Consider the following 72,089-nt stretch of genomic DNA (forward strand, 5'->3'; position numbering starts at 1 on the left):
CGACTTCCCTATGAGGAAAGACTAAAGCGGCTAGGGCTCTTCAGCTTGGAGAAAAGATGGCTGAGGAGAGATATGACAGAGGTCTATAATATGAGTGGAGTTGAACGGGTAGATGTGAATCGCTTGTTTACTCTTTTCAAAAATACTAGGACTAGGGGGCACATGATGAAGCTACAAAGTAGAAAGTCTAAAATGAATCAGAGAAAATATTTCTTCACTCAACATGTGATTCGTTGCCAGAGAATGTAGTAAAAGCAGTTAGCTTAGCAGGGTTTAAAAAGGTTTGGGTGGGTTCCTAAAGGAAAAGTCCATAGACCACTATTAAAGTGGACTTGGGGAAAATCCACTGCTTATTTCTAGGATAAGCAGCCTGAAATGTACTGTTTTGGGATCTTGCCAGGTACTTGTGACCAGGATTGGCCACTGTTGGAAACAGGATACTGAGCTTGATGGACCTTTTGTCTGTCCCAGTATGGCAATACCTATGTACAGCGACTGATAAATAAAGTGAGTGCCCTCGGTATGGGACCTAAAGTGACTGACTGGATTAAAAACTAGTTAAGTTGGAGAAGACAGAGGGTAGTGGTAAATGGAGCTTGCTCAGAGGAAAGGGATGTTATCAGCGGTGTACCGCAGGGATCGGTCCTTCGGCTGGTCCTTTTTAACATCTTTGTGAGTGATATTCCAAAAAGGCTGTCTGGTAAGGTTTGTCTCTTTGCGGATGATACCAAACTCTGTAATTAGGGTGGACACTGGAGGGTGTGGATGGCGTGAGGAAGCATGTTATACTGAATAGATAGAAAGCTCTGTATTTTCACCTACTTTAATATAAACATGTGCTCTGGCCAAATAAATCAAAGATCTTCATACACCCTAGTAATCTGGGGAAGAAGATACAACAGCCTCAAGAAAAAAAAAAAAAACGATGTTTCTGACTTAAATAAAAGAGATTTAAAACAAGGGTTGTGGAAGCTTTTCTCATAGCCGCATTCCAAGAAGTGGATAAGGTCAATTACCCTTCTGTCGGAAAATACTACTACTACTACTACTTGACATTTCTAGAGCGCTACTAGGGTTACGCAGCGCTGTACAAATTAACAAAGAAGGACGGTCCCTGCTCAGAAGAGCTTACAATCTAAAGAACGAAATGTCAAGTTGGGGCAGTCTAGATTTACTGAATAGAGGTATAGTGGTTAGGTGCTGAAGGCGACATTGAAGAGGTGGGCTTTAAGCAGAGATTTGAAGATGGGCAGGGAAGGGGCTTGGCGTATGTGCACGGGGAGTTTGTTCCACGCGTGGGGTGAGGCGAGGCAGAAAGGGCGGAGCCTGGAGTTAGCGGTGGTGGAGAAGGGTACTGAAAGGAGGGATTTGTCTTGAGAGCGGAGGTTACGGGTAGGAATGTAAGGGGAGATGAGGGTTGAGAGGTAAGGAGGGGCTGCAGATCGAGTACATTTGTAGGTTAGTAGGAGAAGCTTGAATTGAATGCGGTACCTGATCGGAAGCCAGTGAAGTGACTTGAGGAGAGGGGTGATATGAGTGTATCGGTTCAGGCGGAAGATAAGACGTGCAGCAGAGTTCTGAACGGACTGAAGGGGGGATAGATGGCTAAGTGGGAGACCAGTGAGGAATAGGTTGCAGTAGTCAAGGCGAGAGGTAATGAGAGAGTGGATGAGAGTTCGGGTGGTGTGCTCAGAGAGGAAAGGGCGAATTTTGCTAATGTTTTAGAGGAAGAAGCGACAGGTCTTGGCTATCTGCTGGATATGCGCAGAGAAGGAGAGGGAGGAGTCGAAGATGACACCGAGGTTGCGGGCAGATACCTGTCCTACTCAGCTCATCTCCCCCCCCCCTCCCCTCGCCACTGCCTGCAGTAATTCCAAAATGGCAACTTGAAGAAGAGAGCAGAGCGTTTGTAACCTTCTTTCAAACAGCAAACAAAGGAAATTGTCAAACCAGACAGACAGCGACGCTACAACCTGTCCGGAGGAACCTAGGAGCAAAAGTAGCAGGAGAGCCGTCCTAATCCCGCCAACCAACTAGACCACACGGACAAGATGCGGACGAACCATGGAGCGATACAGAGGCATGATAGTATTATTGGTCTTATTCACCATCCCTTTCTTAATAATTCCTAGCATCCTGTTTGATGCGAAATTGGCTTGTAACTTTGTTTGGAGGACATTTTCACACACATATGTCAACCCAACTTCAGCTTTCAAATGGATCACACCCGGTATTGCATATGATATCTCGCGTTGTGCCTGGAGGAGCTCACCCTTCACACTGCCATCCGCTACGTGCGCTCGATCGCCCCTTCTTTTACATAGAGGGGCATAATCGAACAGGGCGCCCAAGTTGTCATGAGGGCATCCTCGCAGGACGGCCCAAAAAAGGGGTGGGGCAACCCGTATTAATCGAACAAGATGGGCGTCCATCTTTCATTTCAATAATGCAGTCGGGGATGCCAAAATCATGAAAGTTAGGTCGACCTTAGAGATGGCCGTCCCCGGTTTTTGGCGATAATGAAAACTGAAGACGCCCATCTGAAAAACGACCAAATCCAAGGCATTTGGTCGTGGGAGGAGCCAGCATTTGTAGTGCACTGGTCCCTCTCACATGCCAGGACACCAACCTGACACCCTAGGGGGTACTGAAGTGGACTTCACAAATTGCTCCCAGGTGCCTAGCTCCCTTATCTTGTGTGCTGAGCCCCCCAAAACCCACTCCCCACAACTGTACACCACTACCATAGCCCTTATGGGTGAAGGGGGGCACATACATGTGGGTACAGTAGGTTTCGGGTGGGATTTGGGCTCACATTTACCACTACAAGTGTAATAGGTAGGCGGGGGGATGGGCCTGGGTCCACCTGCCTGAAGTCCACTGCACCCACTAAAACTGCTCCAGGGACCTGCATACTGCTGTCATGGAGCTGGGTATGACATTTGAGGCTGACATAGAGGCTGCAAAAAATATTTTTTAATTTTTTTTTTTGGTGGGAGGGGGTTGGTGACCACTGGGGAAGTAAGGGGAGGTCATCCCCAATTCCCTCTGGTGGTCACCTGGTCAGTTTGGACACCTTTTCGAGACTTGGTCGTGAAACAAATTGGTCCAAGTAAAGTCGGCCAAATGCTCATCAGGGACGCCCTTCTTTTTTCCATTATCGGACGAGGACGCCCATCTCTTAAGCACGCCCCGTCCCGCTTTCAGTACACTGCCGACACGCCCCCTCGAACTTTGGTCGTCCCCATGACAGAAAGCAGTTGAGGACACCCAAAATCAGCTTTCAATTATGCCGATTTGGGCGACCCTGAGAGAAGGACGCCCATCTCCCGATTTTTTTTTGTTTTTTGTTACATTTGTGCTCCGCGCTTTCCCACTCGTGGCAGGCTTGATGCGGCTTACATTTGTGTCAGAAGATGGGCATCCTTCTCTTTCGATTATTCCCCTGATAGTATCATAGTAGATGACGGCAGAGAAAGACCTGTATGGTCCAGCCAGTCTGCCCAACAAGATAAATTCATATGTGCTACTTTATATGTATCCTGACCTTGATTTATCCTTGCCATTTTCGGGGCATAGACCATAGAAGTGTGACCCAGGGGCGTAGCCAGACACCCAATTTTGGGTGTGCCTGGGCCCAAGATGGGTGGGCAGAAGAACCCCACCCCATTCCATCCCATAGGTGATTTGGTCTCTCCTCTTGCCTGTATGCCATATGCAGGCTCATTTTCAAAGCACTTAGCCTCCCAAAGTTCCATAGAAACCTATGGAACTTAGCCTCCCAAAGTGCTTTGAAAATATGCCTCATGGTCTCTCAAATATCCCCCCTCTCCTGCACACCTTTTAAATTTCAGGTTTTCACCGGCAGTGAGGAGCAATTAATACACACTATTCATGTAGGCCCCACATGCTTCCCACTGATGCAGCTTCCTGTTTCCGCATAGGCAGGAATACGTCAGAGGGAAGGCTGTGGGGCCGGTGTAAGCAGTATGTATCAGTCACTGCTTCCTGCAGGCAAAGATCTGCTATTTATAAGGTATGCAGGAGGGACAGTTGTTGGGAGTTTTCAGCTTGGGAATCTCTGCCGGCCACATCATAGGTGTGCTGCTACTGGTGGGCCTGAGCTCAAAGTGGGTGGGCCTGGGCCCACCCAAGCCCACCCTTGGCTACGCCACTGTGACCAGTACTTGCCCCGCCTCCCAACCACCGGCGCTGCCACCCAATCTTGGCTAAGCTCCTGAGGATCCATTCCTTCTGAACAGGATTCCTTTATGTTTATCCCACGCATGTTTGAATTCCGTTACCCTTTTCATCTCCACCACCTCCCTTGGGAGGGCATTCCAAGCATCCACCACTCTCTCCGCGAAGAAATACTTCCTGACAGACTTGGAAGTTTTAATTTCTGAGAGGAAATTCTTCTAGCGTTTCCCATTATATCTGTGAACCGTGCACACTGATTCATAATGTACAATCTAGATAATGTTGCCTTTTTTCTATTCGTGGCCCTTTACCCAAACGGTGGTGGATGGTGGTGGATGGGGAACTGAGGAACTGAGTTGGATTCCCACTTCAGGCACAGGCAGCTCCTTGTGACTCTGGGCAAGTCACTTAACCCTCCATTGCCCCATGTAAGCTGCATTGAGCCTGCCATGAGTGGGAAAGCGCAGGGTACAAATGTAACAAAAAAACAAAACGTTTTGGACAAGTCAGCTGTCATGCAAAAACTGTTGCACTGAATCTGCACAAAAGTAACATTTGCAGTAAATAATGATTTTAACAGAGAAATAAGTACATTGTACATTTATTTATTGCCTTTGTATCCCACATTTTCCCACCTCTTTGCGGGCTCAGTGTGGCTTACAATAAGATATGAATAATGGAAATACATTTGTTACAGCTTAGTTATGGGTTACATTGTACAAGTTATGCGAGACCATCGAAGTATCGTTAGGAATATAACAATGGGACATCAACATTGAGACATTGGGAGGAGACAATGGGAAGCTTAAAGGGCAGAATTAAGACACAAAGACATATGGAGGGGCATAATTGAACTAAAACGTCTATCTCCATGGGCGTTTATCTCCAAGAACGGGTCCGTGAAGGGGCGGACCGAACCGTATTTTGGGAAAAAATAGACGCCCATGTTTTATTCAACAATGTGTGAGCTGGGCGTTTTTGTTTTTCAGCGATAACGGAAAATGAAAGCGCCCAGCTCAAAAACGAATAAATCCAAGACATTTGTTCGTGGGAGGGGCCAGGATTCGTAGTGCACTGGTCCCCCTCACATGCCAGGACACCAACCGGGCACCCTAGGGGGCACTTTTACAAAAACAAAAAAAAAAGGAAAAGAGTTCCCAGGTGCATAGCACCCTTCCCTTGTGTGTTGAGCCCCCCAAATCCCCCTCAAAACCCACTGCCCACAAGTCTACACCATTACTATAGCCCTAAGGGGTGAAGGGGGGCACCTACATGTGGGTACAGTGGGTTTGGGGGGGTTGGACGACTAAGCATTAAGCAGCACAATTGTAACAGGTGGGGGGGGGGGATGGGCCTGGGTCCACCTGCCTGAAGTCCACTGCACCCCCTAACAACTCCTCCAGTGACCTGCATACTGCTGCCAGGGAGGTGGGTATGACATTTGAGGGTGAAAATAAAAAGTTGTGAAACATCATTTTTTTGTGGTGGGAGGGGGTTAGTGACCACTGGGGGAGTCAGGGGAGGTCATCCCCGATTCCCTCTGGGGGTAATCTGGTCATTTAGGGCACTTTTTGGGGCCTTATTCGTGAAAAAACAGGGTCCATGAAAAGTGCCCTAAATTCTAGCTACAAACGCATACTTTTTTTCCATTATCGGCGAAAGGCGCCCATCTTTGTTCGGCAGATAACCACGCCCCAGTTCCGCCTTCGCCACACCTCTGACACGCCCCCATCAACTTTGTCCGCATCCACGACGGAGTGCAGTTGAAAACGTCCAAAAATCGGCTTTCGATTATACCGCTTTATTCGTTTTTGTGAGATAAACGTCCATCTCCCGATTTAGGTCGGAACTTGGGCGTTTTTCTCATTCGATTATAAGCAGGATGGTGTACATATTTCTGTGAGTAAATGTATGAGTGATGTGGAATTACGGGGGATGAGGGTGAGAAGTGGATGTCTGATGCATTGATGTTCAGTGAGTGTAGACTCTATGTGCTTTGGCTCTTTCCATAAATTGTTTCAAACAGGTGGGTCTTCAATAATTTGCGGAAGGAAGCTTGTTCATAAATCGTTCTTAAGTTGCGCGGCAGTGTATTCCAAAGCTGCGTGCTCATGTGAGAGAAGGTTTTTTTTTTTTTTTATTTAATTTATTTATTGCCTTTGTATCCCACATTGTCCCACCTATTTGCAGGCTCAATGTGGCTTACAGAGTTTTGTTATGATGACATAGTCATTACATGATATGTTCAAATCATTTTCGTTGGAAAGGTTTTTAAATATAAAGAGGAGTTAACCTCAAAACATAACAAAACCAAAAGATTGTATGATATTTTCATTAAAATCTTACATTGAATCTTTTATTTATAATTTTTTTTTTGTTTTTTTCAGTGTGTTTCTTCTAGCAAAAAAGGTGTCGGTACTCAAATGTCAGGCCACCCTTCAGGGATGAGGTGATCACTGAGGGACCCACCCCATAATATCCAGGCCCCCTGCAACCAGCCACAGAATCTATGACAATGCAGAATTGGTGTGTAGAGCCTGAGCTCTTTCATTAAAACTTGGGGACCAGGGGGCAATTTCAGCACATGATGGAAAAGGTGCCGGTACTCAGTACCCCCAAGTACCCCCTCAAAAAAAGCCCTGGTTTTTTTGCACTGACATCAGCAAGTTGTGCGTGTGCTGTTTTTGTTTTTTTGTAGCTGGGAGCCTGGGTTAAGGTCACTCTGCAGAGGGCGGAGAGGGGCTGATTTCTGGGGGTCACCTCAGCTCCCACTACATCCCACTACAGTCCTTCGAATCCTGGTTTTTCTTTGTTTTCTGCTCTAGTGGCCAGAATCCTTAAAACAAAACCTCCAAGCCAAGAGAGCCATTGATGCCCCATCCTGGTTTTACCCCTATACAATGAATCCCGGGTTTCTTTGTGCAGTTGCAGCTTCAGAAAGGGAGCGTAGAAAACCAGGACAGGATCGACGTCTCTCCTGGCTGGGAGTTAACCGGCAGCTCTCAGGAAACGTTCGAAAATAAGAACCGGATGACAAGAGTCTCACGACCTGGCGCCGGCCAGTCTCTGGCCTCTGCGTCTGACCGTACTCTGCTTGAACTCCAGCTCCGCAGTTTGCATCCTCCCAGCACACAGACTCCTCCCAGGCCTACAGGATCTTTGCAGGCAGCAGCAGCCATTGTGCAGCAGAGCTGGCATAGGAAGGTAGATGCACCGGACAGAGCTGAGCCTTGCACCCTGGACCCAGGACATGGCTGGAGGGGACTGTTTGCAGGTAGGAGCCTCTCATGCATGATTTACTGCTGTGGTGGAGCTTGATGCCTGGTTTTGCTTGTGTAATTGTTGTTCAGTGCCACACTTAAGAGGGTACTTCTCCTGCTAAACTAGTTGTGTATTGGGCTATTGGAGATTTATAGGGTTAAAAAGGCGAGTCATCAAACGGGAATACACATAAACATAGAGAGGGCATCCTTTCTCCGGGAACCGGGATCCCCAGAGACCGGGGTGGGGGCTGAGTGCAAGAGACATCTCAGCACAGATTGAGCCTAGTCCCAGAGACAGAGAGTGAGAGACATGGTCACAGGTGTAAGAGTCTCATGCATCTTATTCTGAGAGTGCAAGAGACATCCCAGCACAGAATCATCCTAGTCTCCCACCCCAGAGAGTGAGAGACATGGTCACAGGTGTAAGAGTCTCATGCATCTTATTCTGAGAGTGCAAGAGTCATCCCAGCACAGAATCATCCTAGTCTCCCACCCCAGAGACAGAGAGTGAGAGACATGGTCACAGGTGTAAGAGTCTCATGCATCTTATTCAGAGAGTGCAAGAGACATCCCAGCTCAGAATCATCCTAGTCTCCCACCCCAGAGACAGAGAGTGAGAGACATGGTCACAGGTGTAAGAGTCTCATGCATCTTATTCTGAGAGTGCAAGAGACATCTCAGCACAGATTGAGCCTAGTGTAGACACTGACTCTCCTACCCCAGAGACAGAGTGAGAGACATGGTCACAGGTGTAAGAGTCTCATGCATCTTATTCTGAGAGTGCAAGAGACATCCCAGCACAGAGTGATCCTAGTCTCGACGCTGACTTCCACCCCAGAGACAGAGAGTGAGAGACATCATCGCAGGGGTAAGACAGTCTTGCACACCTTATCCTGAGAGTGCAAGAAACATCCCAGCACAGAGTGTTCCTAGTCTAGACACTCTGTCTTTGGTGAGGTTGAAACAGAGTGAGAGACATGGTGAGAGGTGTAGTCTCACCCATCTTATTCTGAGAGTGCAAGAGACAGCTCAGCACAGAGTCATCCTAGTCTCGACACTGACTCCCACCCCAGAGACAGAGAGTGAGAGACATGGTCACAGGTGTAAGAGTCTCATACATCTTATTTTGAGAGTGCAAGAGACATCCCAGCACAGAGTGATCCTAGTTTAAACACTCTGTCTTTGGGGAGGTTGAGACAGAGTGAGAGACATGGTGAGAGGTGTAAAGCAGTCTCACACAACTTATTCTGAGAGTGCAAGAGACATCCCAGCACAGAGTGATCCTAGTTTAGACACTCTGTCTTTGGGGAGGTTGAGACAAAGTGAGAGACATGGTGAGAGGTGTAAAGCAGTCTCACACAACTTATTCTGAGAGTGCAAGAGACATCCCAGCACAGAGTGATCCTAGTTTAGACACTCTGTCTTTGGGGAGGTTGAGACAAAGTGAGAGACATGGTGAGAGGTGTAAAGCAGTCTCACACAACTTATTCTGAGAGTGCAAGAGACATCCCAGCACAGAGTGATCCTAGTTTAGACACTCTGTCTTTGGGGAGGTTGAGACAAAGTGAGAGACATGGTGAGAGGTGTAAAGCAGTCTCTTACATCTTATCCTGAGAGTGCAGGAGACATCCCAGCACAGATTGATCTTAGTGTAGACACTGACTCCCACCCCAAAGATAGGGAGTGAGAGACATGGTTACAGGTGTAAGACAGTCTCATACATCTTATTCTGAGAGTGCAAGAGACATCCCAGCACAGAGTGATCCTAATCTCGACGCTGACTTCCACCCCAGAGACAGAGAGTGAGAGACATCATCGCAGGAGTAAGACAGTCTCGCACACCTTGTTCGCAGAATGAAAGAGACATCCTAGCACAGATTGATCCTGGTCTAGACAGTGACTCTCCCCCCCCCCCCCCCCCCCACAGAGAGAGACACACACATGGCCACAGGGGGCTGTTTTCAGGTAGGAAAGTCTTACAGGTTACACTGGGAGCAGAGCCAGTTGAAGGTATAGTGCTGCCCTGAGTCAACTTTTGCATTTTTGCTCTCATCCTGGGGCCAGTCTTGTAGAAACATCAAGCAATGAAGACAGGGAAAGACCATATGGCTTATCTTGTCTGTCCATCCATATCATCTACTCTCCCTATCACTCCCTTCGAGATCCTGTGAACTTGTCCCAAGCTCTCTTGAATTCAGATACCGTTTTCATCTCCACCACTTCCACCAGGAGGCCGTTTCATGAGTTCACTACCCTTTCCGTGACGGTTACTTCTGAGTCTATCCCCTTTCACCTTCATCCTCTGCCTCCTAATTCCAGAGCTTCCTTTCAATTGAAAGAGACCCACCTCCGCATTTATTCCATATAGATATTTAAATGGTCTCTATCAGAGCTGGTGGTGGGAGGTGGGGCTGGTGGTTGGGAGGCGGGGATAGTGCTGGGCAGACTTATACGGTCTGTGCCAGAGCCGGTGGTGGGAGGTGGGGCTGGTGGTTGGGAGGCGGGGATAGTGCTGGGCAGACTTGTACGGTCTGTGCCAGAGCCGGTGGTGGGAGGCGGGGCTGGTGGTTTGGAGGCGGGGATAGTGCTGGGCAGACTTATACGGTCTGTGCCAGAGCCGGTGGTGGGAGGCAGGGATAGTGCTGGGCAGACTTATACGGTCTGTGCTAGAGCTGGTGGTTGGGAGGCGGGGATAGTGCTGGGCAGACTTATACGGTCTGTGCCAGAGCCGGTGGTGGGAGGCGGGGATAGTGCTGGGCAGACTTATACGGTCTGTGCTAGAGCTGGTGGTGGGAGGCGGGACTGGTGGTTGGGAGGCGGAGATAGTGCTGGGCAGACTTATACGGTCTGTGCCAGAGCCGGTGGTGGGAGGCAGGGATAGTGCTGGGCAGACTTATACGGTCTGTGCTAGAGCTGGTGGTTGGGAGGCGGGGATAGTGCTGGGCAGACTTATACGGTCTGTGCCAGAGCCGGTGGTGGGAGGCGGGGATAGTGCTGGGCAGACTTATACGGTCTGTGCTAGAGCTGGTGGTGGGAGGCGGGACTGGTGGTTGGGAGGCGGAGATAGTGCTGGGCAGACTTATACGGTCTGTGCTAGAGCTGGTGGTGGGAGGCGGGACTGGTGGTTGGGAGGCGGGGATAGTGCTGGGCAGACTTATACGGTCTGTGCCAGAGCCGGTGGTGGGAGGCGGGGATAGTGCTGGGCAGACTTATACGGTCTGTGCTAGAGCTGGTGGTGGGAGGCGGGACTGGTGGTTGGGAGGCGGAGATAGTGCTGGGCAGACTTATACGGTCTGTGCCAGAACCGGTGGTGGGAGGCAGGGATAGTGCTGGGCAGACTTATACGGTCTGTGCTAGAGCTGGTGGTGGGAGGCGGGACTGGTGGTTGGGAGGCGGGGATGGTGCTGGGCAGACTTATACGGTCTGTGCCAGAACCGGTGGTGGGAGGTGGGGATAGTGCTGGGCAGACTTATACGGTCTGTGCCCTGAAAAGAACAGGTACAAATCAAGGTAAGGTATACGCAAAAAGTAGCACATGTGAGTTTGTCTTGTTGGGCAGACTGGGTGGACCGTGCAGGTCTTTTTCTGCTATCATCTACTAGGTTACTATGTTACCCGTGGCGTAGCCACGGGTGGGCCAAGGCGGGCCAAGGCACACCCATTTTGGGCTGGCGGATATCCCCAAGCCCTGTCAGGCAAAGAAACCTAAATAGTGGGCGGCCAGTGGCAGTGTTTCTGAGCTGTTGCTGCCAGCCACCAGCACCTCCCTGCACGTGCATGAAACTGAGCATACATGCAAGCTAGTGGCTGGCAGAGGTGGCCTAAGAGGAGGTCTTCAGCTGGTGGGGCTTTGGGGATCCCCGCTAGCAAAGGTATTTTGTTTACCTTGGAAGGGGCATCAAGAGGGGGAGGGTCAGAAACAAAATTTTTGGCCCACCCACTTTGGTCTCGGGCCCACCCCTAAATTAGCTGGCTGGCTACGTCACTGGTCTCTACCCTATCACCCCCCTCCTAACTTTTCTCCAAAGTAGACATATTGAGATCTTTGAACATATTTATCAATTTGACAAATAGCGTTCCCCCAAAATTGAGTGATTTAATAGGGGCGGACAATTAATGCGTTAATAACGCTATTAAAACATTAATATTTTAACGCGTTAATAGCTTTTTAACGCAGACTGATTTTTTTTTTTTTAACGCAGAGCTGCTTCTTTCCCTCCACGTTTACCTTAACAGCAGGCCTCGGGTCCAAATTTTCTCCTCTTCTCAACACGGCCTTGAAGTCCTTTTCCATCCCCTGCACGGCCAGGATCTGCCGATACTTGAGCCATGCAGGAAGTTGGGGAAGTTTTGCAGTTTCAACCAGGGGCGTAGCCAGACTGAGGGGGGTCCAGAGCCTGAGGTGAGGGGGCACATTTTAGCCCTCCCTCTGGCGCCGCTGACCCCCCCCCCCCCACCACTACCGACCACCCCCCGCCATTGCCCACCCCCCCGCACTGCCACCAACTTTGACGACCCCTGCTGACGACCCTCTCGACCCTCCCCCGCCCTCGCCGTGGGCTACCTTTGCTGGCGGGGGAACCCCAATCCCCGCCAGCCGAGATCCTCTTCTTCCCGCGAAGGCTTTGTTCTGTTTCTGACATCCTGCACGTTGTGCGTGCAAGACGTCAAACTCACAGAAACAGAACGAAGCCTTCGCGGGAAGAAGAGGACCTCGGCTGGCGGGGATTGGGGTTCCCTCGCCAGCAAAGGTAGCCCACGGCGGGGGAGGGTTGGCGGTGGGAGGGAGGTCGAGGGGTCGTCGGCAGGGGGGTCCAGGGCCAAATCTACGGGGGCCCAGGCCCCACGTAGCTACACCACTGGTTTCAACTCCATTTCCACCTTCTGTACTCATCCCCTTCCCATCCTCATGCTCCTTCCCCCGACCCAGCTCTTTCTTCATCATCTCTCCATATCCTGGCCTTTTCTTTTGTCTTTACCCCCTATCCTGGCTGCCAGTTCCTCTTTTTTCTATTTCCACCCTCTCACCTCCTTAAAAGACCTGACCCTTTGTCTCACACCCTCTTCATAGCTTTATGTCCCTTTCAGCTGCCTCCCAACCTATCTAGGTCCTTCAAATTGTCCCTCACCCACTGTTCCCGCTAAGCTGAGCGGGTGCCCTCCAACTGCATTGCTACCAGTAGGAGTTGGTTCCCTAGAGTCCTGCAGAACGTGCCTGTCCCTCACTGTTGGAAATGTGATAGTGAAACAGTACCCCCCACTGGCAGGACTGTAGGTGAAGGACTCCTGCTCAGCTTAGAGGGAACAGTGCCCTCACCCCCTCCATATTTCTGTACTCAGTCTCGCAGCCTTACTCATAACCCTCACCCAATCACTTATCCCCCACTATCTCCAACCTAGATCCTACTACCCTACCCTATCCTTAAATCTACACTTACACTCCCAGTACTTAGCCACAGCCTTACTCATAACCCTCACCCAATCACTTATCCCCCACTATCTCCAACCTAGATCCTACTACCCTACCCAATCCTTAAATCTTCACTTACACTCCCAGTACTTAGCCACTCTTACATACGATCTTCTTCTGGCCTCCCACCTCATCTGAGTCTTTCCATGCGTCTCTCATGTCCTCAGTATCTACTCTCCTTCCTCTTTCTCCCCTTTTCCCAACATCATTGACCCTCCCTCCGCAGGATCCTGAGGTAGAGAGAGATGGAGAGGAAGGGACGGGGGACATGGTTGCAAGGGACTGTGTGCAGGCAGGAGACTTTCTAATACTTTATCCTGGGACTACAGGAGACCGACCCAAGCAATAAGCAAGTCAGACTCAGAAATTGACCCTCCCTCTACAGGATCCCCAGAGAGAATGACATTATTGTTCCTTATCCTGCTAAACCAGTCCCAAAAGAGTGGGTATACCCCCCAGCCAGTTCAGTGTTGTCATCACTAGCATTAGGGGTGGGGCAACCTGGAATTTGTCAGGATTTCTCTGCCTCCAGCAGATGAATCAGATAGAGGAGTGCGGCAGGATGAAACTTATTCTTTGAGCCTGACTCCTGTTGGGTCAGGCTATGGCCTATAGACGCAAAGCTCTCGGGGATCAATCTACAGACCTTTCCCCTGATGGAGCAGAAAAGATTCCCCCCCCCCCCCAACAGACCCCCAAACAGCCTGTGGACCTTGATTTGATGAAGAGGTGACTGGCTGTTATCCAGGGCTAGGAGGAGTGGCCAGAGAGCCTCAAGCTGGAGTCTGCAGGCCTTTGCTTGGCTGGTCTGAGGCTGGTAGGGGTTCTGTGGAGCTGCTGCCAGCAAAGTGAGGTAATTGCTAGGGGTTGCCTTCCTATTTTCTCTCTTACCTCTCCCCCCCCCCCCCCCCCCCCCCCCCCCCCCCCCCCCCCCCATTCCAGCCCACCGGGCCTCTTTATAAGGCTGAGTGCTTTCTCAGTCCCCGGTGGCATGTTGCAGGGCTGCTACTAGAGGTCCTTTTCAATGTGGAAAAGTGCTGTATGGATTGGCCGCTGTCGTGGACGGGATGCTGGGCTCAATGGACCCTTGGTCTTTTCCCAGTGTGGCATTGCTTATGTACTTATGTACAAATTGGCTGGTGCTATTCGCAGCCTGCTTCAATGTCCTTTCATCTTCCTGCACAGTATGCCTGGAATAGACTTTCTGAGTCGATACATCATGCTTCCTTTCTGGCTCTGTTGAAATCCAGGCTGCAAGCCCAACTTTTTCAAGCTGCTTTTTAAATTATTATTATTATTTTTGAAAATATAAAGTTATCAATAGAAATCAAACAAAATAAAACATGGAAAAGAAAATAAGATGATACCTTTTTTATTGGACATAACTTAATACATTTCTTGATTAGCTTTCGAAGGTCGCCCTTCTTCGTCAGATCGGAAATAAGCAAATGTGCTAGCTGACAGTGTATATAAGTGAAAACATTCAAGCATTACTATGACAGTCTGACAGGGTGGGAGGATGGGGGTGGGTAGGAGGTATGCATGGGGACATCAACGCATATCATTGATATTCTAACAGGATGGGTGTGGATAGGTGAGGGGTGGGGTGATCAACAGAGAAATACAGCTTTATGGTTTATAATGGGCTAGGAACCCCAGATCCTTGTTAAGTCCTTTCTGTTGGGTGTTAAAATATTCAATCATTCTGACTTCAAAGGTCTTACGTTCTTGTATGGTTTTAAAGTTACCTTTGAGGATTCTCACTGTGAAGTCACTGGTACAGTGTCCTGGTCCTGTAAAATGCTGACCACCCTGTCAGACTGTCATAGTAATGCTTGAATGTTTTCACTTATATAATCAAGAAATGTATTAAGTTATGTCCAATAAAAAAAGGTATCATCTTATTTTCTTTTCCATGTTTTATTTTGTTTGATTTCTATTGATAACCTTAAGAGTGGACTAACACGGCTACCACACTCCCCTACTTGAAAATATAAAAAAATATTAACAATGTCAAACAATACAGAACAGAAACTTTCAATATTAATATGTACAATAAACAATACGTCAAGATGAGGGGTTATGTCATGCACATATTTCAATCAAAATAGTACCTGTATAGAATAACATGAGATGAAAAAAATCATGGTGTTAATTTAAAAGCCGATAGATGTCTTAAAATGTCTTTAAAATGTTCATCTGCTAAAAACGTCCAAATCCTGATTTTTAGAAATAGGAAAGGGATGTGTTGAAGGCCTATTTGTACTTTTTTTTCAAAATACAGCCACAAGACTGGGGCAATCCAGAGTCCTTTATTAAAAATACCCAACACGGACTGTGTTTCAGCGAGTATCGGCCTGTCTCGGGGGGTCAACATAAGCCAGAACTCTTGGAAAAAATCACCCAAGTCAGCTTAGTGACCGCAAATAAATGAAAACAATCAAAGCGCAGTAATCAATGTGTCGCTGTATCAGCAAACAGTCAAAGTGATAAACTAGTAAACGGCTGTGTCTGAAAAGGGAGGGACCAAAAGTGGGAGATCCGACGGGAATTTTCGAATGGGAAGAAATGTCCATGTCTAAAAAGAAGGACGTTTTTTTTTAATCTAGACCTGTTTCAGTCTAGTCCAAGCTACAAAAAAGTCCTCTAGTTGACCAACTGACCACTGGAGGATTAAGGCATTACCCCTCCTGAATCCCCCTTCCCTCTCCCCTGAAAGTGAAACCAGAAAGAACATAGCTATACTGGGTCAGATCAATGGCACATCTAGCCCAGTATCCTGTTTCCAATAGAGGCCAATCCAGGCCACAAGTACCTGGCAGAAACCCAAACAGTAGCAACATTCCAGAACCTCAAACAGTAACAAGATTCCGGAATCCCAAAGAGTAGCAACATTGTACCTGGCAGAAACCCAAAGAGTTGCAACATTCCAGAACCTCAAAGAGTAACAGAATTCCGGAATCCCAAAGAGTAGCAACATTGTACCTGGCAGAAACCCAAAGAGTTGCAACATTCCAGAACCTCAAAGAGTAACAAGATTCCGGAATCCCAAAGAGTAGCAACATTCAATGCTACAAATCCCAGGGCCCGCAGTGGCTTCCTCCATGTCCATCTCAGTAACAGACAATGGACTTTTTCTCCAGGAACTTGTCCAAACCTTTTTTAAATCTAGATACACAAACTACCACATCCTCCAACAGCAAGTTCCAGAGCTTAACTATTGTTTGAGTGAAAAAAAAATTCCTCCTATTTGTTTTAAAAGTATTACCATGTAACTTCCTTGAGTGTCCCCTGGTCTTTGTACTTCTTGAAACAGTAAAAAATCGATTCACTTCTAGCCGTTCTACACCACTCAGGATTTTGTAGACCTCGATCATATTCCCCCTCAGCCGTCTCTTTTCCAAGCTGAAGAGCCCTAACCTCTTTAGTCTTCCCTCATACAAGAGGAGTTCCATCCCCTTTATCATTTTGATCTCTCCTTCTTTGAACCTTTTCTAATTTCACTATATCTTTTTTGAGATACGGCGACCAGAATTGAACGCAGTACTCAAAGTGAGGTGCACCATGGAGCAATACACAGGCATTATAGTATTTTTGATCTTATTCACCATCCCTTTCCTAATAATTCCTAGCATTCTGTTTGCTTTTTTGGCCGCCGCCACACACTGGGCAGAAGACGTCAGCATATTGTCTATGGTGACATCTAGGTCTTTTTCTAGAGTGCTCGACCCTAGCATCAGGTAACTATCCTGCTTATTTTCGAAAGAGAAGGGCGGCCATCTTCCGACACAAATCGGGACATGGCCGCCCATTTCTCAAAGGCCGGCAAAATCGGCATAAAGGATTCCTGACCACAAGATCATACCAAGTAACAACGCATGCAGACAGATCACCCCCATGGACACCCAAATGTGGAGTACCCCAAGGATCCCCCCTCTCACCAACCTTATTCAACCTAATGATGATACCGTTAGCCAAACGTCTAGCCAATCAAAACCTCAATCCTTACATATATGCAGACGATGTCAGAATCTACATCCCGTTCAAACATGATCTAAATGAAATCACCAACGAGATCAACCAAAGCCTCCAAATCATGCACACCTGGGCGGATGCATTCCAACTAAAACTTAACGCAGAAAAAACACAATGTCTTGTACTCACCTCCCAACATAACACAAAAAACTTCTCTACCATAATCACATCATACTGTTCTCTTCCTGTCTCACAAAACCTGAAAATTCTCGGAGTTACTATTGATCGAAACCTCACCCTCGACACCCACTTGAAGAACACGACGAAAAAGATGTTCCACACCATGTGGAAACTCAAAAGAATAAAACCATATTTCCCGAGATACATCTTCCACACCCTGGTACAGTCAATGGTAATAAGCCATCTGGATTACTGCAACGCACTATATGCCGGGTGCAAAGAACAGACTATCAAAAAACTCCAAACTGCCCAGAATACTGCCGCCAGACTCATATTTGGAAAAACTAAATATGAAAGTGCAAAACCCCTAAGAGAGAAACTGCACTGGCTCCCACTTAAAGAACGCATTGCGTTCAAGATAGGTACAATTGTACACAAAATCATTCACGCAGACGCCCCGATCTACATGCTGAACCTAGTGGACCTACCTCCCAGAAACGCCACAAGAACATCCCGCAAATTTCTCAATTTGAACTTCCCCAGTTGTAAAGGACTAAAATACAAGCTGATGCATGCCACTACCTTCTCTTACACAAGCACGCAGATATGGAATGCTCTACCCACAGACCTGAAATCAATTGTCGAAACAAATAACTTTCGCAAATCTCTGAAGACATATTTCTTCAACAAGGCCTACAACGAGAACCAATAGCTTCACTGATCCACTTTCCCAACCCAACCAGTTAGGAAAATCCACTTCTACTATCACCCGCCCAATCACTTCCTCTTTCTTCCCTTACTTAATCTCTGTACACTACTAACTGTATCTGATATTCTGGAATGACAATGTCATAACAAAGCTCTGTAAGCCACATTGAGCCTGCAAATAGGTGGGATAATGTGGGATACAAATGCAATAAATAAATAATCGAAAGCCGATTTTCGCCGGCCTCAACTGCAGTCCGTCTCAGGGGCGTCTAAAGTGTTAGGGGGCGTGTTGGAGGTGTAGCGAAGGCGGGATGGCGACGTGCTTAACACATGGCCGCCCTTGGCCGATAATGGAAAAAAAAGGCCGGCTCTGACGAGAATTTGGCCAACTTTACTTGGTCCATTTATTTTTAGGACCAAGTCACAAAAAGGTGCCCTAAATGACCAGATGACCACCAGAGGGAATTGGGGATGACCTCCCCATACTCCCCCAGTGGTCACCAACCCCCTCCCACCCCAAAAAAAAAGACAACACATTTTTTGCCAGCCTGTATGCCAGTCTCAAATGTCATACCCAGTTCCCTGACAGCAGTATGCAGGTCCCTGGAACAGTTTTAGTGGCTGCAATGCACTTCAGGCAGGCGGACCCATGCCCATCCCCCCTTACCTGTTACACTTGTGGTGGTAAATGGGAGCCCTTCAAAACCCACCCGAAACCCACTGTACCCACATGTAGGTGCCCCCCTTCACCCATAAGGGCTATGGTAGTGGTGTACATTTGTGGGGAGTGGGTTTTGGGGGGGGGGATTTGGGGTGCTCAGCACCCAAGGGAAGGGAGCTATGTACCTGGGAGCAATTAATGAAATCCACGGCAGTGCCCCCTATGGTGCCCAGCTGGTGTCCTGCCATGTCAGGGGGGCCAGTGCACTACAAATGCTGGCCCCTCCCACAACCAAATACATTGGATTTGACCGAGTTTGAGATGGCTGACTTTGGTTTCCATTATCGCCGAAAACCGATGCCGGCCATCTCAAACCCAGCCAAATCCAATGCATTTGGCCGGCCCCAACCGTATTATCGAAACGAAAGATGGCCGCCCATCTTTTTCGATAATATGGTTCAGGACCGCTCTTTACAGTGCCGGCCAAATAGATGGCCGCCCATATAGATGGCGAGCGCCGTTCGATTATGCCCCTCCACGATTCGGATTATTCTTCCCAATGTGCATCACTTTGGGTTTGTCTACATTTAAATTTCATCTGCCATTTGGATGTCCAGTCTTCCATTTTCCTAAAGTCTTCCTGAAGTTTTTTACAATCCGCATGCGTTTTGACAACTTTGAATACTTTTGTGTCATTTGCAAATGAAATCATCTCTCTCGTTGTTCTGTTTTCCAGGTCATTTATAAATATGTTAAGTAGCACCGGTCCCAGTACAGATCCCTGCGGCATTCCACTGTTCACCCTCCTCCATAGAGAAAAATGGTCATTTAACCTTACTCTCTGTTTTCTGTCCGATAACCAGTTCCTAATCTACAGAAGAACCTTTCCTCCTATCCCATGACTGCTTAATTTTCTCAGGAGTCTCTCATGAGGAACTTTGTCAAACGCCTTCTGAAAATCAAGATACCCTACATCGACCGGCTCACCTTTAAGACATAAGACATAAGCATCGCCATACTGGGACAGACCAAGGGTCCATCAAGCCCAGCACCCTGTCTCCGACAGCGGCCAAAAGAACAAGCATTTCGTCCCGCCCATCCCAGAAATAGTGGATTATTCCTACGTCCATTCAATAACATTCTATGTCCTTTTCCTCTAGGAAGCCATCTAATCTTTTTTTATACTCCACTAAGCCAACCACCCCAACCACCTTATCCGGCAACGAATTCCAGAGTCTAACCATGCGTTGAGTGAAGAAAACCTTCCTCCGATTCGTTTTAAATTTACTATATTGCAGCTTCATTGCATGCCCCCTTGTCCTAGTATTTTTGGAAAGCGCAAACAGACGCTCCACATCAACCCATTCCATTCCACTCATTATCTTATAGACCTCTATCATATCTCCCCTCAGCCGCCTTTTCTCCAAGCTGAAGAGCCCCAGCCTCTTCAGCTTTTCCTCATGGGGAAGTTGTCCCATCCCCTGAATCATCTTTGTCGCCCTTCTCTGCACCTTTTCCAATTCCACTATATCTTTTTTGAGGTGCGGCGACCAGAATTGAACACTATACTCGAGGTGCGGTCGCATCATGGAGTGATACAATGGCATAATAATATCCTCATTTTTGTTTTCCATCCCTTTCCTAATAATACCCAACATTCTTTATCCACATGGTTATTCACGTCTTCAAAGAACCAAAGCAGATTGGTGAGGCAAGACTTCCATTGGCTGAACCCACGTTGACTCTATCCCATTAAACCATGTTTGTCTATGTGTTCTGTAATTTTAATCTTTATAATAGTTTCCACTATTTTACCTGGCACTGACGTCGGCTTACGGGTCTGTAATTTCCTGGATCACCACTGCCTTAGTAAACATACCCCGTAGTGAATTGTGCACGTATATCTTAATGCCAATTAGTGCTTATAATTGTTAATATCTAATTAACAGCACTGATTAGCTAGTTAACCAATTATGTTACGTGCATGGTTGTAGAATATGCTTCGATTTCTGTACGTTAATTCAGACATGATATATAGGATTTGGGGGAGAATTGTCAATGTGGTTACAAATCTTTGAATATGTCTCCAAAGGTTCTGTTGTCTGAAGCATGGCCTGTAGGTTATTATTTTTTTTTTTTTCAGCAGATTTTAATTCAAGTTTTGATATCATACCTACTGTATTCCACCAGAATGTACCAGCTAACATGTTTGCATTTTTCCAGTTGCCTAAAAATGATCAGCAGGGCAATGGAGATTAGATTACCAAAAAGTTTGAGATTTGATTTCCTGCACATCTAGTTGAGGATATGTCGAACATAAAATGATTATATTTATTTATTTATTTTTTGCATTTGTATCCCACATTTTCCCTCCTATTTGCAGGCTCAGTGTGGCTTACATACAGTGGTGGAAATAAGTATTTGATCCCTTGCTGATTTTGTAAGTTTGCCCACTGACAAAGACATGAGCAGCCCATAATTGAAGGGTAGGTTATTGGTAACAGTGAGAGATAGCACATCACAAATTAAATCCGTAAAATCACATTGTGGAAAGTATATGAATTTATTTGCATTCTGCAGAGGGAAATAAGTATTTGATCCCCCACCAACCAGTAAGAGATCTGGCCCCTACAGACCAGGTAGATGCTCCAAATCAACTCGTTACCTGCATGACAGACAGCTGTCGGCAATGGTCACCTGTATGAAAGACACCTGTCCACAGACTCAGTGAATCAGTCAGACTCTAACCTCTACAAAATGGCCAAGAGCAAGGAGCTGTCTAAGGATGTCAGGGACAAGATCATACACCTGCACAAGGCTGGAATGGGCTACAAAACCATCAGTAAGACGCTGGGCGAGAAGGAGACAACTGTTGGTGCCATAGTAAGAAAATGGAAGAAGTACAAAATGACTGTCAATCGACAAAGATCTGGGGCTCCACGCAAAATCTCACCTCGTGGGGTATCCTTGATCATGAGGAAGGTTAGAAATCAGCCTACAACTACAAGGGGGGAACTTGTCAATGATCTCAAGGCAGCTGGGACCACTGTCACCACGAAAACCATTGGTAACACATTACGACATAACGGATTGCAATCCTGCAGTGCCCGCAAGGTCCCCCTGCTCCGGAAGGCACATGTGACGGCCCGTCTGAAGTTTGCCAGTGAACACCTGGATGATGCCGAGAGTGATTGGGAGAAGGTGCTGTGGTCAGATGAGACAAAAATTGAGCTCTTTGGCATGAACTCAACTCGCCGTGTTTGGAGGAAGAGAAATGCTGCCTATGACCCAAAGAACACCATCCCCACTGTCAAGCATGGAGGTGGAAATGTTATGTTTTGGGGGTGTTTCTCTGCTAAGGGCACAGGACTACTTCACCGCATCAATGGGAGAATGGATGGGGTCATGTACCGTACAATTCTGAGTGACAACCTCCTTCCCTCCGCCAGGGCCTTAAAAATGGGTCGTGGCTGGGTCTTCCAGTACGACAATGACCCAAAACATACAGCCAAGGCAACAAAGGAGTGGCTCAGGAAGAAGCACATTAGGGTCGTGGAGTGGCCTAGCCAGTCACCAGACCTTAATCCCATTGAAAACTTATGGAGGGAGCTGAAGCTGCGAGTTGCCAAGCGACAGCCCAGAACTCTTAATGATTTAGAGATGATCTGCAAAGAGGAGTGGACCAAAATTCCTCCTGACATGTGTGCAAACCTCATCATCAACTACAGAAGACGTCTGACCCTGTGCTTGCCAACAAGGGTTTTGTCACCAAGTATTAGGTCTTGTTTGCCAGAGGGATTAAATACTTATTTCCCTCTGCAGAATGCAAATAAATTCATATACTTTCCACAATGTGATTTTCCGGATTTAATTTGTGATGTGCTATCTCTCACTGTTACCAATAACCTACCCTTCAATTATGGGCTGCTCATGTCTTTGTCAGTGGGCAAACTTACAAAATCAGCAAGGGATCAAATACTTATTTCCACCACTGTAGTACCGTGGTGGCGATCGCCAATTCCGGTATGAGAAATACAGAGTGGTATTGCGTTAGAGTTCATGAGTGACAGAGTAAATTAGGTGGTCAAGGAGGAAGAGTTAAGTTTTGTCAGTCGAGAGTTTGGTTTGACAGTGAAATATAGCGTGAATGTATTTCCAAGTCTGCATCCAGAACAACTTGATCATTGGACATAAATATATCATATGGGCTAATGTACCTTCGGCTTTGGTACTTTTAATTTCATTTTTTGATTGAAGTAGATGTTTACATTAGTGGATCCCAAACCTGGTCCTTGAGGCATCCCAGCCAGTCAGGTTTTCAGGATACCCACAATGAATATTCATGAGAGAGATTTGCATGCACTGCCTCCACTGCATGCATATCTATCTCATGAATATTCATTGTGGATATCCTGAAAACCGGACTGGCTGGGGTACCTCCAGGACCAGGTTTGGGAAACACTGCTGTTTGGGATTCTCCATGGAATATTGCTGCTCTTTGGGATTCTCCATGGAATCTTGCTGCTCTTTGGGATTCTGTGTGGAATCGTTCTACTTTTGAGATTCTGTATGGAATCCTGCTGCTCTTTGAGATTCTCCATGGAATCTTGCTGCTCTTTGGGATTCTCCATGGAATCTTGCTGCTCTTTGGGATTCTCCATGGAATCTTGCTGCTCTTTGGGATTCTGTGTGGAATCATTCTACTTTTGAGATTCTGTATGGAATCCTGCTGCTCTTTGGGATTCTCCATGGAATCTTGCTGCTCTCTGGGACTCTCCATGGAATCTTGCTGCTGTTTGGGATTCTCTATGGAATCTTGCTGCTCTTTGGGATTCTCCATGGAATCTTGCTGCTGTTTGGGATTCTCCATGGAATCTTGCTCCTCTTTGGGATTCTCCATGGAATCTTGCTATTCTTTGGGTTTCTGTGTGGAATCTTTCTGCTCTTTGGGATTATACATGAAACCTCACTACTCTTTGGCAGTGGTTCCCAAACCTAGCCCTGGAGGCATCCCAGCCAGTCAGGTTTTCAGGATACCCACAATATTCATGAAGAGATTTGCATGCACTACCTCCATTGCATGCATATCTATCTCGTGAATATTCATTGTGGATAGCCTGAAAACCTGACTGGCTGGGGTACCTCCAGGACCAGGTTTGGGAATCACTGTTGCTTGGGATTCTGCTTGCAATCTTGCTGTTCTTTGGGTTTCTGTGTGGAATCTTACTGCTCTTTGGGATTCTCCTTGGAATCTTGCTATTCTTTGGGTTTCTGTGTGGAATCTTTCTGCTCTTTGGGATTATCCATGGAATCTTGCTATTCTTTGGGTTTCTGTGTGGAATCTTGCTGCTCTTTGGGATTCTCCTTGGAATCTTGCTAGTCATTGGGATTTTGCATAGAATCTTGTTACTCCTGAGATTCTGCGTGGAATCTTGCCACTCTTTGGGATTCTGCATGGATTCTCGCTACTCTTTGAGATTCTGAATGGAATCTAGCTACTCTTTGGAATTCTGTGTGGAATCTTGCTACACTTTGGGATTCTGCATGGACTCTGCAGCTCCTTGTGACTCTGGGCAAGTCACTTAACCCTCCATTGCCCCTGGTACAAAATAAGTACCTGAATATATGTAAACCACTTTGAATGTAGGGGCTCAGGAAGTCTATTCCAGGCATAGGGCGCAGCAAGACAGAAGGAGCGAAGTCTGGAGTTGGTAGTAGCGGAGAAGGGAACAGATAAGATGGATTTATCCAGGGAATGGAGTGCACGGGAAGGGGTGTAGGGAAGGTCGAGTGTGGAGAGATACTGGGGAGCAGCAGAGTGAGTACATTTATAGGTTAGTAGAAGAAGTTTGAACAGGATGCGAAAACGGATAGGGAGCCAGTGAAGCGACTTGAGGAGAGGGGTAGTATGAGTAAAGCGACCCTGGCGGAAGACGAGACGGGCAGCAGAGTTTTGAACCGACTGGAGAGGGGAGAGGTGACTAAGTGGGAGGCCAGCAATAAGCAGATTGCAGTAGTCCAAACGAGAGGTGACAAGGGTGTGGATGAGGGTTTTGGTAGAGTGCTCAGAAAGAAAGGGGCGGATTTTACGGATGTTGTAAAGAAAGAAACGACAGGTCTTGGCAGTCTGGTGGATATGAGCAAAGAAGGAGAGAGAAGAGTCAAAGCCCAAGGTTTCGAGCTGAGGAGACAGGGAGAATGAGAGAGCCATCAACAGAAATAGAAAACGGGGGGAGCAGGGAGATGGGTTTGGGGGGGAAAATGAGAAGCTCGGTTTTGGTCATATTTAATTTCAGGTGGTGTTGAGACATCCAGACAGCAGTGTCAGACAAGCACGCTGAAACTTTGGTTTGGATGCAAGGTGAGATATCAGGGGTAGAAAGGTAGATTTGGGAGTCATCAGCATAGAGATGGTAGGAAAAGCCGTGGGATGAGACTAATGAACCAAGGGAAGAAGTGTAGATAGAAAAGAGGAGGGGACCAAGAACAGAACCCTGAGGTATGCCGACAGGCAGAGGGATAGAAGTAGAAGAGGATCCACCAGAGTGAACACTAAAGGTGCGGAGGGAGAGGTAGGAAGAGAACCAGGAAAGGACAGAGCCCTGGAATCCAAGTGAGGACAGGGTATTGAGAAGTATGCTGTGATCGACAGTGTCAAAAGCAGCGGAAAGATCAAGAAGAATGAGGATGGAATATTGACCTCTGGATTTAGCCAGTAATAGGTCATTGGAGGCTTTAGTAAGCGCAGTTTCGGTTGAGTGGAGAGAGCAAAAACCAGATTGTAGTGGATCAAGAATAGCATGTGAGGAGAGAAAATCAAGGCAGCGGCGGTGAACAGCACTCTCAAGTAATTTGGAGAGAAATGGAAGGAGGGAGATGGGTCGGTAATTAGAGGGGCAAGTAGGGTCGAGTGAAGGCTTCTTAAGGAGAGGTGTGACAACCCCAAAGAATAGCAAGATTCTGTAATCCTAAAGAGTGACAAGTTTCCATGCAGAATCTGAGTAGCAACACTTCATACTACCAATCCCAGGGCAAGCAGTTGCTTCCCATGTCTGCCTCAATAGCAGACTATGGACTTTTCCGCCAGGAATTTGTCCAAATGTTTTTAAAACCCAGCTATGCTAACCGCTGTTACCATATGCTCTGGCAAAGAGTTCCAGAGCTTAACTGTTCGTTGAGTGAAAAATATTTCCTTCTGTTTGTTTTAAAAGTATTTCCGTGTAACTTCCTTGTATTTCCGTGTAACTTCCTTGAGTGTCCCCAAGTCTTTGTACTCAAAAAAAAAACTAGGTAACCATTCTATCAAAAAGGATATTGTGTTCTGATTCTCTGCTCCTTCAGGTAAACCCAATATCCATGTGTTGTTTCTATGAGATCTATTCGCAAAATCGTCCCTTATTTTAATGGTGTCAGTATTGGTTTCGATTTGAGGGAACGCAGCTTCCATCTTAGCTTGTGCGTTTCTCTAAGGCCTAAAGCTTATACTTGAGAAGCAGTGATTTTAGCATATATCTCTTCAATCTCTCTTCTCTTATCTTGGGATAATTCTATATGAGACTACAGGTTGTCTTTAATAGATTCATGTTCGGACAGTACCGTGTCTTCAGTGGCCCCAGAAGATCGAGAGCTGCCAGGCTTATCTGGAGATAGCAAGTCAAGATTTGTGACTCTTGAGACCAGAGGCCAGATTGAATTGAGCGTCAGCTTTCATACTCTTCATAGAAGAATAAGCTTGCAATGAAATAGGACACAAACAGGAGTGACACGGTGATTTTCTATGAATGAGATCTTGCTTAAGCAGCCATGCTTTCCGTGAGCGGAACCAGAAGCCCTCAAGCTGCTTTTAACTCTTAACCCAGAAGTACATAAGTGTTGCCATACTGGGACAGACCGAAGATCCATCAAGCCCAGCATCCTGTTTCCAACTGTGGCCAATCCAGGTCACAAATACCTGGCAGAAACCCAAATAGTAGCAACATTCCATGTAGAACCCTAAAGAGTAGCAAAATTCTAGAATTCTAAAGAATAACAAGATTCCATGCAGAATTTCAAAGTGTAACAACATTTCATGTAAAACCCCAAAGAGTAGCAACATTCTATTCAGAATCCCAAGTACATAAGTCTTGCCATACTGGGACAGACCGAAGGTCCATCAAGCCCAGTATCCTGTTTCCAACAGTGGCCAAATACCTGGCAAAGATCCCAAAAAAGTACAAAACATTCTATACTGCTTATCCTAGAAATAGTGGATTTTCCCCAGGTCCATTTAATAATGGTCTATGGACTTTTCCTTTAGGAAGCCATCCAAACCTTTTTAAAAGTCCGCTAAGCTAACCGCCTTTACCTCTTGTTCACCTGTTCAGTACCCACGTTTTAATCATTTGTGACCCTCTTTGGGAAAACATGACAAATCATTAGACTTTTTTTTTCCCATAATAAATTGGACTCCCTGATCTTGTTTGTGTATCTTGAATAGATTGTAAGGTTTGTCGAGCAGGGACTGTCTCTCACATGTTTGTGAAAAACGACAAATAGTGTAACCACAGAGAAAAATCTAAAGAGAGAAATGCTTTATTATATGAGTTACAATTGAATTCAAAACCATAGAAAATTTGCAGCTCTGTTAAAATCTGGCATGACTGCTTTTCAACTGAGGCTGCATCATGGTTAATTGACACATCACAGGAGAAAGCAAAACATAAAAATAGATTTATCGCATATAAATAAATTAATAGGCAGGATAAATAACAGAAGCTTAGCGGAGATTGGGTGGCGGAGGCGGAACTGGTGGTTGGGAGGTGGGGATGGTGCTGGGCAGACTTATATGGTCTGTGCCAGAGCCGGTGGTGGGAGGCGGGACTGGTGGTTGGGAGGCGGGGATAGTGCTGGGCAGACTTATATGGTCTGTGCCAGAGCCGGTGGTGGGAGGCGGGACTGGTGGTTGGGAGGCGGGGATAGTGCTGGGCAGACTTATATGGTCTGTGCCAGAACCGGTGGTGGGAGGCGGGACTGGTGGTTGGGAGGCGGGGATAGTGCTGGGCAGACTTACATGGTCTGTGCCCTGAAAAGGACAGGTACAAATCAAGGTCAGGTATACACAAAAAGTAGCACATATGAGTTTATCTTGTTGGGCAGTCTGGATGGAGGGTGGGTCAGGTACAGCACTAAACAGCAGTCTCTGACAAAACAAGGGTCCAGGCTCTGCTGTGCTGTCTCTGTCTTAGCCCCCTCTGGGCAGAGGACAGAGGTTAGCTGAGCTCCCACAAGTTATTTCAGAGCCAGATTCAGTTGGAGCAGTGACATCCTCTGACAAACACAAGGAGGATATTTCTCTGCTTGGGAGGGGGGAGGGGACGGGACAGAGAGCTGACAGCTTTGGAGCCAGACTGAGATGAGCAGCAGAGATTAGATACTCAGCAGAGCTTGATTGCTTGCAAAGTGACGCCCTTGAAGGCAGGCGCCCTCCTGCAGTGCTTACCCTGCTTACCGGGTTTGACCGGCCCTGGAAACCTCCATTCAGATTTTAGGGTTAACCCAAGGATGTCTGATGGACAGGAGACGGCTGAAGCCTGTCCACCCAAGGAGGTTTTAATTCTCCGCAATTCAGCTGCAGCCATCTTGGTACACCCAAAACAATGTAATTGATAGAGTAACAAGCTCCGCCTACTGGCTTCAAGCCAGATAATGGGTCAAGCACGTTCCTGCCGTCTTCTGTTAATCAAATCTCCTTGGGTCAACCCAGGACTGACAAAACAGAGCCATGTTTTTCTGGTGTGTTGGGCTCTTCATGCACAGGTTCCAGTCCAGTCCCATTCCAGGGAATCTAGAGGCATCGGGTTCCCTAAAGAGAAGACAGAATGTAATGCACTTGTGTTAAATAGTGAGGCATTCATGTTTGGGATAGAAACAAATATAATGCTAATAGCCTGTGTGAGAGAATTACTGGAGAAGGTGCAGAGTTAACTTTAAAATATAAATGGTAAAGAAGTGTGTTATACGTTATCAACATCAAAGACATTCAGAGAGTAAAGCGTGTTTCTGTTTTCTGTTTCAGATGCGGGTGACGTTTGAGGACGTCGCTGTCTCTTTCTCCCAGGAGGAGTGGGAGTATTTAGATGAAGGGCAGAAGGAGCTTTACATGGAGGTGATGGAGGAGAATTTGGAGCTGCTGACATCTGTCAGTAAGGATCTTTAAACATTACTGTCACTCTTCATTTTATAATGCATGTGTTCTACAAGCCCTCACTTAAACAGTCATAGAGGTCACAGGCTATGTCTGTATCCCTTCACCCATCCCTCTGACCCTCCAGGCCTAGAGGTAACAGGCTCTGTATCCCTGTGTCCATCCCCTGATTCCTCCAGTCCTATCCTAGAGGTAACAGGCTCTGTATCCCTATGTCCATCCCCTTATCCCTGCAGTCCTAGAGATGACATTTCGATAGTTCCAAGGATGGGGTTCAAGAATACCTTCCTAGAAGGGATGGATGGTCTAATCTTCCAACCATTCTGACTCCTTTTCCATGTCAAAGTTTTTGGAAGTGGCAGCTCTTCAGAGTCCAGAGACAGGGAGAGCTGGAGAGAGTGGTCTGGTAGTGAGACATGCATATACAGCTCAGTTTCCCTGTAGGTAACGTGCTACATTTTCTTCCCTCCCCCTCTCTGTGGAGCAGATTCACTAGTGGCCCAGCCGGAGCAGATGCAGGAGCTGTACGTGACGGACCAGCATGACATGGGATTGAGAGGGACTCTGCTGAGCCCCTACGTAGGTGGGTGTCAATAACATGCTCTAAATAAGCCTTTGATACAGTTAGAGTAAGTGGAGGGGCATAATCGAACGGGGACAACCATCTCTAAGGACGTCACGGGAAAGGGGCGGGGAAACCGCTATTATCGAAACAAGATGGGCGTCCATCTTTCATTTCGATAATACGATCGGGGATGCCCAAATCTCAACATTTAGGTCAACCTTAGAGATGGTCGTCCCCGGTTTTCAGTGATAATGGAAACCGAGGATGCCCATCTCAGAAACGACCAAATCCAAGGCATTTGGTCGTGGGAGGAGCCAGCATTCGTAGTGCACTGGTCCCCCTCACATGCCAGGACACCAACCGGGCACCCTAGGGGGCACTGCAGTGGACTTCACAAATTGCTCCCAGGTACATAGCTCCCTTACCTTCGGTGCTGAGCCCCCAACCCCCCCTCCCCAAACCCACTCCACACAACTGTACACCACTACCATAGCCCTAAGGGGTGAAGGGGGGCACCTAGATGTGGGTGCAGTGGGTTTCTGGTGGGTTTTGAAGGGCTCACATTTACCACCACAAGTGTAACAGGTAGGGGGGGGGGGGGATGAGCCTGGGTCCTTCCTGAAGTGCATTGCGCCCACTAAAACTGCTCCAGGGACCTGCATACTGCTGTCATGGAGCTGGGTATGACATTTGAGGCTTGCAAAAAAAAAAATTTTTTTTTTTTTTTTTTTAGGGTGGGAAGGGGTTAGTGACCACTGGGGGAGTAAGGGGAGGTCATCCCCAATTCCCTCTGGTGGTCATCTGGTCAGTTCACGCACCTTTTTGAGGCTTGGTCGTGAATACAAATGGACCAAGTAAAGTCGACCAAATGCTCGTCAGGGACGCCCTTCTTTTATCCATTATCGGCCGAGGACACCCATCTGTTAACCACACCCCCGTCCCACCTTCGGTACACTGCCGACAAGCCCCCTTGAACTTGGTCGTCAACCCAGAGAGAAAGACGCCCATCTCCCGATTTGTGTTCCTTTTTGTCCCATATGTTCTCTTACTCCCTTGCTGATTCTCATGTCTTCTACCTCATCATAAGTTTGAGACTCCCGTGAAGATAAGAACATAAGAATAGCCATACTAGGTCAGACCAGTGGTCCATCTAGCCCAGTATCCTGCTTCCAACAGTGGCCAATCCAGGTTACAAGTACCTGTAGAAACCCAATTCGTAGCAACATTCCATACTATCAATCCCAGGGCAAGCAGATACGCTGACTGCTGTAACCACACCCTCTATCAACAGGGCTGGTCTTAGGCAGGGGCGACCGTGCGGCTGCACAGGGCCTCACACACACAGGAGCCCCGCTTTGCCAACCTGACATCAGACCTGCTAAGTTTCTCGCATTCAGCGGGATACCTCCTGCTTTCACAGGTCATTTCCTGCACTCCCGCTGCGGGGTAGTTGGGGGATGGTGATGTGCTGGCCATTGGGAGGGGGAAGTTGGGAGATGGAAGTGTGTTAACCATTGGGAGGGGGAGTTGGGAGATGGAGGTATGCAGGCTATTGGTGGGGGGGTACTGGGAGATGGAGGTGTGCTGGCCATTGATGGGGGGGGGGGAGTTGGGAGGTGGAAATGATCTGGTCATTGGTGGGGGGAGTTGGGAGATGGAGGCGTGCTGGCCATTGGTGGGGGGGGGGAGAGTTGGGAGATGGAGGCGTGCTGGCCATTGGTGATGGGGGGGAGTTGGGAGGTGGAAATGGTCTGGCCATTGGTGGGGGGAGTTGGGAGATGGAGGTGTGCTGGCCATTGGTGATGGTGTTGTATCTCTAGAAGATTGAGTTGTTGGTCTGCATTGTCAGTACAGTATATCCAAGTAGAATTACTCTTAATCAGCCTACGGCGGTCAGATTCACTGGGTATGGGTGTCTATCAGAAGTAACTTTCATAGGACTTCTAAAATGATCCTGTCTCATGAGCCATCGCTACCTGTCCCCTGCTAACTGCTCTCTGTCTCTTGTTTTTCAGAGGGTGGAGCTGGACTTGGAATGGGGCAGAAAGAGGAGCCGCAGTTCTGGGAGACACCAAGAGAAGGCAGTGTAGTTTCTCTGCCATTTTCCTGCATGGATCTGAGTAATCCAGGAGAAATCCAACAAACTGTCGTTGGGAGAAAGCCCTGGAGAGGGTCCAAGGGAGGCGTGGAATTCAGGTGTCCTGTGTGTGACAAAACGTTCAGTGAGAAGGGGGCTCTGAGACGCCATCAGAAGCTGCACATGCAGATGAGACCGTACCCGTGCACTGAGTGTGACAAAAGCTTCACCCAGAAGAACCACCTTATAGATCACCAGAGGACCCACACGGGGGAGAGGCCGTACTCCTGTACGGAGTGTGGGAAAAGATTTTATTACAAGCAGCACTTGGTTGGCCACCAAAGAATCCACACAGGGGAAAAACTCTTTTCCTGTAGCTTTTGTGGCATGAAGTTTAACCATAAGGGGAATTACCAGACACACTACCGACTTCACACCGGAGAGAGACCTTTTTCATGTGCTGAATGTGGGAAGAGCTTCAATCGGAAAGCTGATCTCATCATCCATGACAGGATGCACCGGGGAGAGAAACCATTCTCCTGTACTGAATGCGGCAAAAGCTTTTATGTGAAGAAAGAGCTTCGAAGACATCAGAAAATTCATGCCAGGGAGAAATCATTTGAGTGCCCCGAATGTGGTAAAGCCTGTACTTATAAAGGACATTTAGGAATCCACATGCAGACACACAGCACAGAGAGGCCATTTTCTTGTACAGAATGTGGCAAGAGCTACGCTGGTAGAATGCACCTCATTGCCCATCAGCGGATGCACATGGGAGAAAAACCATTTTCATGTACGGAGTGTGGGAAGAGCTATAGTGGAAAGCCCAGCCTTAAGTTCCACCAGAGAATTCACAGTGGAGAGAAACCATTTGAGTGTAGTGAATGTGGAAAAACCTTTCTCTGTAAGAACTCTCTCATGAAGCACATGTTAATCCACACCGGGGAGAGACCATTTAAATGTGGGATATGTGGGCAGACCTTCATCCAGAAGCCAAATCTGGACAGACACATGAGAATCCACACCGGGGATGGGCCATACATTTGTACGGTATGTGGAGGTGGCTTCTTGAAGACCTACAACCTTGTCCGGCACCAGAGGATCCATGAAAGCCAGAAAATGTCCGGCAGGAATGGTGATCTCTCTGCAGACGCAGATCCAACAGACGGTCGTAGGAGGCGTAGGAGGAGACGCAAGGACCCGAACGGGCAGGTAATTAAAACCATCAGGAAGGATCATACATACAGTCGGAAATATGTTGAACGTCGTCAACAGCCTCTTCTAATGCCTCACCTCGCCCCGGGAGGGCTGCAGGAAGAGGGGACACTGACAGGGGATGAGAGACTGATAATGGCCAATCAGGATAGTGGATGCACCCGGTGGATCGTTGCATGAGCACAGAAAGGTGGATGAACAGTCCAGTCCCCAACAGGTTCTACAGCACTGTGTGACGGCCAGTGAAAAAGTGAATTATTAGTGGCTGCTCAGAGCAGGGATCTTTCTAAACAGAAAAAGAGGCTTCTTTCAGAGAATCACAGGACCAGCGGATAGAGAGCACTGAAAATAGAGAAAAATGGACGTGGCCAGAGAGCAAAGACTGAGGACTTAACTCGTGGGTCTGGTAGACATGCAGTGTTTGGGTGTAGACTTTCCGGACAACTCGGGCTGTGGGTGTTACCAGCACAAGATCATGTGTGTGTGATAAGCACAGTACCGATCTGCAGAGACATGAAGGATGGGATGGTGTTAGCTTCCTATGTTGCGCCATATCATTGCGTAATCTGAAATCTAGAAGATGGACTGATAAGTATGTTTGAGATGATGGATTCCCCTATCCCAAAGAGTCATAGGAAGGTGTGAGAGGAAGGTCTTCCCTCTTCATCTCAAGAATCCCCTAGAAGGGGCTTGTCTCCCAATACTTTGCTAGTTAAAATGAGAGAGTCCCTATGGGAATGACCCTTCCCCAGCCCCCTGTGGTTCATTCATTGCTGCTTTGACTATAAGAAGGGACGTTTTGAAGCCCTTTGTTCAAAAATGGCACCCGCGATCCTTAGCAGTTGGCTGAGTCTTTTGTAAAATACTGTGGAGACTTCTTTACTTGGATGTCTGGATTCCCCTCTCCAGGTCTTTTCTAAAATAGGGTAGTGTTCCTTGGAACTTTATAAATAGGTGGGAGGGGGGATTTGTAAGTTAGACATTGAAAAGAGAAAGCACACCAGCAATACGTATTTTAATCTTTGTAATACGAAAAGATTATCTAGAAAATCATATTTGGCTGTTGGTAGCCCGACGCGTTCAAGTTAGCCAGATTAAAACTTGCAGCTCTGAAAAGTGAAAAGTCATTAAAACCCCATTGTATAAAATTCTAAAGAACACAAGAGCCTTCTTTTAGAACGGATCTGGATACGGGAATCCAGAAATTCAGGTTAGAATGTGGAGAATTTGTAAAGTAGTTTAGAAGAGGCTCTTGCAAACGCTAGAGGTGCAGTCAGTGTTTTTTAACCCAGGATTTCCGAGCATCTTCCTGCTCCCGCTAGACACTATGGACCTATGGTAAGGCTGAAGATAGTTTTGGGGGGTGGGGGTGCTGGGGAAGGAGGAGTTGAGGTGATCTGAGTATGGGGTGTAGCAGGGGACGAGACACTTGTTGCCAGGGGGGCCTCGATGCTAGTGTAATCAACATTGCAGGAGGGAGGGGTCTTGTTAATTTGGGGTGGGAGGGAGCTGCCCTTCCACAAGGGTATGTAGGTGTGTCTTGGTGCAGGTGTAAACGCCAAAGCCTATATTTTTCTCAATGGCATTTGGTTCCCTTTTAAAATGAGGAATGCACATCACTGTAGTCAGATCACTCTCCCCACATGTAAATTTCAGCTTTATAAAGTGGTTTTTATACATGTTTATACAGAGGGAAAGACATGCACTAGGTGCTGTGATTGTATATAAGGCTGGTGGGAAGGCACAGGAGCAAGAACCAGGAGCGTAGCTAGACTGCGGATTTTGGGTGGGCCTAGACAAGAAGTGGGTGGGCACCAAGTGTTCTACCCCCGCCCCCACCAACTTGAAAATATATCTCAGCTGGCAGAAAAACACTGCTCTCCACCTTGGCAGCCTGCAGCAGGCAAGCGCCAAAACCTGAGCATGCAGGTGCCAGCTTAGGAAGCTCAGACTGCTGAAGTGGAGAGCAATGTTTTCAGCACCATCAGGGGAGGTCTTCAACTGGCAGAGCTTGGGAGCCCCACCAGCTACCACTAAATGAGTGCTGCTGTTAGGTGCACCTGAGACCTAAGTGGGTGGTCCCTGGCCCACCCAGGCCCACCTGTGGCTACGCCACTGGCAAGAACATATGGTGGGCCGTGGTGTGAGTGCTTCATCCTAGCCTGGGGAAGTTCAGGGCCTACAGCACCATCCAGAAAAAGGTACACCGGCCAGACTTCCCCAACCTCAGAAGACTTAGAGGTGGAAGTTTGGGCTGTATTTTCTGGTATGTGTGATGGTGTCAGGAAACACTATGTGGGCTCTGCTGAACCTAAGGGGGAGGGGGAGGAAGCCACCAACCAGCTGAATTGCAAATGTTACCCTATCTTGCCAGGTTACTCATAGTAAATGTTAAGAGTTGGTAAAGAGGTCAGTTCCCGGACCAACTTGAGTTGGTAGGTTGAGAGAGTTCTTTGGCCTTGTAGATCTTAGTGGACTTCCTGCTATTTCTTCTGGCTTGTTCTTGCAGTACTTGACTTTTCTCCTGGAAAGGGTGGTGTTGGCCTGGTTCCCTGTTCCAGCTTTCACTTGTGACCAGTGCAGCAGCTTTAAAGGTTCTGATTACAGCTCTCCACTCCTTCACTTTCCTGTGGTGTAATGGACAGGAAGGCAAGAGCATAAGACAAGAAGACTCCCACTGGACTGGGTATTTATGCCAACTCGTTTCAGAAGCTGTCGGGATATTCTTAATAAACCAACATACATAGAAACATAGAAACCTGACGGCAGATAAAGGCCACATGACCCATCCAGTCTGCCCATCCTCTGTAACCCCTAATTCTTCCTGTTCCTAAGCGATCCCACACGCTTATTCCATGCCTTTTTAAACTCTGGAACAGTCCTCGACTCCACCATCTCCACCGTGAGGCCATTCCACGCCTCCACCACCCTTTCTGTGAAATAATACTTCCTTAGGTTACTCCTAAGCCTATTCCCTCTTAACTTTGTCATATGCCCCCTCATTCCAGAGCTTTCCTTCATTTGAAAAAGGCTCTCTTCCTGTACATAAATGCCCTTGAGATATTTAAACGTTTCTATCCTGTCTCCCTCCTCTCTTCTAGCGTATACATGTTGAGGTTCATAAGCCTGTCCCTATGGTAGAGCCACTATCGATCTCTGCAGTTCCTGAAGGGAGCAGAACCTTAACGTCTTTACATGATCTTCCTTAGGGGAAAAATGGTGATCTCAATAGTGAAACCATTTTTTCTTTGTACACAAATCACAATATATAAATTATAAAGTTTCACAGACTTTAACAAATATCTCGGGGGGGGGGGGGGGGGTGGGGAGGGAGGCTTAGTAACTCCTACAGTTTACATTTTATTAATCTTGTGTAGTTGGAGGACTCTTCTGGGTAGAAGATGCAAACAAAAAACACTGCACCCGTGGGATATAAGCCATCACCAGTTGGCAAAATTCACATTATGGAAAAATGTACTTTATTGGCTTAAAAACGCATAATCTAGAGATCCACATATGTTTCCACACAGTGGCGTTCCTATGGGGGGCTCCCTCTGCCCCGGAACAGGTTCCGGGGCAGAGGGAGCATGGAACAAACGACGGACAGGCACGCCCCCCCCCCCCCCAGCGGCGTGCACCCGGGCGGGGGTTCTTTCGCGGGGGGGGGGGGGTCCTTTCACCAGGGGGGGGGGGTCGAGCTCCATCCGGAGGGGGCGCTGCACCCGGGGGGGCGGGGCGCATCGGCGATCCGCCCCGGGTGTCAGCCCCCCTAGGAACGCCACTGTTTCCACACATGTCAGGAAGGTGTCGGTTCTTTCAGAAGTCTTGGGAGGCTTACTTGGCCACTTCCTATATGAAAGGATGAGGGCACAGAGTGCTCTCAAAATCTCTGGAGGCATACCTATGTCTTTCTGAGTGAGGAGAGAACGATGACAGTACTCTCCCAAAACAGTAAGAGGTAACACAAGGCTTGGAACACATCCTAGGAACATTTTTCTTTTGCTGGTACCTGAATTCATAGTTGAACGATTCACATACGCGTCCATTCATGATAAATGGTTGCATAGCTTTTTCAGAAAGCCTGGCAGGTCCTCTTACGTCTTTCTGTGTGAGAGAGAAAGACGTAGTGCTCTCTCGAAATGTCTTGGTTGCAAGGGTCATCGAACCAGACCCAAGCAAGAAAAGTCCTCTGACTTTTGTCTGTCATTACCAAAGACAGTTAAAGTAACGCATTTATGTTAGCTATCAATTGTGTTCATTTCCTTTTGGAGATACCTTTAATCTAAATGAGAGCATCAAGTGGGGAAGTTGGGATTGAGGTGGCTGCTCACTGCCCTTATAATTCTGGCTGCTTCAAGCTTGCCTATATCATCTCTGCATAGAAGGAAAATGTATATGTCAGGAACAACTGTCCGGATAGATAAAAAAAAAGATGATTTAGGTAGCCAAGGAAGACATAAAATGGGAAATTTGTCAAAATCAGTTCCTCCGTTTACCTTCCACTAAATAAAATGGTTACTCAACACACAGCAACAAACAACTCATAATTTAAAATATAAACTTCTCCTCTCTCGTTTTAGCCTTAGGGCTAACCCCTGAGACAGATTAGCAGTGTATATGATAGACAAATGTCAACTACAATAAAGCCCAGAAGATGCTGACGAACACCACCGTATCTGTCAGCTCTCTAGGAAATTTCTTCCAGGGCACTCTAAGAAGGTTCAGGCTAGTTTCTCCACCTCTGACTAGTTCAGAAGGTTTGCCAGTTAGGACTGGGCTTTTTAACAGTGGTTCCTCCAGGGAGGTTGATGGATGTCTCAATCTGCCAGCTCCTGAATTTTCTGTCCCGTAGACTTAAATCGTGTCTGGACTGAAAACCAGCGTAGGTGGAATCTAATCTCCTTCAGTTGTAGATTTCTTCCCAGATCCATGCATCATCCCACTTGGTGTCCATCCCATACGTTACTTGCAGAGTATCGTATGGGTACCACACCTTCACATATGTCCTAGACCAATTTATTGAGGCACATTGTGCATGACCCATTGGGGTAGCTTCTCTTCTCCCCATCCAGGCTCAATCTGCAGGACTCCTTCCTCAATTCTGGTGGTACTGGTGTTGTAAATATTTAGAATAGTAACATTTCTGCCCAAGTGTTATTCTGTAAAATATTGGGCTTATCTTGCATAGCGTACATTTGCAAAGGAGGTGTACAGATGGTTGGAACCTGGGCGGGACTCACACCTGTGAAGTAGAGAATGACAAGGAGACAAAGTTTGACCCCATCCCCACAGACTCACACTGAATGATAAAACTGTGGTTTTGTCATGTGCAGGAAGGGAGGGAGTTTGAGTTTGTGGGGATGGCTTTGCCCCGGTGTCATTCTCTACTATGAAGTAAATGAGCATCTTCAAAATTGAAGTATCTGCAGTTGCACAAGTTCTGTGGCTGGTGGTCGATACCTAAATACCGAGTGTGTGTATTGTCTGTTACACTAAGTATTCTGTGATGGGAAGTTGGCTCGTAGGTTCCCATATCCTACCATGTGCCTGGTTATAGAATATCTCTCCAAGTACCTATCTAGCGGAAGAGTTGAGTAGGACTGCAGTCTGACCAGCAGCCTGGAGGGTGAGATGATCTCCAGCTATTGGAGATCTGTCTAAGGCCATTGTACTAGAAGAAATCCTGTGGAGAAATGACCAGCTTGAGGGTAAGAGGTCACACAAGATCCCCAGGGCTGGAGGCATGCGTTTCTGGGCAGGACTCCATGGAGAGGAGAAGGTGACTCTGTCCCAGAGGCGTAGTTGATTGAAGCGGTACATGTAGACGTCAGATGAATTAAATGTAACGAATGAGGCTTTTCTTTTCAATTGTAGAACTTTATTTCAAGTAAATTGGAGCATCAGATTTGTGTGAAGTGTGTGGCTTCTTTTATTCCAAAGACCCGGAACTATATCCTCCTCTTAATCAATGAAGAACCTCCCTTCCCCGCCTCAATTCCTCAGGGTCTATAGAGTTTTAGGGGGCAATATTGAACCAATGATGGTCAGCATTTTTTGTAAGCGCTGATCGCTGTAGGCTGGATTAGACACAAATCCTAAGTGCTGGCTACTGGCACTGATTATCTGAGTATGTAGCAAGCACCCGGGAGATATCCACTTGCTGTACCTGGATAGCTAACCATGGACGGTTAAAACTGCATTATCCCTCAGAGTCCCAAATTTTGATGTGCTGCTGAGATGCACCTGCAACTTAATTGCTTAACGAGGCATTAACTACGGATTCTTGAGTACTGACAACCAATTTTTGACGTTAATTACTACTACTCATCATTTCTAAAGCGCTACTAGACGTACACAGTGCTGTACACTTGAACATGAAGAGACAGTCCCTGCTCGACAGAGCTTACAATCTAATTAGGACAGACAAACAGGACAAACAAGAGCTAAGGGAATATTAAAGTGAGGATGATAAAATAAGGGTTCTGAACAAGTGACATCTAATTCGACTATATCAGCCACATGGACACCTGAATGCGGAGTTCCACAGGGATCCCCCCTCTCACCGACCTTATTCAACTTAATGATGATACCCTTGGCTAAACTACTATCAAACCAAAACCTCAACCCATACATATACACAGACGATGTAACGATCTATATCCCTTTCAAACAAGATTTAAAGGAAATTTCCAATGACATCAGCCAAAGTCTACACATCATGTATTCATGGGCGGATGCATTTCAGCTAAAACTCAATGCAGAAAAAACCCAATGCCTAATACTCACCTCTCAACATAACACGAACAAATTCACCACCATTAACACACCAAAACTGAATCTTCCAATTTCGGACACCCTAAAAATTTTTGGAGTTAGGATTGATCGGCACCTAACACTTGAGAATCACGCGAAAAACACAACCAAGAAGATGTTCCACTCAATGTGGAAACTAAAAAGAGTAAGACCTTTCTTTCCAAGAACCGTCTTTCGCAACCTAGTACAATCAATGGTACTCAGTCATTTAGACTACTGCAACGCACTCTATGCTGGCTGCAAAGAGCAAATAATCAAGAAACTTCAGACAGCCCAGAACACTGCAGCTAGAATCATATTCGGTAAAACAAAATATGAAAGTGCTAAACCCCTATGGGAAAAGCTACACTGGCTCCCTCTTAAAGAACGCATCACGTTCAAAATATGTACTCTAGTTCACAAAATCATTCACGGAGATGCCCCAGCCTACATGTCAGACCTGATAGACTTACCACCCAGGAATGCTAAAAAATCATCCCGCACATTCCTTAATCTCCACTTCCCCAACTGCAGAGGTCTAAAGTACAAACTAACGCATGCGTCAACCTTCTCCTACTTGAGCACACAAGTTTGGAATGCACTGCCGCGCAACTTAAAAACGATCTATGAACTAACTAACTTCCGCAAACTACTGAAGACCCACCTCTTTAACAAGGCATACCACAAAGAACAACAAAAGTGATCTTCACCATATATATCCAGAATTGACTTATAAAATTTGTTTGTTATACTACTATCATGTTTTTTCATTATCATGTTACCCAAGATCCTTTTGTTACACTAAATGTCTATTTTCTAATATATTTCCACCATTCATGATGTATTGTAAACCACATTGAGCCTGCAAAGATGTGGGAAAATGTGGGATACAAATGCAATAATAAATAAATGAATAAGTGTTAGGAGTTAAAAGCAGCATCAAAAAGATGGGCTTTTAGCTTAGATTTGAAGACGGCTAGAGATGGAGCTTGACGTTCCGGCTCAGGAAGTCTATTCCAGGCATATGGTGCAGCAAGATAAAAGGAACGGAGTCTGGAGTTAGCAGTGGAGGAGAAGGGTGCAGATAAGAGATTTACCCAGTGAACGGAGTTCCCGGGGAGGAGTGTAGGGCTGAGAGAAGAAAAGCAAAGCACTCAAGGAGGTAAGCCGCCCAGTGGCCCGCCCCTTTGGGACTGACGCCGATAAGAACAAGAAATAATTCAACTAGCGAAGCTTAATTGTAATGTTGTATGATGGGCCAGGTGATGTCATGGGTTCGGGCATTTGGTGCCCTTTAGGGCCGCCTGCTCCATAGGCAGAGCCGGCCCTGCATTTAGGGATGAGCCCTAAGAGCAGCTCTGTGGCGTAATTGCTTGCGTCTAAATTATAGGCACATATATCACTTGTTACGCTAGTATTAAGGAAAGCAGGAACCCTCTAGGGGCTCAAACCTATATAGTGTGCCATAAGTTAGGTATAAAAACGGAAGATAACCGTCTGCGCCAATATAGGGTAAATTAGTGGTTACAGGTGGAAATGCACTTAGGTGCTGTTCTTGTCAAGCCTCTCAAGACTTAACTGTAAAGTCTCAATATCTTCAAGTATAACCTTGGCACACCAGCAAACACCTGAAGTCTCTATATTTTCTGAAGTTTCTTTTATTGAATAAATCACAGATAATTTACTCACAGTCAGATGTTCAGAAGTGTTGCCCCAGGGCACAGAGACTCCGTAATTCTGAGCTGTTTCAGTGGTTGGAGATAGAAATCTGAAGAGGCAGCTTTATTGCAGAAGAGGTGAGAAATAGTTGAAGAGGTAGAAGTAGCTCAGCTGGGTATGACTGGGCAGTGCAATATCTCATTAAGAGGATATATTCAAGGTAAAAAAAGAAACCAAGTTTGTTTCAAGGAGTTTAAGCAGGACAAGTGCTATCTGTAGCAAGATGGAGAATGCCTGATGGAGAGAGAGACAGGGAGATCAAGAAGGCTCACAGAGGCCCAGGGAGGAGGAGGTAAAGACCAATAGGGACAGAGCTTGCCACCAGGTGGCAAGGGTGGTCCTAGGGGAGAGCCCCCCGATTGGAAAGGAAGGTCATGCCTGGCTGACCTCTCAGAACAGAGATAGTAAGAATGACCAGGAAGTGATAGCAGGTAGACAAAGGGGCCAAGCTTGGCTGAGAGAGAAGAGAAGTCTAGGCAGTAGCACAACCAATGGTAACAGTTCTTATACAGACAGGCAAGTATAGCAGCATTGCTTGCGAACTACATTAACACAATGCATTGCTCACTTATCTTGGCAGTGAGAACTGCAGCAATGAAAGTCCTTAGAAGTGAGAATAACAGTAAAGGCATTAAACACATTTTAGGGTCACATTATAAGCTAGTGCAAGGCTGTCAGAAGACAGAACACTTCTGTAATGCGTCACCTAAGTGTTATTGACCTAAGTGTTATTGACCCAATTTGACTGCCCCTATCGGACCGACCATTCACTTGTCTATTAGATTGTAAGCTCTTTGAGCAGGGACTGTCTCTCTTTGTTAAATTGTACAGCGCTGCTTAACCCTAGTAGCGCTCTAGAAATGTTAAGTAGTAGTAGTAGTTATTGAACATAACTGCAAAGGGAGAGTTCATGGGAGAGGCAGATCATGAGCGTTCCCCCTATTTCATTACACGCTTTATAGAATGCTTGCATTTGTGTGTGCGCAACTGCTGCCACCGTTTCCACCAGCCGTAAATGGCGTAAGTGGTCGTGCCTAAAGTTAGGTGTGATACTGCGTACGTCCACTAATATTCTCTTAACATTTTTGCTGCCTTCTACTTCCTTTATTGAATTGACCCCTCTGTACCTAAATGTAGGTGCGCTGTTATGGAAGTGCCACATGTGAAAAGAGCGGCACCCCAGATGGAAACCTGAACTGGAACTCATCAAACAGCTGGGAGGGAGTGGAAAGCATGAAAAGGGATCTGAGGAAGCTAGAAGAATGGTCTAAGGTTTGGCAATTAAAATTCAATGCAATGAAATGCAAAGTGATGCATTTAGGGAGTAGAAACCCACGAGAGACTTATGTGTTAGGCGGTGAGAGTCTGATAGGTACTGAGGGGGAGAGGGATCTTGGGGTGATAGTATCCGAGGATCTGAAGGCGACGAAACAGTGTGACAAGGCGGTGGCCGTAGCGAGAAGGTTACTAGGCTGTATAGAGAGAGGTGTGATCAGCAGAAGAAAGGAAGTGTTGATGCCCCTGTACAAGTCGTTGGTGAGGCCACACCTGGAGTATTGTGTTCAGTTTTGAAGGCCGTACCTTGCGAAGGATGTTAAAAAATGGAAGCGGTGCAAAGAAAAGCTACGAGAATGGTATGGGATTTGCGTTCCAAGACGTATGAGCAGAGACTTGCTGACCTGAACATGTATACCCTGGAGGAAAGGAGGAACAGGGGTGATATGATACAGACGTTCAAATACTTGAAAGGTATTAATCCGCAAACAAATCTTTTCCGGAGATGGGAAGGCGGTAGAACTAGAGGACATGAAATGAGATTGAAGGGGGGGGCAGACTCAAAAAAGATGTCAGGAAGTATTTTTTCACGGAGAGGGTATGGATGCTTGGAATGCCTTCCCAAGGGAGGTGATGGAGCAAAACGGTAACAGAATTCAAACATGCGTGGGATGTGCATAAAGGAATCCTGTGCAGAAGGAATGGATCCTCAGAAGCTTAGCCGAAATTGGGTGGCGGAGCAGGTGGGGGAAGAGAGGTTGGTGGTTGGGAGGCGAGGATAGTAGAGGGCAGACTTATACGGTCTGTGCCAGAGCCGGAGATGGGAGGCGGGACTGGTGGTTGGGAGGCGGGAAATACTGCTGGGCAGACTTGTACGGTCTGTGCCCTGAAAAAGGCAGGTACAAATCAAGGTAAGGTATACACATATGAGTTTATCTTGTTGGGCAGACTGGATGGACCGGGCAGGTCTTTTTCTGCCGCCATCTACTATGTTACTATGTTTTCATCACCTCAGGCCTGAAGAGAGACATTGTGCTCAGATTATCCTCACATGGGTTGGTTTCTCTCACCCCCTTACCACACTGCACTCCTACATCTCTGTACTTTGCATTCTACCCTCATCATCTAGTCTAGCTTTGTGTGTATTTACCCACCCTTCTGTTTATAGTGGAGTCTGTGGCCCCTCTGATAACTACCTAGTCTCAGGGAAGGGCTATAATGGGAATCTCTTCTCTGATATATTTCTACTTACCATAAGAAATATACCATTTGGACCTGTGGGGCAATAGGGTTTCTGCCTCCTTACACCCACCCCAAGATACAGTGGACAGAGGAAACGGAGAAAGCAGAGATGACAGAGACTATGTTCCTTCGAAGGAGAAAGTCTTTATTACTTACCAAATTAGGTAACAACAAAGCAATTTGTTATGAGAGGGAGAGAGACCACTGTGGTAAAGTGTCACTCAGTTGATCATCTCAGCCTCTGTCTAAATACCATCCAGCAGCCACTTATATACTCTTTTGCACAATGGAAATTCCCTCCTAAATCGTACAACGGATAAGGGGAGGGAGTGGAGGAGTGGCCTAGTGGTTATGGTGGCGGACTTTGGTTCTGAGGAACTGAGTTCAGTTCCCACTTCAGGCACAGGCAGCTCCTTGTGACTCTGGGCAAGTCACTTAACCCTCCATTGCCCCATGTAAGCCGCATTGAGTCTGCCATGAGTGGGAAAGTGCAGGGTACAAATGTAACAAAAATAAAATAGATACTATTGGAGATTCTACATGGAATGTTGCTACTATTGGAGATTCTACATGGAATGTTGCTATTCCACTAGCAACATAACATTCCATGTAGAAGGCTGCGCAGGCTTCTGTTTCTGTGAATCTGACGTCCTGCGCGGCCACATTGGTGATCTGCAAGGGCCAACTTCTACATGGAATGTTGCCAGTGGAATAGCAACATTCCATGTAGAATCTCAAATAGTAGCAACAGTGGAGGAGTGGCCTAGTGGTTAGGGTGGTGGACTTTGGTCCTGGGGAACTGAGGAACTGAGTTTGATTCCCACTTCAGGAACAGGCAGCTCCTTGTGACTCTGGGCAAGTCACTTAACCTTCCATTGCCCCGCATAAGCCGCATTGAGCCTGCCATGAGTGGGAAAGCACGGGGTACAAATGTAACAAAAATAAAATAAACCTTGTGACTTCAGCTATTTTCTGTCTTACTTTATTGTTTACATAAATGGAATACAGAACACAATATCTAAATGTTTATGAAAAACAGAAGTCCAAGGTTTCTTTCACAGAAGATTGCAGTTGCCACTTTGCTACAGGAATCTTTCCAAGACCCAGGTCTTACCTCTATTTTGTCTAGCCACCTCAAAACATCTTCCCTTTCAAACAATAAATACATTCTTAGTGTCCTTGTCTGAGTCAGTCAACTCTGTCAGGGAGGAGAAAAACACTCCTTGCTGAATCAGCATGACAGCCTTCACAGCTCTCAGCAAAAGTACAGAAAATGCAGGTCTTAGGCATTTTAAGTTTGAGCCTGGTTTAGCTATGCAATTCATGGGTCATAACTGAAAAGTGCAAGTCAATTCACTTCTCAACTACTCCTCATGTAAGGGATGAGGTGAACTCTTGTCCTGGAAAGCTTCTGCCTCAACTGGTTCATCTATAAGATGCTACATGCCTCTTTGTCATCATTGGTAGGGCATTTCATGTCCTTTTCATCAATGTCCTATGAGTTGCCCCTCAAAGTTAAGATATCTTTAGTTCTACCAGGACCTATATAATTGGTCGCTAAAGTCCACTGAACCCATGAAATCAACATGTGACATCCTTGTCATCAAAGCGAGTGGATTACACTGCTAACATATATGTCTAGGGCAAGGTTCTCAACCCAATCCTCGGTACACACCCAGCCAGTCAGGTTTTCAGGATATCCACAATGAATATGCATGAAATAAATTTGCATACATTAGAAGTAGTGCATGCAAATTTATCTCATGCATATTCTGCTCTTTTGCTTGCTAAACAGGACTATTACATCCAGCTAATTCTCTCAGCTCTAACCCTCGACTTCTCTTCGCCACATTGAACTCTCTCCTCAAAGTGCCTCCATCTTCAACTCCCCCCTCACTATCTCCTCAGGCCCTGGCTGAATTCTTCCACAACAAGGTTCAGAAGATAAACCTCGAATTCTCAACCAAGCCACCCCCACTTCTCCCTCCCCTTATCCGTTCCCCTAACTCCCCAGCCCCCTGTCCTTTTCCTCCTTTCCCAAAATCACTGATGAGGAAACAACACATCTCTCCTCCTCAAAACGAACTACCTGTTCCTCTGACCCCATTCCTACCCACCTTCTCAACACCATCTCTCCTACTCTCACCCCTTTTATCTGTCATGTCCTCAATCTTTCACTTTCCACTGCAACCGTTCCTGATACCTTTAAACATGCTGTGGTCACACCACTCCTTAAGAAGCCTTCACTTGATCCTACCTGTCTTTCCAACTATCGACCCATCTCCCTCCTCCCCTTCCTCTCCAAGATACTTGATTTTCTTTCATCTCAAGCTGTTCTTGACCCATTCCAATCTGGCTTCCGCCCTCTTCATTCAACTGAAACTGCACTTACAAAAGTTTCCAATGACCTGTTACTGGCCAAATCTAAAGGTCTATCCTCATCCTTCACGATCTATCCGCCGCTTTTCACACTGTTGATCACAGCTTACTCCTTGATACGTTATCTTCACTTGGATTCCAGGGCTCTGTTCTTTCTTGGTTCTCCTCCTACCTTTCACTTCGCACCTTTAGTGTACACTCTGGTGGATCTTCTTCCACTTCTATCCCACTACCAATCAGTGTACCTCAGGGTTCTGTTCTCGGCTGTTCTCGGTCCTCTTCTGTTCTCCATATACACTTGTTCCTTTGGCTCTCTGATATCATACCATGGCTTTCAATACCATCTCTACGCTGACGACTCCCAGATCTACCTCTCTACCCCCAAAATCACAACCAGCATCCAGACCAATGTATTAGCCTGCCTATCTGATATCGCTGCCTGGATGTCTCAACGTCATCTGAAACTTCGCATGGCCAAAACCGAGCTTCTCATCTTTCCCCCTAAACCCACCTCTCCTCTCCCCCCTTTCTCTATTTCTGTAGATGGCACTCTCATTTTCCCTGTCTCATCAGCTCGTAACCTTGGGGTCATCTTCAACTCCTCTCTCTTCTTCTCTGCTCACATTCAGCAGATTGCCAAAACCTGTTGTTTCTTTCTCTATAACATCAGCAAAATCCGTCCCTTCCTCTCTGAGCATGCTGCCAGAACCCTTATCCACACTCTTATCACCTCTCGCCTAGATTATTGCAATCTGCTTCTCACCGGCCTCCCACTTAGCCATCTCTCTCCTCTTCAATCAGTCCAAAACTCTGCTGCGTGACTCATTTTTTGCCAGAGTCGCTATGCTCATATTAGCTCTCTCCTCAAGTCACTTCACTGGCTCCCTATCCGTTTCCACATTCAATTCAAACTTCTCTTACTGACCTACAAGTGCATTCACTCTACCGCTCCCCAGTACCTCTCCATTCTTGTCTCTCCCTACGCCCCCCCTCGGGTACTCCGTTCTGTGGATAAATCTCTCTTGTCTGTCCCCCTTCTCCTCTACTGCTAATTCCAGACTCTGTTCCTTTTACCTCGCTGCACCTCAAGCCTGGGATAGACTTCCCGAGCCTATACGCCTAGCCCCGTCTTTGGCCGTTTTCAAATCCAGGCTAAAAGCCCACCTCTTTAACGCTGCTTTTGACTCCTAATCACTACTCACTTGCCCTGTACCTTTTATCCCCACCTCTTTAATTCCCTTACCTCTTGCTTGTTCTGTCTGTCTGTCCTATTTAGATTGTGAGCTCTTTGAGCAGGGACTGTCTCTTCATGTATGGTGTATAGCACTGCGTATGCCTTGTAGCGCTATAGAAGTGATAAGTAGTAGTAGATATACTGAAAATCTGACTGACTAGGAATGTCCTGACAATCCTGGTCCAGGGCATTATTGTACTACAGCGCCTACAGTACGTTAACTCCTAGATTTTGGTTGGAAGAGTTTATACTGAAAACTACTGGCTGTCTCTGTCCTCCTACATAAATTCTGGGGCATGGATTATGGAATGGGGAGCACGAGACGATGGGAAGTTACTTCATTGGATGCCCCGTTCTTTAGCAGGGACATCGGGGGGGGGGGGGGGGGGAGGCAGGGGGCGAGATTCTCCAGGCCCAGCCTCCAAAGAGGGCTCGGTGCCAGCGATCGAGAGACACTACTTTGCTAGCCATGAGTCCTTCCTGCCACATTCCGCCTGTGTGGAAACAGGAAGTTACTTCACAGAAGGAGGACGCGGCAGGAAGAAGGGCCTGTGGCCAGAAGAGCAGTCTCTCTTGACCGCTGCTGTGAGGAGGGGGGCGGTAGTGGGGCCCTGAAGATTGCCCCAGGCCCAGCTTTGTCGGCGACCCTGTTCTTTCGGAGAGTAATTGGAGTACTGATAAAGGGCTGATGTGCACATATCTGACCTAAGAATTACTGAATGTCATGTAATAGGAAAGATGTGGGTTGTCAACCCTTTTCTGGTTGTCCCAGAGCAATTTATTGCAGCTTATAGGTTTCCAGTGTTGACAGAATACCTAGAACTATACCTGTAATTTATCCAGTTGCAAACTATGCCAAAATATTTCACAGGACCCCACAGTTACCCACAAAGGAAAGATATTCAACATAAAGGGATCTTTCACTTGTTCATCTTCCAATGTGGTATATATCATCATTCAGTGTAAAAAATGTAACGAAGGATGCTATATTGGAGAAACAGGCCAGATGCTTAAGACAAGATTCAATTTACATAGACATCACATGAACAATACTGGTGCCAGTAGGGCTCCCACCCCTGTTGGTCAGCATTTTACAGGACCAGGACACTGTACCAGTGACTTCACAGTGAGAATCCTGAAAGGTAACTTTAAAACCATACAAGAACGTAAGACCTTTGAAGTCAGAATGATTGAATATTTTAACACCCAACAGAAAGGACTTAACAAGGATCTGGGGTTCCTAGCCCATTATAAACCATAAAGCTGTATGTCTCTGTTGATCACCCCACCCCTCACTTATCCACACCCATCCTGTAAGAATATCAATGATATGCTTTGATGTCCCCATGCATACCTCCGACCCACCCCCATCCTCCAACCCTGTCAGACTGTCATAGTAATGCTTGAATGTTTTCACTTATATACACTGTCAGCTAGCACATTTGCTTATTTCCGATCTGACGAAGAAGGGCAACCTTCGAAAGCTAATCAAGAAATGTATTAAGTTATGTCCAATAAAAAAGGTATCATCTTATTTTCTTTTCCATGTTTTATTTTTGTTTGATTTCTATTGATAACCTTAAGAGTGGACTAACACGGCTACCACACTACTCTACTTTAGAAGTAATAGGAAATAGTATTGACAGAGATGTATATATACGATTTCCCTTTATATTTTACTGTAGTTTCTCTTACGATGGGAATTCTAAATCGAAGTTGTTAAGTGAGGAAGGATCTCCATAGGGGCTAAACAAGGAGAAGTACGGTAAAAAGAAATCATATGAGTCCTTAAATTAGAGACTTTGTGCTGATAGGAAATGTTAGGGCAAGTGAAATTGTAACAGAGGAGATTTCTGGCCTGGGTCTTGGAGAGTGACCCTACAGCCATAAATTTGCAGGGTATATTATCCGCCCAATATTCAAAAGGGTTTAACCAAGGTTGCCAATTGGGCGGTTTTCCGCGACCCGCTGCGGGAAATTTTTGCCCGCTGCGGGTCGCGTTTTTTTGGGCTGGTTTTTGGGTTTTTTTCGGTGGTTTTTGTTTTTTTTCGGGCCGCTGGGGGCGGGGCTAGTGACATTTTGGGCGGGACTAGTGACGTTTTGGGTGGGGCTGATGACAAAGGAGGCGGGGCCGATGATGACGGAGGCGGAGTCGACGGCGGGGGCAGAGTCGATGACGGCGGGGGCGGGGTTGATGACGGCGGGGGCGGGGGTGAGGGTGTGAACTTTTTGGGCAGGTTTCGGGGCCGAGTACCTGGCAACACTGGGTTTCACCGGGCAGGAGAGACTCTTACCCACTTAAACCTTGAAGAGTGAGCTGACACCTGATATTCAGTGACAGTTAACCAGTCATAGGGGCCAGGCATGGGCAGAACGCAAACTTAGCCAGGTCCTAAGTGACTATCATCTTTGATACTACTTGATACCAACTGCTAAGAAAGAACCTTTTATAAGAGTTTTCCTTTTAGGAAGCAAGATAAACACAAACCACTAATTAAAGAAAAAAGTTCAAAAGCTCCCTGCTGGCACACTGACTGCAATGTGAATCACCAAGGAAGCACAAGCTCATAAGTAACCCAGGGCTGACTGTTCTGTCCTCTGACAGCCTTGCACTAGCTTATAATGTGACCCTAAAATGTGTTTAATGCTTTTACTGCTATTCTCACTTCTAAGGATTTTCATTGCTGCAGTTCTCACTGTGAAGACACGTGAGCAATGCATTGTGTGTAATGTAGTTCACAGGAAATGCAGCCACACTTGCCTGTCCGTATAAGAACTGTTACTATTGGTTTGTGCTGCTGCCTAGACCTCTTCTCTTTCTCAGCCAAGCTTGACTCTTTTGTCTACCTGCTATCATCTCCTGGTTATTCTTACTAGCTCTGTCCTGAGAGGTCAGCCAGGTATGACCTTTGCCTCCAATCAGAGGCTTGCCCCTAGGACCATCCTTGCTGCCTGATGGCAGGCTCTGTCCCCATTGGTCTCTTTACCCCCTCCTCCCTGGGCCTGTGTGAGCCTTCTTAGCCTCCTTGTCTCTTCCTTCATTAAGCGTTCTCCATCTTGCTTCAGACAGCATTTGTCCTGCTTCACTCCTTGAAATGAACTTGTTTTTTTACCTTGAATATATCTTCCTAATGATATATTGCACTCTCCAGTCACCCAGCTCTGAGCTACTTCTATCTATTCAACTATTTTCTCACCTCTGCAATAAAGCTGCCTCTCTTCAGATTTCTACCTCCAGCCACTGATACAGCTCTCAGAATTATGGAGTCTCTGTGCCCTGGGGCAACACTTCTGAACATCTGACTGTGAGTAAATTGTCTGTGTTTATTCAATAAAGGAAACTTCGGAAAATAAAGAGACTTCAGGTGTGTGCTGGTGTGCCAAGGTTATACTTCAAGATATTGAGACTTTACAGTTAACAAGTCTTAAGAGGTTTGACACTCACATCCCCTCAGTCTAGAAGAGGTGCTGTGAGAGGAATTCCAGGGAAGGAGAGAACTTCATTGGCAACAGCTTGCTAGGACATTGCAAACATTAGGCTTAGAATTAAACAGGTAATTTCGGAGACTTTATTGTAAGCTACTCTGCTCACTTAGCAATGGAGTTTTGATGATATCGAGAATGTTTATGAGAATGGTGCACCCCTGTCCAGAAGGGTGTATTAACAGTTAATGATATAATGGAAAATAAAATGAAAAAACGAACAAAGTCTTTTTGCTGAATTTGACAAATTTAAACCTGCTTATTAATGAGTGTCCCATCCAGATGCCGGAAATTGTCTAGCATGCCTTGTGTAAATAAGGGAATGGACAAGGAACTGAGAAAAATATACACCCTTAGCTTACATACCCCTGGACCCCTAGCCACACAGAAATAACGTGGGCCAGCAGCAAGCAGAATTCCTTATTTTTATAAGTCTTATAATATTGAAATGCTATGAGCAATTGTCTTGCTGAGATGAATACTCTAAATATATATAATTGCAAGCATAACCAATATTACTATATTAAGTCATGTAGTTATTGGAGGAAAAGTCCTCAGATCCTCGGCTTTTTATCGTGGATATTTCCACAGAATTGCCATGCGAACTTCTTCACCGATCTTAAAAAACTCCCGATAATTGATTTTTCAAGTTTTTAAATATTTTTTATAATTATTTATTGGTTTTACATCTTCAGTACTTTCTTATAATGCTATCTCATCAGTTGAAACCTTAGAAAGCATGCAATCAGGACATATGAACACACAAAAGAAAGGTCCAAATCTCCCATAGGCGGACGTTGTCATGACTCTCGGGGCTTGGTAATAAGTAGCCCCAATATCATGGAGCATAACCCTGGCGCAGCAATCACCTGAAGTCTCTATTATTTTATAAAGTCTCTTTTATTGAATAAATCACAGATAATTTACTCACAGATAGATGTTCAGGATACAGAGACTTCTTAATCTGGAGCCTGTGGGAGGTGGAGATCTGAAGAGAGGTAGTTGTATTGCAGGGGGAGGGGAAAGTAGTTGAACAGGTAGAAATAGTCCAAAGCTGGGTGACTGCAATGTGCAATATCTCATTTGGAAGAAGATATTTACAGGGTAAAAAATCCAGGTTCGTTACAGGGAGTGCGAGGGCTTAGACGTTACAGGGATTTTCAGCAGGACAGAGCTGAGATGGTGTTAACTCCATGTCCCTGGCTGTAATGGAGGAAGAAGCCCCTCGTGGCTGAAAGGACAAGGAAGTGGTGGGGCTTCACACAGGGAGGAGCAGATAGCGACCAATGCAGAGCCTGCTATCGGATAGCAAGGGGTAGTCCTAGAGATAGGAGGGAAAGGTCATACCTGGCTGACCTCTGTGGACAGAATAGTAAGACTGAGCAGGAAGACAAAAGAGCCAAGCTTGGCAGAGAGAGAGGGAGAGAGAGAAGGTCTGAGCAGCCTCACAACCAGTGATAGCAGTTCTTACACAGCCAAACAAGTGTGGTTGCACTGCCTGTGAACTACATTACCCACAGTGCATTGCTCATGTATTTTTCCAGTGGGGAAACTGCAGCAATGATAGTCCTTGGGACTGAGAATAACAGTAAAGGCATTACACACATTTTAGGATCACGTTATAAACTAGTGCGAGGCTGTCGGAGGACAGAACAGACGTTGTACAGAGAAGGCTTCCGGGGCAGGCCAAAGGCAGCGCTCATATCGCTGATGCACGCTTCCAGAGGTCTGGAAGTTAAAAGGCCTGCAGGGCGGAGGGGGAGAAGGTGGAGCGAGGAGGGAGAGCGATACATCGCACTAGTTGGAGGGACGGGACGCCGGAACGGAACCTTCATTGCAGCAGGCAGCAGCACCAGCACTGAGGGATGTTGGGTGGGCGGGTCTGGAGGGAATGTGGGTGGGTTGGGCCTGGGCCTGTCCAGGCCCGCCCATGGCTACGCCCCTGCAATAAAAGGGTGAAAGTGCTTGAGCGGGCTGAGCCAGTCAAGTGTTATTTCGCTGAGGTTAAGCAGACACTATGACTCTGCTCCCAAAAGCTTTTGCCATTTGAGTGGTTTCCTTTGGCCTCACTCGGGGACAGGAGGCAAGAGCCAGGTATGCAATCTTCCCAGGTGGGGGTCTACAGCAAACAGAATAATTTGTTTGTATTTGCATATAAAGTCTCTGCTACAGTTCCGTAGGCTAGCATTTAAATGGACTATTTATCTATACCATGTAAGCCACATTGAGCCTGCAAAAAGGTGGGAAAATGTGGCGTACAAATACAATCAATAAATAAATAAAGTTATTAACACAGCTAATAGTCACTGGAAACCTCAGTTTAGGCTTTAATTCCCTCCCACCCACTCTAACTCCCAGCTAGTCTTGGCCTGATCTCTGCTTTATAGGCCCTTGAACCGATTGGTAACATAGTAGATGACAGCAGAGAAAGACCTGTACGGTCCAGTCTGCCCAACAAGATAAACTCATATGTGCTACTTTATGTGTATACCTGACTTTGATTTGTATTTGCCATTTGCAGGGCACAGACCGTAGAAGTCTGCCCAGCACTGGCCCCGCCTCCCACCACCGGTGCTGCCACCCAATCTCCGCTAAGCGTCTGAGGATCCATTCCTTCTGAACAGGATTCCTTTATGTTTATCCCACGCATTTTTGAATTCCATTACCGTTTTCATCTCCACCACCTCCCCTGGGAGAGCATTTCAAACATCCACCACTCTCCGTGAAAAAATGCTTCCTGACATTTTTCTTGAGTCTGCCCCCCTTCAATCTCATTTCATGTCCTCTAGTTCTACTGCCTTCCCATCTATGGAAAAGGTTTGTTTGCGGATTAATACATTTCAAATATTTGAACGTCTGTATCATATCACCCCTGTTTCTCCTTTCCTCCAGAGTATACATGTTCAGGTCCGCAAGTCTCTCCTCATACGTCTTGTAACGCAAATCCCATACCATTCTCGTAGCTTTTCTTTGCACCGCTTCAATTCTTTTTACATCCTTAACAAGATACGGCCTTCAAAACTGAACACAATACTCCAGATGGGGCCTCACCAATGACTTATACAGGGGCATCAACACCCCCTTTCTTCTGGTGGTCACACCTCTCTCTATACAGCCTAACAACCTTCTAGCTATGGCCACCGCCTTGTCACACTGTTTCATCGCCTTCAGATCCTATCACTCATAGATCCCTCTCCCCGTATGTACATATCAGACTCTCACCGCCTAACACATATGTCTCCCGTGGATTTCTACTCCATAAGTGCATCACTTTGCATTTCTTTGCATTGAATTTTAATTGCCAAACATTAGACCATTCTTCTATCTTCTGCAGATCCTTTTTCATGTTTTTAGGAGGCTATTGATTTAATTAGGGCATTTCTATCAGCCAGAAAGTAGCTCTTAGAAATAGTCTATTTAGATCCATAGAGGGGAAACTACTAATAACATTAAAAAAAAAAATAACAATAAAAACTAAATATTAGCATAGCAAATATCCGAGGGAACGGTACAGTATAGGGGGAGTAGTGCTTTAGTGTGCGAAGGAAGAGCAGGACTTGTGTCTGATGACCTTAAAGCTTTCAAACAGGTAGAAAAAGCCACGGCCAAAGCCAGAAGGATGCTTGGGTGCATAAAGAGAGGCATGACCAGCAGGAAAAAGGAGGTGATAGTGCCGTTGTATAAGTCTCTGGTGCAGTTCTGGAGACTGCACCTACGGAAAGATATAAACAGGATGGAGTCGGTCCAGAGGGCGGCTACGAAATTAGTAAGCGGTCTTGAATGCCAAAATTATAGGGACTGGCTTATGAACCTCAACATGTATACGCTGGAAAAGAGGAGGGAGAGAGGAGACATGATAAAAACGTTTAAATATCTCGAGGGCATTTATGTACAGGAAGAGAGTCTTTTCCAAATGAAGGAGAGCTCTGGAATGAGGGGGCATTTGACAAAGTTAAGGTTTAGGAGTAACCTAAGGAAGTGTTATTTCACAGAAAGGGTGGTGGAGGCGTGGAATGGCCTCCCGGTGGAGGTGGTGGAGTCGAGGACTGTTCCAGAGTTTAAAAAGGCATGGGATAAGCATGTGGGATCACTTAGGAACAGGAAGAATTAGGGGTTAAAGAGGATGGGCAGACTGGATGGGTCATTTGGCCTTTATCTGCCATCATGTTTCTTAGCATGTAACTATTTTATTTATTTTCTTTTTGTTACATTTGTACCCCGCGCTTTCCCACTCATGGCAGGCTCAATGCGGCTTACATGGGGCAATGGAAGGTTAAGTGACTTGCCCAGAGTCACAAGGAGCTGCCTGTGCCTGAAGTGGGAATCCAACTCAGTTCCTCAGTTCCCCAGGACCAAAGTCCACCACTCTAACCACTAGGCCACTCCTCCACTGTTGCTACTATTTGAGATTCTACATGGAATGTTGCTATTCCACTAGCAACATTCCATGTAGAAGTCGGCCCTTGCAGATCACCAATGTGGCCGCTCAGGCTTCTGCTTCTGTGAGTCTGACGTCCTGCACGTATGTGCAGGACGTCAGACTCACAGAAACAGAAGCCTGCGCAGCCTTCTACATGGAATGTTGCTAGTGGAATAGCAACATTCCATGTGGAATCTCCAATAGTAGCAACATTCCATGTAGAATCTCAAATAGTAGCAACAGAACCTCAAATAGTAGCAACATTCCTTATAGAATCTCAAAGAGTAGCAACATTCCATGTAGAATCTCTCCAATAGTAGCAACATTCCATGTAGAATCTCCAATAGTATCTATTTTATTTTTGTTACATTTGTACCCTGCGCTTTCCCACTCATGGCAGGCTCAATGCGGCTTACATGGGGCAATGGAGGGTTAAGTGACTTGCCCAGAGTCACAAGGAGTTGCCTGTGCCTGAAGTGGGAATCCAACTCAGTTCCTCAGTTCCCCAGGACCAAAGTCCACCACCCTAACCACTAGGCCACTCCTCCACTGTTGCTACTATTTGAGATTCTACATGGAATGTTGCTATTCCACTAGCAACATTCCATGTAGAAGTCGGCCCTTGCAGATCACCAATGTGGCCGCGCAGGCTTCTGCTTCTGTGAGTCTGACGTCCTGTCAGACTCACAGAAGCAGAATCCTGCGCAGCCTTCTACATGGAATGTTTCTAGTGGAATAGCAACATTCCATGTAGAATCTCCAATAGTAGCAACAGAATCTCAATAGTAGCAACATTCCATGTAGAATCTCCAATAGTATCTATTTTATTTTTGTTACATTTGTACCCTGCGCTTTCCCACTCATGGCAGGCTCAATGCGGCTTACATGGGGCAATGGAAGGTTAAGTGACTTGCCCAGAGTCACAAGGAGCTGCCTGTGCCTGAAGTGGGAATCAAACTCAGTTCCTCAGTTCCCCAGGACCAAAGTCCACCACCCTAACCACTAGGCCACTCCTCCACTGTTGCTACTATTTGAGATTCTACATGGAATGTTGCTATTCCACTAGCAACATTCCATGTAGAAGTCGGCCCTTGCAGATCACCAATGTGGCCGCGCAGGCTTCTGCTTCTGTGAGTCTGACGTCCTGCACGTACGTGCAGGACGTCAGACTCACAGAAACAGAAGCCTGCGCAGCCTTCTACATGGAATGTTGCTAGTGGAATAGCAAAATTCCATGTAGAATCTCCAATAGTAGCAACATTCCATGTAGAATCTCCAATAGTATCTATTTTATTTTTGTTACATTTGTACCCCGCGCTTTCCCACTCATGGCAGGCTCAATGCGGCTTACATGGGGCAATGGAGGGTTAAGTGACTTGCCCAGAGTCACAAGGAGCTGCCTGTGCCTGAAGTGGGAATTGAACTCAGTTCCTCAGGACCAAAGTCCACCACCCTAACCACTAGGCCACTCCTCCACTGTTGCTACTATTGGAGATTCTACATGGAATGTTGCTATTCCACTAGCAACATTCCATGTAGAAGTCGGCCCTTGCAGATCACCAATGTGGCCGCGCAGGCTTCTGCTTCTGTGAGTCTGACGTCCTGTCAGACTCACAGAAGCAGAATCCTGCGCAGCCTTCTACATGGAATGTTTCTAGTGGAATAGCAACATTCCATGTAGAATCTCCAATAGTAGCAACAGAATCTCAATAGTAGCAACATTCCATGTAGAATCTCCAATAGTAGCAACAGAATCTCAATAGTAGCAACATTCCATGTAGAATCTCCAATAGTATCTATTTTATTTTTGTTACATTTGTACCCCGCGCTTTCCCACTCATGGCAGGCTCAATGCGGCTTACATGGGGCAATGGAAGGTTAAGTGACTTGCCCAGAGTCACAAGGAGCTGCCTGTGCCTGAAGTGGGAATCAAACTCAGTTCCTCAGTTCCCCAGGACCAAAGTCCACCACCCTAACCACTAGGCCACTCCTCCACAGTAATCTCAGGGGACTTTGGTTTACATATTCCCACTCCATTAAGAAATCAACAATAATAAGATGCAGGTAGCCATGCAACAGCGAGATGGGGGGTTATCCAGTCTTTTGCGGTGAGTGTCTCATGTTTGTTTATCTCCCAGATGGTGGCAGGTCATATGTGTGTATTTGGTGCAAAGAGCTCCTAGCACTCAGGGAATGGGTCAAATTGCTGGAGACCAGAGCAGTGGAATGACCAAGGCCCGCCCACTTTGGGCTCAGGCCCACCCAGTAGCAGCACACCTATGATGTGACTGGGAGGGATTCCCGAGCCCCACCAGCTGAAAACTCCCAACAACTGTCCCTCCTGCATACCTTGTAAATAGCAGATCTTCGCCTCTGCAAGCAGCAACTGATAAGTATTACTTGCACCGGCCTCACAGCCTTCCCTCTGACGTATTCCCGGCTATGCAGAAACAGGAAGTTGCGTCAGTTGGAAGGCTTTGGTGCCAACATGAGCAGTGTGTATTAGTTGCTGCTCACTGCTCGTGAAAATGTGCTATTTAAAAGGTACAGTGGGGGAAATAAGTATTTGATCCCTTGCTGATTTTGTAAGTTTGCCCACTGACAAAGACATGAGCAGCCCATAATTGAAGGGTAGGTTATTGGTAACAGTGAGAGATAGCACATCACAAATTAAATCCGGAAAATCACATTGTGGAAAGTATATGAATTTATTTGCATTCTGCAGAGGGAAATAAGTATTTGATCCCTCTGGCAAACAAGACCTAATACTTGGTGGCAAAACCCTTGTTGGCAAGCACAGCGGTCAGACGTCTTCTCTAGTTGATGATGAGGTTTGCACACATGTCAGGAGGAATTTTGGTCCACTCCTCTTTGCAGATCATCTCTAAATCATTAAGAGTTCTGGGCTGTCGCTTGGCAACTCGCAGCTTCAGCTCCCTCCATAAGTTTTCAATGGGATTAAGGTCTGGTGACTGGCTAGGCCACTCCATGACCCTAATGTGCTTCTTCCTGAGCCACTCCTTTGTTGCCTTGGCTGTATGTTTTGGGTCATTGTCGTGCTGGAAGACCCAGCCACGACCCATTTTTAAGGCCCTGGCGGAGGGAAGGAGGTTGTCACTCAGAATTGTACGGTACATGGCCCCATCCATTCTCCCATTGATGCGGTGAAGTAGTCCTGTGCCCTTAGCAGAGAAACACCCCCAAAACATAACATTTCCACCTCCATGCTTGACAGTGGGGATGGTGTTCTTTGGGTCATAGGCAGCATTTCTCTTCCTCCAAACACGGCGAGTTGAGTTCATGCCAAAGAGCTCAATTTTTGTCTCATCTGACCACAGCACCTTCTCCCAATCACTCTCGGCATCATCCAGGTGTTCACTGGCAAACTTCAGACGGGCCGTCACATGTGCCTTCCGGAGCAGGGGGACCTTGCGGGCACTGCAGGATTGCAATCCGTTATGTCGTAATGTGTTACCAATGGTTTTCGTGGTGACAGTGGTCCCAGCTGCCTTGAGATCATTGACAAGTTCCCCCCTTGTAGTTGTAGGCTGATTTCTAACCTTCCTCATGATCAAGGATACCCCACGAGGTGAGATTTTGCGTGGAGCCCCAGATCTTTGTCGATTGACAGTCATTTTGTACTTCTTCCATTTTCTTACTATGGCACCAACAGTTGTCTCCTTCTCGCCCAGCGTCTTACTGATGGTTTTGTAGCCCATTCCAGCCTTGTGCAGGTGTATGATCTTGTCCCTGACATCCTTAGACAGCTCCTTGCTCTTGGCCATTTTGTAGAGGTTAGAGTCTGACTGATTCACTGAGTCTGTGGACAGGTGTCTTTCATACAGGTGACCATTGCCGACAGCTGTCTGTCATGCAGGTAACGAGTTGATTTGGAGCATCTACCTGGTCTGTAGGGGCCAGATCTCTTACTGGTTGGTGGGGGATCAAATACTTATTTCCCTCTGCAGAATGCAAATAAATTCATATACTTTCCACAATGTGATTTTCCGGATTTAATTTGTGATGTGCTATCTCTCACTGTTACCAATAACCTACCCTTCAATTATGGGCTGCTCATGTCTTTGTCAGTGGGCAAACTTACAAAATCAGCAAGGGATCAAATACTTATTTCCCCCACTGTATATGGGAGAGGGGAGATGTTTGAGAGACCATATGGCATGCAGGTGAGAGAAGGAGACACCAAATCACCTGTGGAATGGGACGAGGTTCTTCTGTCCAGCCATCTCGGGCCCAGGCCCACCCAAAATTAGCTGTCTGGCTACGCCTCTGGACTAGAGTAGCAGACTTGGAGGAGCTGAGGCAGGCAGTTTTATAGAGGAGGCCTACGGGGACATAGTAGAGAAGTCCCACCTCCAGTCTGGCAACTTCTGTGATGTCATGGAAGAGAAAGGTCACCCCAAGGAAAGCATCACCATGAAGAGGCAGGACATGATCCTGTAGCCAGGACCTACACTCCAGGAGATACAATTTCCTCTTGCACCTTGGATGTGTCTCCAGGGGCTTCAGCCCAGGAGGGAAGGGTTAGGACAGCCGTTGTAGTTGGAGATTTGATCATTAGGCATTTAGATAGCTGGGTGGCTGGTGTCGGACGTAAGGATCTCTTGGCACTTGCCTGCCTGGTGCAAAGGTGGCGGACCTCACTCGTGACCTACATATAATTTTAGTCAGTGCTGGGGTGGAACCTGCTGTCTTGGTGTGTATGGGTACTAATTTTTATTTATTTATTTATTGCATTTGTATCCCACATTTTCCCACCTATTTCCAGGCTCAATGTGGCTTACAGAGTTTGTTATGACATAGTCATTACATGATATCAGATATACATAGTATTGAATAAAGATTAAGTAAGGGAAGAGAGTAGGAAGGTGTTAGGCAGGGTAGTATGGAAGGTGGACTTTAATAATTGGAAGGATTGGTGAGGTAGTTTTGTGAGGTTATGGGTTCTCTTTGTAGGCCTTGTTGAAGAGATGTGTCTTCAAGGATATAGTAGATGATGGCAGAAAAAGACCTGCACGGTCCACCCAGTCTGCCCAACAAGATAAACTCACATGTGCCATTTTTTGTGTATACCTTACCTTGATTTGTACCTGTCTTTTTCAGGGCACAGACCGTATAAGTCTGCCCAGCACTATCCCCGCCTCCCAACCGCCAGCCCTGCCTCTCACCACTGGCTAAGCTTCTGGGGATCCCTTCCTTCTGAGGAGGATTCCTCTATGTTTATCTCACGCATGTTTGAATTCCGTTACCGAAGTTGGTTGTTTCGTCAATAGCTTTCAGGCCTGTAGGTAATGCATTCCACAGCTTCGTGCTCATGTAAGAGAAGGTAGTGTCGTGTATCAGTTTGTATTTTAGTCCTTTACAGCTGGGGAAGTGCAGATTGAGAAATTTGCGGGATGATCTTATGGCGTTCCTGGGAGTCAAGTCGATGAGGTTTAGCATGTAGATTGGGGCGTCTGCGTGAATGATTTTGTGTACAATCGTGCAGATCTTGAACGCAACGCGTTCCTTGACTGGGAGCCAGTGAAGTTTCTCTCTTAGGGGTTTTGCACTTTCGTATTTGGTTTTTCCAAATATGAGTCTGGCGTCGGTATTCTGGGCTGTTTGGAGTTTTTTGATAGTCTGTTCTTTGCAGCCAGCGTACAGTGCGTTGCAGTAGTCCAGATGACTTATTACCATTGACTGTACTAGGATACAGAATATGACATAGGCTTTGACAGCAATTCCAGTAGTTGGAATATAAGGACAGAGTCGGGTGCACTTCTACGTTCTATGTCCCAGAAACACCAAAGAAAGACCATGATCAAGTAACTAATATAACGTTCATTATTGATTTAATCATGAATTGATAATGAGCGTGACTGTTGGGCAGACTGGATGGACCATTCAGGTTTTTATCTACCTTCACTTACTATGTTACTATCAGCCTCATTTTCGAAAGTGATGGGCGCCCATATTTCGACCCAAATCGGGAGATGGGTGCCCATCTCGCAAAGGCACCCAAATCGGTATAATCAAAAGCCGATTTTAGGCGCCTGCAACTGCACTCCGTCGTGGGAACGAAGAAAGTTGACGGGGGCGTGTCAGAGGCATGGTGAAGGCGGGACTGGGGCGTGTTTATCGGCCGAGGAGAGATGGGCGCCTTTGGCCGATAATCGAAAAAAATGGCCGTTTTTAGCACAAATTTAGGTCACTTTTTTTGGACCCTTTTTTTTTCATGAACAAGTCCCAAAAAAGTGCCCTAAATGACCAGATGACCACCAGAGGGAATCGGGGATGACCACCCCTGACTCCCCCAGTGGTCACTAACCCCCTCCCACCAAAAAACCCCCCAACTTTAACAACTTTGTTTTCCAGCCTGTATGCCAACCTCAAATGCCATCACAGCAGTATGCAGGTCCCTGGAGCAGTTGTTAGTGGGTGCAGTGGACTTCAGACAGGTGGACCCAGGCCCATCCCCCCGCCTACCTATTACACTTGTGGTGGTAAATGGGAGCCCTCCAAACCGGCCCCAAAACCCACTGTACCCACATGTAGGTGCCCCCGTTCAGCATAAGTGCTATGGTAATGGTGTAGAGTTGTGGGCAGTGGGTTTTGGGGGGGATTTGAGGGGCTCAGCACCCAAAGGAAGGGAGCTATGGACTTGGGAGGTACTTAAAAAAAATTTTTTAATTGTTACAAGTGCCCCCTAGCGTGCCTGGTTGGTGTCCTGGCATGTGAGGGGGACCAGTGCACCACGAATCCTGGCCCCTCCCACGACCAGATGCCTTGGATTTGTTCGTTTTTGAACTGGGCGCCTTCGGTTTCCATTATCGCTGAAAAACCAAACCGCCCAGCTCAAATCCGCACAACTCCGATGCATTTGCCGGGCACAAACCATATTATCGAAAAAAAAGATGGGCGGCCATATTTTTTTCGAAAATACGGTCTGTCCCGCCCCTTCACATACCCATTCTCGGACATAGACGTCCATGGAGATGGGCGTTCGCGTTCGATTATGCCCCTCCATGTAAATCAATAAGAGGAGTTTGAACTGTATGCGGAAACGGATAGGGAGCCAATGAAGTGACTTGAGGAGAGGGCTAATATGAGCATAACGACACTGGCGGAATATTAGTCATGCAGCAGAATTTTGAACAGATTGAAGGGGAGAGAGATGGCTAAGTGGGAGACCTGTGAGAAGCAAGTTGCAATAGCCTAAGCGAAAAGTGATGAGTGTGGATAAGTGTTTCCAACAGTGAACATAAGAGTAGCCATACAGAGTCAGACCAAAGGTCTATCCAGTCCAGTGTTTTGCTTCCAACAGTGGCCAAGATAGGTTAACCAAAAAACAGATTGTATGCTGCTCATTCTAGAAATAAGCAGTGGATTTTCCCCAAGTCCATCTTAATAATATTTTATGGATCTTTTAGGAAATTATCCAAACCTTTTTTAAGCCCTGCTAAGTTAATTGCTTTTACTACATTCTCTGGCAACGTTGAGTGAAGAAATATTTTCTGAAAACCCGACTGGGTTGCAGCCCTTGAGAATCAAGGTTGCCCACTCTTGAACTGATCTCAATCCCTGAAGGAACAAGGGGGCACTGAAGCCCTTAAAGGAGCCAACACCCTCCAAGGTAAATTAATGAATGCATGCCATACTCACATATAACCAGTAGAGGGCACTCCAACAGTTCTATTTGGCAATCTGTGATAAAGACAAGGTGCATGCAGCCAGAAAATTCATGAACGCCACTTAACTCATAAGTACATAAGTATTGCCATACTGGGACAGATGAAAGGTCCATCAAGCCCAGCATCCTGTTTCCAACAGTGGCCAATCTAGGTCACAAATCCAAGTCACCTAGCAAGATCCTAAAAAAAAGTACAAACCATTTTATGCTGCTTATCCCAGAAATAAGCAGTGGTTGGGGAAATCTGTACTGCAGCTGTATTGCTGTTCTCTGGCCACTGCTTGAAATCCATGTGCTAGGTCGTCTTCTGCCTTCACCAACACTTTTGTGGATCTTCTCTTGTTCTTATGTCACAGTTCAGTTCAGATACAAATTAGGCCTTAAGCTACTGGATTTTTAAAGATAGAAATCCTGCACCAAAGCAGAATTTTGAGCTAAATCAGCAGTGGACCAAGGGAAAGGAAAATGGGACTTGATATACTGCCTTTCTGAGGTTTTTACAACTTGATTCAAAGTGGTTTACATATATTCAGGTACTTATTTTGTACCAGGGGCAATGGAGGGTTAAGTGACTTACCCAGAGTCACAAGGAGCTGCAGTGGGAATTGAACTCAGTTCCCCAGGATCAAAGTCCACTGCACTAACCACTAGGCCACTCCTCCACTAGCAACAGTCCATGTTGAATCTCCAATAGTAGCAACAGAATCTCTTCCCTAAGGAAAATGGCAACATCCTACTCACCCCAATACCAAAAGATACCAAGAAAAATATCAAACGAACTCACTAACTGCCACCCAGTAGCATCAACCCCACTGGTGGTCAAACTGATGGAAAGCATGGTAACCAAACAACTTACTGATTATATAAACACATTGACAATATTACATGAATCACAATCAGGATTTCACCCCCTCCATAGCACCGAAACAGTACTTACTACTCTCCTAGCCAAATTCAAGCAGGAAATAGCAACAGGCAAAAGCATACTTCTCCTCCAATTCGACATGTCCAGTGCGTTCGACATGGTAAACCATAAAATACTACTAAGACTCCTAGATTACTTTGGGATTGGCAGACACATACTTAGTTGGATCAAGGGTTTCCTAACCACTAGAACATATCAAGTGAAATCAAGCTCAAACATATCACCACCGTGGAAAGCAGAATGCGGAGTACCTCAAGGATCACCACTATCACCAATCCTTTTCAACCTAATGATGACATAAGTACATAAGTAATGCCATACTGGGAAAAGACCAAGGGTCCATCGAGCCCAGCATCCTGTCCACGACAGTGGCCAATCCAGGCCAAGGGCACCTGGCGAGCTTCTCAAACGTACAAACATTCTATACATGTTATTCCTGGAATTGTGGATTTTTTTCCCAAGTCCGTTTAGTAGCGGTTTATGGACTTGTCCTTTAGGAAACCGTCTAACCCCTTTTTAAACTCTGCCAAGCTAACCGCCTTCACCACGTTCTCCGGCAACGAATTCCAGAGTTTAATTATACGTTGGGTGAAGAAAAGTTTTCTACGGTTTGTTTTAAATTTACTACACTGTAGTTTCATCGCATGCCCCCTAGTCCTAGTATTTTTGGAAAGCATGAACAGACGCTTCACATCCACTTGTTCCACTCCACTCATTATTTTATATACCTCTATCATGTCTACCCTCAGCCTTCTCTTCTCCAAACTGAAAAGCCCTAGCCTCCTTAGTCTTTCTTCATAGGGAAGTCGTCCCATCCACGCTATCATTTTAGTTGCCCTTCGCTGCACCTTTTCCAATTCCACTATATCTTTCTTGAGATGCGGCGACCAGAATTGGACACAATACTCAAGGTGCGGTCGCACCATGGAGCGATATAACGGCATTATAACATCCCCACACCTGTTTTCCATACCTTTCCTAATAATACCCAACATTCTATTCGTTTTCCGAGCCGCAGCAGCACACTGAGCAGAAGGTTTCAGTGTATCATTGACGACGACACCCAGATCCCTTTCTTGGTCTGTAACTCCTAAAGTGGAACCTTGCATGACATATCTATAATTCGGGTTCTTTTTCCCCACAATCATCACTTGCACTTGCTCACATTAAACGTCATCTGCCATTTAGCCGCCCAGTCTCCCAGTCTTGTAAAGTCCTTCTGTAATTTTTCACAATCCTGTCACGAGTTAACGACTTTGAATAACTTTGTGTCATCAGCAAATTTAATTACCTCGCTAGTTACTCCCATCTCTAAATCATTTATAAATATATTAAAAAGCAGCGGTCCTAGCACGGACCCCTGAGGAACCCCACTAACTACCCTTCTCCATTGTGAATACTGCCCATTTAACCCCACTCTCTGTTTCCTATCCTTCAACCAGTTTTTAATCCACAATAGGACATTTCCTCCTATCCCATGACCCTCCAAGTTCCTCTGTAGCCTTTCATGAGGTACCTTGTCAAACGCCTTTTGGAAATCCAGATACACAATATCAACCGGCTCCCCTTTGTCCACATGTTTGTTTACTCCTTCAAAGAATTGAAGTAAATTGGTCAGGCAAGATTTCCCCACACTAAAGCCATGCTGACTTGGTCTCAGTAATCCATGTCCTTGGATGTGCTCTGTTATTTTGTTTTTGATAATAGCCTCTACCATTTTCCCCGGCACCGACGTCAGACTCACCGGTCTATAATTTCCCGGATCTCCCCTGGAACCTTTTTTAAAAATGGGCGTGACATTGGACACCCTCCAATCTTCTGGTACCACACTCGATTTTAAGGATAAATTGCATACCACTAGCAGTAGCTCCGCAAGCTCGTTTTTCAGTTCTATCAGTACTCTAGGATGAATACCATCCGGTCCAGGAGATTTGCTACTCTTCAGTATGCTGAACTGCCCCATAACGTCCTCCAGGTTTACCGTGAAGTCAGTAAGTTTCTCCGACTCGTCCGCTTGAAATACCATTTCCGACACCGGTATCCCACCCAAATCTTCCTCGGTGAAGACCGAAGCAAAGAATTCATTCAGTCTCTCTGCTACGTCTTTGTCTTCCTTGATCGCCCCTTTTACCCCTCGGTCATCCAGCGGCCCAACCGATTCTTTTGCCGGCTTCCTGCTTTTAATATACCCAAAAAAATTTTTACTATGTTTTTTTGCCTCTAATGCTACCTTTTTTCATAATCCCTCTTGGCCTTCTTTATCTGTGCCTTGCATTTGCTTTGACACTCCTTATGCTGTTTCTTGTTATTTTCTGAAGGCGTTTCTTTTAGCCCTAATAGCTTCCTTCACCTCACTTTTCAACCACGCCGGCTGTCTTTTGGACTTCCGTCTTTCTTTTGTAATTCACAGAATACGTTTGGCCTGGGCCTCTAGGATGGTACTTTTGAACAGCGTCCACGCCTGTTGTACAGTTTTTACTCTCTCAGTTGCCCCCCTAAGTTTTTTTTTTACCGTTCTTCTCGTTTTATCATAGTCTCCTTTTTTAAAGTTAAACGCTAACGTATTTGACTTTCTGTGTACAGTTATTTCAAGGTCGATATCAAAACTGATCATATTATGGTCACTGTTATCAAGCGGCCCCAGTACCATAACGTTCCTCACCAGATCATGCGCTCCACTAAGGACCAAGTCTAGAATTTTTCCTTCTCTCGTCGACTCCTGCACCAGCTGCTCCGTAAAGCTGTCCTTGATTTCATCAAGGAATTGTACCTCTCTAGCTTGTCCCGATGTTACATTTACCCAGTCTATATTTGGATAATTGAAGTCACCCATTATTATCACATTGCCCATTTTGTTCGCGTCTCTGATTTCTTTTATCATTTCTGCATCTACAGTGGTGGAAATAAGTATTTGATCCCTTGCTGATTTTGTAAGTTTGCCCACTGACAAAGACATGAGCAGCCCATAATTGAAGGGTAGGTTATTGGTAACAGTGAGAGATAGCACATCACAAATTAAATCCGGAAAATCACATTGTGGAAAGTATATGAATTTATTTGCATTCTGCAGAGGGAAATAAGTATTTGATCCCCCACCAACCAGTAAGAGATCTGGCCCCTACAGACCAGGTAGATGCTCCAAATCAACTCGTTACCTGCATGACAGACAGCTGTCGGCAATGGTCACCTGTATGAAAGACACCTGTCCACAGACTCAGTGAATCAGTCAGACTCTAACCTCTACAAAATGGCCAAGAGCAAGGAGCTGTCTAAGGATGTCAGGGACAAGATCATACACCTGCACAAGGCTGGAATGGGCTACAAAACCATCAGTAAGACGCTGGGCGAGAAGGAGACAACTGTTGGTGCCATAGTAAGAAAATGGAAGAAGTACAAAATGACTGTCAATCGACAAAGATCTGGGGCTCCACGCAAAATCTCACCTCGTGGGGTATCCTTGATCATGAGGAAGGTTAGAAATCAGCCTACAACTACAAGGGGGGAACTTGTCAATGATCTCAAGGCAGCTGGGACCACTGTCACCACGAAAACCATTGGTAACACATTACGACATAACGGATTGCAATCCTGCAGTGCCCGCAAGGTCCCCCTGCTCCGGAAGGCACATGTGACGGCCCGTCTGAAGTTTGCCAGTGAACACCTGGATGATGCCGAGAGTGATTGGGAGAAGGTGCTGTGGTCAGATGAGACAAAAATTGAGCTCTTTGGCATGAACTCAACTCGCCGTGTTTGGAGGAAGAGAAATGCTGCCTATGACCCAAAGAACACCGTCCCCACTGTCAAGCATGGAGGTGGAAATGTTATGTTTTGGGGGTGTTTCTCTGCTAAGGGCACAGGACTACTTCACCGCATCAGTGGGAGAATGGATGGGGCCATGTACCGTACAATTCTGAGTGACAACCTCCTTCCCTCCGCCAGGGCCTTAAAAATGGGTCGTGGCTGGGTCTTCCAGCACGACAATGACCCAAAACATACAGCCAAGGCAACAAAGGAGTGGCTCAGGAAGAAGCACATTAGGGTCATGGAGTGGCCTAGCCAGTCACCAGACCTTAATCCCATTGAAAACTTATGGAGGGATCTGAAGCTGCGAGTTGCCAAGCGACAGCCCAGAACTCTTAATGATTTAGAGATGATCTGCAAAGAGGAGTGGACCAAAATTCCTCCTGACATGTGTGCAAACCTCATCATCAACTACAGAAGACGTCTGACCGCTGTGCTTGCCAACAAGGGTTTTGCCACCAAGTATTAGGTCTTGTTTGCCAGAGGGATTAAATACTTATTTCCCTCTGCAGAATGCAAATAAATTCATATACTTTCCACAATGTGATTTTCCGGATTTAATTTGTGATGTGCTATCTCTCACTGTTACCAATAACCTACCCTTCAATTATGGGCTGCTCATGTCTTTGTCAGTGGGCAAACTTACAAAATCAGCAAGGGATCAAATACTTATTTCCACCACTGTACCTGCTCATCCTGGTGAGGTGGATGGTAGTACACTCCTATCACCGTTTTTTTTTTCCCTTTTATACATGGAATTTCAACCCACAATGATTCAAGGGTGTGATTTGTGTCCTGCTGAATTTGTAATCTATCTGAATCAAGGCTCTCGTTAATATGACCCCACTAAACATTTGAATAGTTAAAGACAATTAAGAGGACATATCTGTTAAAGGAGAAGTAGAATAGATCAGATCAGAATGTTGTTGATGTGAAGGTTTAATGAGGAAGTCACTGAAAAGAAAAGGAAAAGGGAGGGGGGGGGGAAAAGGGGGGGGGGGGGAAGAAAATGGCAATATTGTTAATAATGTTAAAAGGGGGAAAAACGGCTTTGGAAAAAAGGAAATGTACATACTATGGTTGTATTCCCAGACACGAGTTGTAAAATCGGAGATGTTAAATTTTGAATGATTTGCCAATTTGAATAAAAAAGATTGAAATATAATATGACCCCACTAGCCAAATCCTTATCCAACCAAGGCTTTAACCCTTTCATCTATGCAGATGATGTCACAATATGCATTCCTTACAAACGTGATCTGACAGAAATCACGAACGAAATCAAGATTAGCTTGAACATCATGGACTCATGGGCAAATGCATTCCAACTAAAACTCAACACAGAAAAAACACACTGTCTCATCCTCTCATCCCAATACAATATGAACAAACCCACAAACATAAACACCCCAGATTATACCCTCCCTATCTTAGACAGCCTGAAAATTCTCGGTGTTACAATTGACCGTAACCTCACACTAGAGAACCAAGTGAAATCTACAACAAAGAAAATGTTCCACTCAATGTGGAAACTCAAACGCGTGAAACCATTCTTCCCGAGGGAAACGTTTCGTAACTTGATACAATCAATGGTAATAAGCCATGTAGACTACTGCAATGGAATCTATGCAGGATACCAAGAACAAATTATAAAGAAACTTCAGACCGCTCAAAACACGGCAGCCAGGCTTATATTTGAAAAAACGTGATTAGAAAGCGCCAAACCCCTCCCTCATTCTACAGGGAATGTTGCTACTATTTGAGATTCTGTTGCTACTATTTGAGATTTTACATGGAATGTTGTTACTATTTGAGATTCTGTTGCTACTTTTTGGGTTTCTACATGGAATGCTGCTACTCTTTAGGATTATGGAATTTTGTTACTCTTTGGGATTCGAAATGTTGCTATCTGGGTTTTGCCAGGTACTTATGACCTGGATTGGCTACTGTTGGAAGCAGGATATTGGACTAGATGGACCGTTGACAATCACAGATTATGTTGGGTATTCGGGACAAGGTTCAAGAACTGTTAGCAATTTTTAGTGAGAAATCTGGCTACTGTCAGCAACAATGGACTAGTTACAGGAACTTAATGCATCTGTTACATGTTATTTTCTGCTCACATCTGCTACGTACTCAGGAGGTCAGGGGTATGGAAGCAGCTCGCAGTTTCTCGTTCTTTGTGCTGTGTTGTCACTTACACAACACATACTTGTCATTTCGGGCTATTTCAAACATCTGCAGAAGATAAATTTCAAGGCACTTTGCTTAATTTTCAAATCTGTTTTCAGGAGGCTTTAAAACAGAATTATTAGGTAAGTCATTTAGTGTTTGAATCTGAATTTTATATGTGAAAATTCTGTAACCCGCTTAGATTCCTAAAGAGCATGCTATAAATGAACATAGTAACATAGTAGATGATGGCAGAAAAAGACCTGCACGATCCATCCAGTCTGCCCAACAAAATAAATTCATATGTGCTACTTTTTGTGTATACCTTACCTTGATTTGTACCTGTCCTCTTCAGGGCAAAGACCGTATAAGTCTGCCCAGCACTATCCCCGCCTCCCAACCACCAGTCCCGCCTCCCACCACCGGCTCTGGCACAGACCGTATAAGTCTGCCCAGCACTATCCCCACCTCCCAACCACCAGCCCCGCCTCCTAACCACCAGTCCCGCCTCCCACCACCAGCTCTGGCACAGACCGTATAAGTCTGCCCAGCACTATCCCCGCCTTCCAACCACCAGCTCTGTCACAGACCGTATAAGTCTGTCCAGTATTATTCTGCCTCCCAACCACCAGCCCCGCCTCCCAACCACCGGCTCTGGCACAGACCGTATAAGTCTGCCCAGCACTATCCCCGCCTCCCAACCACCAGCCCCACCTCCCGATCCTGACTAAGCTCCTGAGGATCCATTCCTTCTGCACAGGATTCCTTTATGCTTATCCCACGCATGTTTGAATTCCGTTACCGTTTTCATTTCCACCATCTCCCGCGGGAGGGCATTCCAAGCATCCACTACTCTCTCCGTGAAAAAAAACTTCCTAACATTTTTCTTGAGTCTGCCCCCCTTCAATCTCATTTCATGTCCTCTCGTTCTACCACCTTCTCATCTCTGGAAAAGTCAGATACTAAAGAAGAAATTTAATTTACATAGACACCATAGGAAAAATGCTAGTACCAATAAAGATGTCACGCCTGTGGGGCAGAACTTTATAAAAACAGAACACTGTACCAGTGACTTCATGGTAAGAATCCTAAAAGGGAACTTTAAAACAATACAGGAACGTAAGACCTTTGAAGTCAGAATGATTAAATATTTTGACACCCACCAGACAGGACTTAACAAAGATCTGGGTTTTCTAGCCCATTATAAACCATAAAATTGTACTGCTTTGTCACCCTCCTATCTCCATGCATATCTCCCTGTCCCTCATCCACCCAACTCTTCCTGTCTTTCACCTATCCACCCCATCCTGTTAGGGTCCATTCAAGAACTGTTTCATCTAAACATATGATTAAAGGTTTTATCCTTCCCCTGTTTTTGTTGTGTACTTTGGATTTTTGTTTGTACTTTGCTCCCTCTCTTTGCTATTTTATCACTTATATATACTGTCCTCGATCAACATTTGCTTATTTCCGATCTGACGAAAAAGGGAAACCTTCGAAATCTATTATGTCCAAGAAAAAAGGTATCATCTTATTTTCTTTTCCATGTTTTATTTTGTTTTATTTCTATTGATTACCTTTAAAAGTGGACTAACACGGCTACCACACCTCTCTGCTTGCTTAGAAGAAAGCAGTACATGTCCCATTTCACATCTAATTCTTATGTTCTAACATTTAACCCTTGATATTCCTCTCTAGACTGGGAGGAGGTGTGGTCATCTCTTTGGGTTTCTGTCAGGTACTTGTGACCTGGATTGGCCACTGTTGGAACTCATTGCCGGAGGATGTGGTATCAGTGATTACTGTATCTGGGTTTAAAAAAGGTTTAGGCAAGATCCTGGAGGAAAAGTCCATAGTCTCTTATTAAGATGAACATGGGGGAAGCCACTGCTTTCCCTGGGATTTGTAACATAGAATGTTGCTGCTATTTGGGTTTATGCCAGGTACTTTTGACCTGGCTTGGCCGCTGTTGGAAGCAGGATATTGAGCTAGATGGACAATTTGTCACAAACTAGGAGTGTAACATGCAGAGCCAGACGTACACGCCCATGACGTTCCTGACCCAGACTCTACACATGTACATACCGTCTCTCCTGGGCACCTATAGTCCACCGCATCTACAGTCTGGACGCGTCCATCTGGCATGCCTACAGTCTGGACGCATACCTGCGGGCGCGGGCTCCTCTGACGTCAGATGCTTTCAGCTTTAAAACCAGGAATCCTTCACTGCTTCTTTCCCTCAGCTACAACCTTGTTGAATTGTGCTGGTGGGTTTCTTCTTGCTGACTTATCCTGACTTGATCTCTGCCTGAACCTGACTTTGCCTCCTGGATTGCTGCCTGTCCTGATCTCTGCCTGAACCTGACTTTGCCTCCTGGATTGCTGCCTGTCCTGACCTCTGCCTGAACCTGACTTGCCTCTTGGATCACCACCTGCCTCAACCTCTGCCTGAATTGGACC

General features: G+C 46.2%; 1 protein-coding gene across 1 annotated transcript; it reads left to right on the plus strand.

Moving 5' to 3' along the window:
• The first annotated feature begins 7,392 nt into the window (after positions 1 to 7,392).
• On the plus strand, positions 7,393 to 32,677 carry LOC115460300 (gastrula zinc finger protein XlCGF57.1-like). Its single transcript, XM_030190095.1, has 4 exons — positions 7,393 to 7,474; positions 28,512 to 28,638; positions 29,128 to 29,223; positions 31,221 to 32,677. Exons 1-4 carry the CDS (start codon positions 7,409 to 7,411, stop codon positions 32,675 to 32,677), a joined length of 1,746 nt encoding a protein of 581 aa, XP_030045955.1. The 5' UTR covers positions 7,393 to 7,408.
• The last annotated feature ends 39,412 nt before the right edge of the window (positions 32,678 to 72,089 follow it).

Source organism: Microcaecilia unicolor, chromosome 1 (assembly GCF_901765095.1).
Source record: "Microcaecilia unicolor chromosome 1, aMicUni1.1, whole genome shotgun sequence".
Classification (NCBI taxonomy): domain Eukaryota; kingdom Metazoa; phylum Chordata; class Amphibia; order Gymnophiona; family Siphonopidae; genus Microcaecilia; species Microcaecilia unicolor.

Excerpts from the sequence above, each read along its gene's own strand:
- LOC115460300 (XM_030190095.1), top strand. The coding sequence starts at position 7,409 with ATGCACCGGACAGAGCTGAGCCTTGCACCCTGGACCCAGGACATGGCT. Across the intron at positions 7,475-28,511 it reads CTGGAGGGGACTGTTTGCAG|ATGCGGGTGACGTTTGAGGA; the intron begins GTAGGAGCCTCT and ends TTTCTGTTTCAG. Across the intron at positions 28,639-29,127 it reads GGAGCTGCTGACATCTGTCA|ATTCACTAGTGGCCCAGCCG; the intron begins GTAAGGATCTTT and ends TCTGTGGAGCAG.